The sequence below is a fragment of the Terrapene carolina genome, unplaced genomic scaffold (assembly GCF_002925995.2).
Source record: "Terrapene carolina triunguis isolate 2854851 unplaced genomic scaffold, T_m_triunguis-2.0 Scaffold31, whole genome shotgun sequence".
Taxonomy (NCBI): domain Eukaryota; kingdom Metazoa; phylum Chordata; order Testudines; family Emydidae; genus Terrapene; species Terrapene triunguis.
Genome location: NW_020664382.1, coordinates 8084893 through 8156981, shown reverse-complemented (window position 1 = coordinate 8156981; position 72089 = coordinate 8084893). Strand labels below are relative to the sequence as shown.

The window sequence follows — 72089 nt, the reverse complement described above, 5'->3', positions numbered from 1 at the left end:
AGGGCATTGCCAGTCAGTCAGTGAGATATAAGAATGAACTGAAGTGAAGTGAGCCCAGCTGTGATATTGTGAACCTTGTTTTGTTGTAAGAACAGGAGTACTTGTGGCACCTTAGAGACTAACAAATTTATTTGAGCATAAGCTTTCGTGGGCTAAAACCCACTTTATCGGATGCATGCAGTGGAAAATACAGTAGGAAGATATATATATACACAGAGAACATGAAACAATGGGTGTTACCATACACACTATAATGAGAGTGATCAGTTAAGGTGAGCTATTACCAGCAGGAGAGAAAAAAAACCTTTTTGTAGTGGTAATCAAAATGGCCCATTTCCAGCAGTTGACAAGAAGGTGTGAGGAACCGTAGGGGGGGGGGAAATAAACATGGGGAAATAGTTTTACTTTGTGTAATGACCCATCCACTCCCAGTCTTTATTCAAGCCTAACTTAATGGTGTCCAATTTGCAAATTAATTCCAATTCAACAGTCTCTTGTTGGAGTCTGTTTTTGAAGTTTTTTTGTTGTAATATTGCGACTTTTCGTTCTGTAATCGAGTGGCCAGGGAGATTGAAGTCTTCTCCAACTGATTTTTGAATGTTATAATTCTTGACGTCTGATTTGTGTCCATTTATTCTTTTACGTAGAGACTGTCCGGTTTGGCCAATGTACATGGCAGAGGGGCATAGCTGGCACATGATGTCATATACCACATTGGCAGATGTATTGGTAGATGATCCTACTGTATTTTCCACTGCACGCATCCGATGAAGTGGGTTTTAGCCCACAAAAGCTTATGCTCAAATAAATTTGTTAGTCTCTAAGGTGCCACAAGTACTCCTGTTCTTTTTGCGGATATAGACTAACACAGCTGCTACTCTGAAACTTGTTTTGTTGTGAACTACCAGACTAGGGTTAACATTCTAAGGCTGTCACCTACTGTAACACTATTTAATACTGGTCCACCCAATGTTGGTGCACAGATCAATTTCTTGATGTTAGTACATTTCAGTTATTCTTAAAATGAAAAAGTCTCTATAAGCCTAGAGGAAACTTTTTTTTTTTAATTTGCTTACATATAGCATGAATAATACAAATTTACAGATCCTAGTGTGCCTATTTATCATCTTATATGGCAGGGATAAATCATGCATGCAAAACATGCATCAAAGTCATGAAATAGGCTACAAATACAATAAAAATAAGGTATTCAAAAGTTTAACAAATGGAAGGGGGGCACCAAAGATGCTCCTGGCCTGGGGCTCCATCTGGTTTAGGGCTGGCCCTGCAGCTACGAATCTCATGTGGAGATAAGTGCTAAATTCTTTCTGAGGGATAGAGCTTAGGCCAGGGGTAGGCAAACTACAGCCCGTGGGCCAGATCTGGCCCGTCAGGCCTTTGGATCTAGCCCGTGGGATTGCCAGCCCTGCGCCACTCCCAGAAGTGGCCGGCACCACGGCCCCTGGAGTGTGGGGGGCCAGAGGGCTCCGTGTGCTGCCCTCACACCACCCCCACAGCGACCATTGGCGGGAACGGGGAACTGCAGCCAATGGGAGCTTCGGGGGAGGTACCCCAGGCAAGGGCAGCATGCAGAGCCCTCTGCCCCTCCCCCAAGGGCTGCAGGAACCTGGTGCCGGCTGCTGCCGGGAGCGGCGCAGGGCCAGGGCAGGCAGGCAGCCTGCCTGAGCCCCGCTGTGTGCCCCTGCCACCCCGGAGCTGCTCCAGGTAAGACAGGCCGGAGCCCGCACCCCACACCCCTCCTGCACTCCACACCCCAACCCCCTGCCCTTAGCCCCCAACCCCCTGCCTGAGCCCCCTGCCGCACTCCACACCCCCTCCTGCCCCCTAACCCCCTGCCCTGATCCCCCTGCCACACCCTGCACTTCTCCTGAACACCAACCCCTTGCCCTGAGCCCCTTCCTGCACACTTCACCCCCTCCTGCACCCCAACCCCTTGCCCTGAGCCCCTTCCTGCACACTTCACCCCCTCCCACACTCCGCACTCCCTCTCACACCCCAACCTCATACCCTAGTCCTACATTCATGGCCCTGCATGCAATTTCCCCACTGAGATGTGGCCCTCGGGCCAAAAAGTTTGCCCACCCCTGGCTTAGGCCATACATCTCTTCTCAGCATTTCCTGCTGGTTAGTTTAGGTGACTCAGTATACTGGCTTCTGTGGATCACACTCTTGGGCACCTAACTCTCCCCATGCATTGTATAGGGACTCTAGGTGCCTAAGTCAGAGATGTGGAGTCACAAGGCACCTAAAAGTTAGTTGTTGCAATGCCTAAGTCTCTTTGGAGCTCTAGCCTTTAGATACTACAGCAATGGATGCCTCCACAAGGCTGCCCACCACTTGCAATACTTTTGTTTTTCTAGACTTTGCAGATGCTATGTCAGAGGATTAGGGTGACCTCTGAAGAGCCTCCCGAATCTTCAGATAGTGCAAAATCGAGCTGCCTGGATTTCAACTGATTTAGGCTGACACTGTTTTGCTTCCACCCTTGTGAGTCAGATAAGAGTGCACATAAAAACTGAACTTCAAAATTGTGGTTTTAGGAGGGAAAGCTTTTTACTCTGACAGAGTTAAAATCTAACCTTTCACCTAGATTTTGTGTATCAAAAATGCTCTTCAGAGTTGAGTCACTGAGTACCAAAATACAAAAGGAGAAGTTATAAGCAGCTGACTACAGAACAGGAATTGTCCCTCTGTGCCTGACTGAGGGGATGCATGAGTCAGGCTGCCTGGAGTGATTCACAAATGTGGGTGCTGTCCTACAATTAGATTCCACCAATCAAGTGTGAACTCCTCAAGCACTATAGCAGCCTTAACATGGAGTCACAGACAGTCCCTTTGGGCACTCTGGTCTATCTTGCCTAACAGGCAAGCCTGCCTTTATGACAAATGGTCCCTTACATCAAAAATCACAATACTCCCCCTCCCAAAGGACCAGTCACTTACCCCAGGTCAGTTGTATGTTAGATCTCTCACCAAAGACAACACTTGTTGGCAATCCTGTAATAAACTAACTAAAGATGTATCAAGTAGGGAAAAGAAATGCAAGTTATTTACAAGGTTAAAGCAGGTAAACATAGACACAAATGAGTTAAGGTTTCAAAAGGTAACAGAAGCTGCTGTAATATGCAAGCGCTACGTGTCCTTTAAGGGCTAATCCAAGCTAAGCAACTTGGGCATCCCCTGCTTAAGCTGCCCTCTCCAAATTTCAAGCAGCACAGTGATACAGATCCTTTTGGTCAGGGATTTTTATTTCCTTCCCCTAGACTTCAAACTGTGATGGGAAGAGGGTTTGTGCAAGTCCCCTCTTCCTGGGAGTGCGGGAAGCAATCAAAAAAGTCTTTTCTCCTCTGGTGTTCCACAATGGTTCATCTGGTGTCTACGGGCCTTCTTTTGTTGGGCAGGAGATGACACCTTTTGTGGTAAACTAGTATTTCACACTTGGTAATGCTTCTATTCTGACTGTGGGGGGTTTCCAGTTTCATAGAAAACCCTTTTATAGTTACAAAGCAAACACTTAAGTGTTACCTTCCAGCATGGGTTACAGAGAGTATAAGTGAAATTAATACATGCAGCAACTCACAAGCATTTCATAAAGTCCACACGCTAAACACATCTCTAGAAATCTAATACCTTTTTGAACAATACTAACACATAGCTGAGTCAGACTGGTTTCCAGCTATGCATTTGTCAGTGTTCAGTGAGGCCTATGGGCCTTAACGTGAGCATGAGCACCTGGTCTGCCAGCACCACAGCATGATTAGTGGTTTCCTATTATTTTAGTTCTAACTTTTTGCTAGTTTTCATTTTTTAAATGATTTTTGAGTCAGGTTAACCAACCTTGCTGTCTAAAAGATCACAAACACACACTTTTCATAGGTTAGGACTGTATGCTTAATCCTGAGAAATCATGGCGTTTTACCCTAATTTTGTCATTTAAATATTAAATATAACAAGCTGTGTCATCTAGAATTGTAATGGAATGTTTCATGTTGGTGGAATGGGGAGAACTGGCTCTTACCTAACCACCAATAATTTGGATAGGCTGCTTTAATTAGTCTCAGAGGTGTAATCTCAACATTAGTTTCAACCTGGGAGTGATTTAACACTCCCTGTATCAGCTATTTGGCTGGAATATAGGATCAAAAATGTAGGACTAGAAGGGACCTCAATAGGTCATCCAATCCCCTATACTGAGGCAGGACTAAGTTTTATCTAGATCATCCCTGACAGGTGTTTGTCTAACTCTAACCTGTTCTTAAAAACCTCCAATGACAGAGATTCCACAATCTCCCTAGGTAATTTGTTCCCGTGCTTAACTACCTTTACGGTTAAGAAGTTTTTTCTAATGTCCAACCTACATCTCCCTTCCTACAATTTAAACCCATTACCTCTTGTCCTGTCCTCAGTGGACAAGGAAAACAATTTATCACCCTCCATAACTATATTGATTAGCACTGAGGTTGATAATGCCCTGTTACTTTGGGACTGTTAGCTAGTCAAGAATGCTGCCTTCCAAAGTGTTAGATACATCTTATAAGGAATTGTTGGTCTATTTGATATGGTTTAATTTACCTGATTAGATTAATTTCATATTAACCATTTTATTGTAAGTTGATTTGTTTATATGTATATGTTGTATGTTTATATGTATTTCATGCTTTTGCTCATTGCAGTATTGTAGCTGTGTTGGTCCCAGGATATGAGAGACAAGGTAAGTGGGGTAAATGTCTTCTATTGGACCAACTTCTGTTGGTGGAAGGTACAAACTTTAGAGTTACACAGAGCTCTTCTTCAGGTCTGGGGAAAGAAGCAGAGTGTTTGAGTTGGGACAGATTGTTAAGCAGAGGGGGTAACTCAGCTTGGAGGTGGTCCCTTGAAGTGAAGTGGGCAACTGGGGGTTAGATTGTTATACATAAAGGGCTTGAAGTGGGCAGTGTGGAGTACGGGTAGCAGGCAGTGTGGAGTGCTACAACTTGTTGTAATGAGGCATAAAACCAGAGTCCTTGTTAAGTCCATGATTTTTGGTGTCTAGCAGCGTTATGAATTAAAGTTCCCAGGCTCATGGCTTGAAGGCGTTATGCAGGTTTCTCTTGAGGACAAGTACTGAAAGAGCAGATATGGAGTGATTGCTTTGTGAAAAGTGTTCACCCCGGGTGATGTGATGTTTTTGTCTTTTATCATTTTTCTGTGTGAGTTCTTTCGAGAGTGTAGTAATAGTCTGGTTTTACCCACATAGTTTTTGTTGGGGCATTTCATGCACTGGATGCTGTGAAAGGCATGTGTAGGACCCTGGAAGCTTGAAATGTGTGCTGTCAGGAGTATTGATCATCATAGAAGTAGAAATACGTGTACAGGTTTTGGATCTGTTGTTCTGGCAGGGTCTGGTGCCGCTTTGAATTGGTGAGTCCTGGATTATCACCTCCCACGTGCCAAGAGATGAGTCTAGCGAAATCCTGAGAATAAGCACTGTTTTGATGAATGGAGGGCAGATGCCTTCAATGGAAGAAAAGAGCAGTGTCTTAGCTACTTCCTCGGAATGTTTCCTCTTCCTCCCAGTGTCATTTTGATCATACTTCCGTTCACTTTGACCCAGCTGTTCTTTTGCAGCTATTGTGTAACTTTAGATAAGAATTTCTCAACAAAGAATGTATAAAACAATTGTATGTGATATTAGGGTGTTTAAGTCTGTGCAATCTGCTCCCCTAACCCCTTCAGAGAACAATGTCAGTGCTTGATAGTGACCAGATTCCCTATTACATTTCTTTTTCTTGTTCTTTTTAAAAAAATCATTTCTAGGGGTAGTTTTTCATTTTTACATAACATATTGCAGAGGGAGCCCTTCCTCAATGTAAAAAGAATTCACAGAGTTTTTGATGGAGAATCTTATTCTGGGTTGTGAACCTGTATTCCTTGCACAGTCAAAACTCCCTCTGACTTCAGTGGATGTACAAGATATACATGATCAAGCCCTAAACAGTTAGGAAAAGATAAAACAAGAAAACAAATAGTCATCTTGCTGTAATTCATAATGGGAACACATGCTTTGAGATTCTATTTCTTCTGTTTATACTCTTATAATTGTAGATACATTCACAGCCAATTCAAATTTAGGGGAAAGAGGGGCAAGATGTTACTTAACGCCTTTGTCTCTCAAACAGATGGTGTAAAATGTCTCCAAGGCCTGGTCTACACAGAAAACTTAGGCTGACCTAGATACATTGCTCAGAGATATGAAAAATCCACACCCCTGATCGACATAGTTATACCAACTTTAACCCCACCGTGTAGACTGTCAGTGGAACATACGGTGACCAGACGTCCCGATATTTAGGTGTTTGTCCCACGTCCCGACCTATCTTTGGTCAGGATGCAATTTGTCCCGATATTTTGTTCCACCGTTTTTTGTTGGGTTTTTTTTGCTCCACCGGCAGAACTTGGCTTTTTTTTCTCCGCCGGCGGACACCTCCCCAACCCATGTGTCCCGATATTTTCTTCCTCTCATCTGGTCACCCTAGTGGAACAGCTTCTCCTGCCACATCGGTGGTGGGTGAAACTTCCCCTAGGGGAGGCTAGCTCCCTGTCCCGCCTCTTCCGCCCTCGGCCCCGCCCCACTCCACCCCAGACCCCACCCCCTACCCGCTCAGCCTCCCCTCATGCTGCTCACCACATCCTTTCTCACCCCTCCCCCACAGCAAGACACCCCCCTACCTGCCACTGGCCGCATACCTCCTCACCTCCCTGCCTGTCGCAAGGCTCCCCCCCCACCCGCTGTTCGCTGTGTCCCTCCTCACTCTCACGCCAGACCCCCCGCCCACTGCGAGACCCCCCCCCACTCCCCTGCCTGCCACTCACCTCCTCATTCCCCTGCCCGCCGCTCGCTTCCTCACTCCCCGCCAGACCCCCTCCCACCCACCATTGGCTCACCACTTCCCACCTCACTCCCCCACCCCTACAGGGGAGGGAGGTGGTGAGGAGGGACACGGCAAGCGGGGGCCTCTGGAAAGGTGGGGGTGGAGTGGAGGAGAGAAGGAACACTCACCAGGCAGCCACAGCATGCGGGGGAGCCTCAGGGAAGGGACGGAGCAGCAGGAAGCGGAAGGTGGGGGGCCTCAGGGAAGGGAGCAGGAAGCAGAAGAGGCAGGGCCACCACAGCCCAGGTGTCCGGAAGTGGGTTGGCAGCAGCTGCATCAGGGGAGGCTTTTATACCCACCACCCATGTCCTACCAACATAGCTACTGCCTCTCATGGAGGTGGAGTTAAGGCAACAGGAGAGCTCTCTCCCGTCAGCTGAGAGCGTCTTCACTAGACGTGCTACAGCGGCGCAGCTGCATCGGTGTCCTGCGCTGACAGTACAGTCGGTACAAGCACTCCTGGTGAGGATGCACACCGCCAGCACAAGGAGTGTAGTGTGGACAACAAAAGCAATTTAATTACTGCGATGGCTGTATGCCGATGTAATTTAGGGCATGGCTACACTTGCAGATGTAGAGTGCTGTGAGTTAAACCAGCCCTCGGAGACCGCATTAGGGAAAGTGCTGCAGTGTGTTCACACTGTCAGGTGCAAGCACACTGATGTGGCCACATTTGCGGCACTTGCAGCGGCATTGGGAGCAGTGCATTATGGGCAGCTATCCCACAGAGCACCTCTTCCCATTATGGTGCTGTGGCTTGTGGGAAGGGGATGGACGGGGCATTCTGGGTCCTGTCCCAATGCCCCGTGATGCATCGCTCCGCATCCCAGCAATCCCTGTGCTTCCGTCCACATTTGGCTCCATCTTTCAACATCCCCTTTCGGTCTGCGGGAATGGATCCCAAAGTGCTGAGGAATATGCTGATGGGTCTTGCCAGCATGTCACGAATGGCAGTTGAGTTACTCTTTAAGCTACAAACTGACAGTGAGGAGGGACAAGGGCTGAAGGGGGGCGGGCAGGCGCAGAAGTGCTCTGCCTGCATTGTACGAGCGCCTGTATCGAGTCTGCTTGGTGCTCCATGATGCTTAGCGGCCGCTCTGTGCTTTGGTGCCGGCGATCCACGTTCTGCTGGCGGACCCTCCTTTCACTCTCCTGCCACTCTTCATTAAGGGACTGCTGCATTACTTCATGCAGCATGTCCTCTTTGCTTCTACGCAGGGGTGAAAGTAACTTAAAGGACTTACCGGTACGCCGGAGTCCTGAGCGGGAGCGTGGCCTCAACCGCAAGAGGCGGGGCCTTTCAAGCTTTCTGGCTGTGGCTGGGAGCCCCAGGGCCTTTAAATCACCCCAGAGCTACCAGCTGCCGAGGCAGCTCGGAGCCCTGGGCTCAGGAGCGAATTAAAGAGCCCGGGGCTCCGGCCACCGCGGAGCTCCGGCCTCTTTAAATCACTGCGGGAGCCCTGCTGCCACTACCCCAGGGTGGCAGAGCTCGAGTGGGGATTTAAAGGGCCCGGTGCTCCTGTCACTGCGGGGTAGCGGCGGCAGGGCTCCAGCGGTGATTTAAAGGGCCCGAAGCTCCAGCCACTGCAGGGAGCCCTGGGCCCTTTAAATCCCTGCCAGAGCTCCGGCAGCGGGGCTCAGGCAGCGCTTTAAAGGGCCTGGGGCTTCCCGCAGTGGCTGGAACCCTGAGCCCTTTAAATTATCGCCAGAGAAGCCGGTCCAGTCCGGCACGGCGTACGGGCTCTTGCCAGTATGCCGGACCGGACCGGATCGGCTTACTTTCACCTCTGCTTCTACGTGGCCGCTTCCTAATTCTTTGAAGTCTTTTGGCCATTGATAACAAGGATGGATGGGATCTCAAAGTTACATCTGTAAAGCCAAAATGCAACACTTAACAGAGGGAGCATTGTTCACACCAGACAGAGCAATGATTCAGCTGTACTTAAAGACAAGCATAGTTTACACAATAGCAAAAATTGCACGTCCCAAAGCACTCTACCTCGCAAGTGTAGCCAAGCCTTTAGGTTGACATAATTATGCAGTGTAGCTAAGGGCATGTCTACCACCTCTCAGAGGTGGATTTACGACAGTGACAGAAGAACCCCTTCTGTTGCTATAGTGCTGTGCTGTGCTATAGTGCTGTGCTGCTGCATAGCATTGCTAGTGTAGACATATCCCAGGGATCGGCAACCTTTGGCACGTGGCCCACCAGGGTAAGCCCCCGGCGTGCCGGGCCGGTTTGTTTACCTGCCGCATCCACAAGTTCAGCTGATCGCAGCTCCCATTGGCCACGGTTCACTGCTCCAGGCCAATGGGGGCTGCGGGGAGAGGCAGTCAGCACATCCCTCAGCCTGCGCCGCTTCCCGCAGCCCAATTGGCCTGGAGTGGCAAACCGTGGCCAGTGAGAGCTGCGATTGGCCAAACCTGCGGACGCGGCAGGTAAACAAACCGGCCCAGCCCGCCAGGGGGCTTACTCTGGTGGGCTGCATGCCAAAGGTTGCCGATCGCTGACATATCCTAATACAAGTACAGTGCCTGTGTAATTTCAGAAAATCTGACTTGGCTCATGAAATAGGCCACATAACCCACTCTGTTCTACATTACTGGTCAATAGTGACCAAAATTCACTGTCTTCCGAAAGTTGTTCAGTGAGCTATGTAAAGTGAGTTAGTGGTCTTGGTTCACTTTTTAATGAAACAGCTGTCCACATCATAATTGGTGATTGTTGGTTATGTCATCAAGATGATAAAGTATTGTGCGATTGTGGAGACTGAACTATCCTCTTGCACTTAGAGGAGGATCTCTTTAGCTCAAAGTTGACGCAGGCCTGGTGTACACTTAAAACTTATGCTGGCATGGCTAGGTTGGTCACGGTTGTGATAAAATCACACCCCTAGTGACATAGATATGTCCACAAAACCCCCAGCATAGACTCAGCTATACCGACATGGGGGGCCTCTGTCAGAACAACTAACGTCATTTAGGGAGGAGGGGTTTTCATAAAAGCAGAACTCCTCCTTCTGTTGGTGTACACTGCATCTGCTCCAGGAGGCAATGCCGCCATAGGCTTAGTAGTGTAGACATAACATCACATTGGTGGTGTGCGCAAGCTTACAGTGCTCATGCCCTTGCTGTGATATTGGAGTCTTTGCCTTTATGGCCTGAGTTTCCTAGATAAAGGGTCTGGGCAGGGTGCTGTGAAACTCTTGTTATTGTTATGCACAGCAATTTAGAACTCACAGTATGTCTACACTGCAATTAAAAACCCATGGCTGGCCCAGGCTAGCTGACTCAGGCTTGCACGGCTCAAGATAAGGGGTGTTTACGTGTGATGTAGACATTCGGGCTTGGGCTGGAGCCTGGGCTCTAAGACACTGCGAGCTCCTGAATGTCTTCACCACAGTTGAACAGACCCTTTGCCTGAACCCCGTGAGCCTGAGTCAGTTGGCACGGACCAGCCATGGGTTTATAATTGCAGTGTAGACATACCCTCAAACACTGAATGAAGCTGATCTGCGTCAGACTCCCTAGTGCTGAGTGATCACTGAACACCACACTTGTTATCATTGTTTCTTGAAGTCACTGGAAAAACTGCCATTGACCATGATCAACCTTGGATTAGACCCCGAATAAACAGAAGATTTCAGTCTCAGATACTGTCATCGTACACCTTTCATAAGCACTAATTAGGCTTTTACAAAAAATTAAACAAAGAAAAGCTCACCAGAGTCTCAAGTAAATGTACCTTTATTTAGGCCATCAGACAGGAAGATGTAGAAATTAGGAAAATATCCATATATATTATATGAACATATCTCCAGTATCTAATATACAGTAAACCAGGGGTGGGCAAACTACGCCCCATGAGCCGGATCCAGCCCGCAAGCCGTTTTAAGCTGGCCGCAAGCTCCCGCTGGGGAGCGGGGTCTGGCTTTGCCCCGCTCCGGCACTCCAGCCGGGGCGCTGGGTTGGGGGCTGCACCACGCGGCTTGACCCCGCTCCAGTGCTCCAGCCAAGGCGCAGGGTCGGGGGCCGCTCCACGCGGCTCCCGGAAGCCATGGCATGACCCCGCTCTGGATCCTATGCGCTTCAATGGCCCCCTCCAGCACTCCAATGGGAGCTGCAGGGGCGGTGCCTGCAGATGGGGCAGTGTGCAGAGCCGCCTGGCCATGCCTCTGCATAGGAGCCGGAGAAGAGACATGCCACTGCTTCTGGGGGCCATTTGAGGTAAGTGCCGCTCGGAGCCTGCACCCCTGAGCCTCTCCCCACACCCCAAGCCCGTGCCTTAGCCCTGATCCCCCTCCCACCCTCCGAACCCCTCAGTCCCAGCCCAGAGCACCCTCCTACACCCCAAACTCTTCATCCCCAGCCCCACCCCAGAGCCCTCACCCCCTCCCACACCCCAACCCCAATTTTGTGAGCCTTCACGGCCCGCCATACAATTTCTATTCCCAGATGTGGTCCTCAGGCCAAAAAGTTTGCCCACCCCTGCAGTAAATGTACGCATCTGTTCAGAAAAAAATTAAAATGCTTTTAATCTAATTTTCAGATCTTGCAGTTTGATATATTAACCTGATCTCAATACAGAGGCAACAACGAAACCACAAACCATGTTGTGAAGCATGACTGATACTGTGAAAGTGTGGTTATGGTGCAGACAAATATCTGCAACAAAAGAAGCATGCACTAGCTACTTAGTCAGCCAAATGTATGACTTGACTGTTATGCATAGGATTTAGAAATAACAGTAACAGAAACCTGGTTGTTCGTTGTGAAGCCTACAACCATTATCACATCAAGCTGTGATCTTGTCATCTCTGTCATCTAAACACAAATGGTCTGAATCAGTACTTTGCTGATAGACCTCTAAAGAAAATCCAGTTGCTACAGGGAGTGGTACTGGTATTTCAGTTTGGAGGATGTGCTTATCTCTAATTTATTACTATTGAGTCAATGCACAAGAAGGATGTTACGGGAGCTGCCCATGTAAAGAGAGTTTGGCTGCAGTGAGGACAGGTAAGTGCCCTTATTATTCAGCTTTTATTTTTCATTTCCATTGTTTTATTAGTTTTCTAGTGTGAGCTTAACTTCCTAAATGTTAAACTTCCTAAAAATGAATTTGGACGGCTTAGCAGTGTAAATACTTTAAACCTCTAATTTGTAGGGGCTTAGCATTTTATAGGCCAACCATTTTAAATTTTTATTTTAAAATTGTAGTTTAAAATCTAGTTTGTAAGGGCTTAGCATTCTAAAGGTGGAGCATTTTGAAATCTATGGGCATGTCTACACTACAAAATTAAGTCAACTTAAGTTAGGTCGACCTACAGCCATGACAATAATTAAATTGTCTCTTCATGTCCAGCCCCAGGGTGGCAGGGCTCCAGCTGTCAGCCCCCAGGGTGGCAACAGGCGATGTAAGCAATGAGTACACTGACACTGCATCAACCTAACTACATCGACTTAAGTGCTACCCCTCTCACAGAGGTGGAGGTAATAAATCGGTGTAGTGAGCAACTTACATTAGCTTCCTTACGTTGACCTAACTCTGTAATGTAGACCAGGCCTTAGTTTAAAAACTAAAGGTTTACCCAAGGCTGGTCTATGCTAGAAACTTACATTGGCATAGCTATATTCCTCAGGGTTGTGAAAAATCCACACCCCTGAGAGACATAGCTATACCAAGTTAACCTGCAATGTAGACAGAAGAATTATTCTGTTGACCTAACTACCACCTCTCAGGGAGGTCGATTACCTGCACCAATGGAAGAAGCCCTCCCATCAGCATAGCTAGTGTCTACGCTGAAGCACTACAGCAGCACTGTGCCACTGTAATGTTTTAAGTGTAGGCATACCCCCCAATCTAAACCTTAACTTCAAATGTGGTCAGGGAGGCTGCACTGGTAACTCATCATAGCCCCCTAGGAAGTGCTAGGCCAGGGGTTCTCAAACTGGGGGTCGGGACCCCTGAGGGGGTCGCAAGGTTATTACATGAGGGGTCACAAGCTGTCAGCCTCCACCCCAAACCCCACCTTGCCTCCAACATTTATAATAGTGTTAAATATATAAAAAAGTGTTTTAAATCTATAAGGGGGGGTCGCACTCGGAGGCTTGCTGTGTGAAAAGGATCACCAGTACAAAAGTTTGAGAACCTCTGTGCTAGGCACAGTGGCAGCTGAGTCAGTCACTCATTAGTGATACTCCTTGATCAAAGGGATAGCCTGTAGAGGCTAGAATCTAAGTAATCAATAGGAGGTGGGAGGGGGTTGTGGCCTAAGTATAAACCTAGAGGCCTCCTGTGATAGCCCCTTCTCAAACAGAGGGAGCATAGCAACTGAGGCCAAGTCTACACTACAAAATTATGTCGACCTAACTTACATCGGCATCGGCATACAACCACCACAGTCATTAAATTGCTTGTGTGTGTACAAACTTGGATCCTTGTGTCGGCGGTGCACATCCTCACCAGGAGCGCTTGTATCAATTGTATTGTCAGTGAGGGGCATTGTGGGACAGCTCCTGAAAGCTAGTAAGAGTCGACATAAGCAATGCTGTGTCTACACTGCCAATGCAGCGTCCTATTTACATTGACCGTGACTCTACACCACTCGGGGAGGTGGTGTGATCAGCATAGAGAGGCACTTCAGTTGGTGGGAGCCAAATTTAAGTGACGACACCTCCACAGCTAGGTCAATGCCAGGCAGTTTACATTGTCCTTACCCTCTAGCATAGACCAGGCCTGAGTGAACCTCTCCAGGTAAGGAGAATCTGGCTGCAGTGAGAGTTTGGCTGTGAGGGGAGGAGTCTGAGGGATTATCGCAGTTAGAAAGGCACCAAGTCCTTCTCCCATGAAAAGTAACTGACAGAATAAAGAAACCCCAATAAACGGAAGACAATTATTGATGTAGTCCTAAGTGACGCACAGGCTCTGGTGCAAGTATGAATATAGCTGAGCCGCTCGGTAGTAGTGACCATAATGTAATTAAATTAACATCTGTGTAGGGGAGACAATACCAAAAACCCCATCACGGTAGCATTTAACTTTGAAAAGGGGAACTACACAAAAATTAGGGAGCTTGTTAGATAAAAATTAAAAGGAGCTGTCACAAGGGCTAACTGCTTGCAAGCAGCATGGGGACTATTTAAAAACACCATAGTAGAGGCTCAGACTAAATGTATACCCCAAATCAGAAATGAATACGAGGACCAAAAGAATGTCACCATGGCTAAAAAGCAAAGTAATGAAAGCCATTAAAGACAAAAAGGCACCTCTTAAAATTTGGAAGTCAAAGCCTAGTGAGGATAATAGGAAAGAGCACAAACTCTGGCAGGTTAAGTATAAAAGTATAGTAAAGCAGGTCAAGAAAGTTTTTGCATCTTTAGCAAGTTGCTTCTCAAATTGCAACAGTAAGAATTTTTTTTTAAGTACATCAGAAGCAGGAAACCTGCCAAACAGGCATTGGGGCTACTAGATGGCCAAGGTGCTAAAGGAGCACTCAAGGAAGAGAAGGCCATTGCAGAAAAGCTAAACGAATTCTTTACATCAGTCTTCACTGCAGAGGATGTGGGGGAGATAACCACATCTGAGCTATTCTTTTTTAGTGACAAGTATGAAGTACTGTTCCCCACACTGATGTGTTAATAGAAGAGGTTTTAGAACAAATTGATATATTAAAGAGTAATAGGTCACCAGGACTAGATAGTATTCACCCAAGAGTTCTGAAGGAACTCAAATATGAAATTGCAGAACTATTAATTGTGGTATGTAACCTATCGCTGAAATCAGCCTTTGAACCAGATGACTGGAAGGCAGCTTATGTAACGCTGATTTTTGGAAAGGGATCCAGAGGCAATGCTAGCTGTTATAGGCCAGTAAGCCTACCTTCAATACCAGGAAAATTGGTAGAAACTATAGTAAAGAACAGAATTATCAGACACACAGATGAATGTGATATGTTGGGGAAGAGTCAACACAGCTTTTGTAAAGGGAATCTATTACAATCTATTACAACTCTCTGAGAGAGTCAACAAGCATGTGGATAAGTGTGATCCAATTGATATAATGTACTCAGATTTTCCAAAAGCCTTTGACAGGATCCTTCACCAATGGCTCTTAAGGAAACTAAGTAGTCATGGGATAACAGGAGAGGTCTTCTCATGAATCAGTAACTGGTTAAAATATAGGAAACAAGGGGTAGGAATAAATGGTCTGTATTCATAATGGAGAGATGTTGCATCCCCCAAGGAAATGTGCTGGGACCAGTGCTGTGTAACATGCTCATTAATGATCTGGAAAAGGGAGTGAACAGTGAAGTGGCAAAATTTGCAGCTGCTACAAAATTATTCAAGATAGTTAAGTCCAAAGCAGACTGTGAAGAGTTACAGGCACCCAGTGCTGTATAGGTCAAACTTCAAAAATGAATTTGTATTACAAACAGGTGCATTAGAGGTAGGACTAGGGGCGATCCTTTATCAATACATAAATGGAGAAGAACACTGGATAGCATATATCAGCCAGAAACCCTCCCCCATGAGAAAATATACTCAGTGATAGAAAAAGAGTGTTTGGCTGCCAAAAGAGCAATAGAGAGCCTGTGGAACTACCTCCTAGGAAAAAAGTTCATGCTAGTCACTGATCATACACCTGAGCTGTCCAAATGCGATGAAAGCGACAAACCCAAGGATCAGGAGATGGTAGCTGTCACTACAACCATACAACTTTCAGATACAACACCGGACAGGAACTTGCATTGCAAGTTTATCAATTTTCTGTCCAGGGAAGTAGCCTATACCAGCTAAGGCTGGGCCTTGGCCTTGTGGAGAAGGCTACATGAACCCCATAATGAGCATAGACAGCTTGACCACAACCCCATGCAGCTGCCAGAGCTGCCAATCATGGAGGCAGGCACCCACAGCTGCAGCCAATAGAGGAAACACGGCCCACTATAAAGGAGAGAGCACAGAAAGGAAGAGAAAGCAGAAAGGCCTAGGACAGCAAAGTGGTGATACCCTCAAACCAGAATGCCTTGACAAACACTGACAACAGACTAAAGCAGACTGCTAGACTTAATTAGCGATAAGGGTCCAAGAACTGCCCTGACAGAGGACAAACTAAGTAGGGCCAGGCAGGAGCAGCAGAGACCCCTCAAAAGACCATACCAGGAGCCAATGACACCAACACAGAACAGTATGGTGACTCAAAACTAAAACTGTCTTCGTTTGAAAGACGTGCTTTCAGTTTATGCTCACAGCCTTTGTAACCATTTGATCTGCCTATGTAACCACCAGAGAACTACTCTCGGCCACTTCAAGTAGCCTGAGAACAGATTAAACCAACATCCGGTTACAGTTATGTTCTAGATGGGAAAGCTGCAAAAGTTGCACCAGAGTGGTACTGTATTGATAAACCTTGTGGATGTCAGCAGTTAGGGCTTGAGGTCTTACTAGGGAAATACATCATGTTAGAAAACACACCAGCTAATACTTTACAAATAAACTATTTTATTATAAACATACATTAACTTTCCATACAAATATTAAGAAATCTTATTTGTAAGTTGTATTAACTTTAAAGACTAATTTGTGTTTGGTCAAACTCTTATCTGTGCATTTATTTTGTTCAAATTCCAAAAATAACCTTGTATTAGAAAAATCTACTCAATTCTGATAAGTCTTCTGTTGTTTTTTTTTTCCCCATTGAAAGTATTTTTCATACTTTATTTCCCCATGCCACTAATGTTGGAGGATCTGTCACTTTAAAAACACGCGCGCGCACACACGCACACACACACACACACACACACACACACTCTGAGCTATCATAAAGCTGGTTGCTAGTAGTAATTATGACTTGTATCTAAGGGTCTTTCCTGTAGTTAATAACCTCATTTGGACTGTAACCTATTAGAACCACTATCAGTTCTGTGAGTAGCCTAACTTTAACTCGTTATTTTTCTGCATAATACTATTATCTTGGGGGCATTCCCAGCATATTCTATTCTATATAGGTTCTTATACCATGTGTAACGATGCTGGTTCTGGCGGGACCCACCTGAGAGTGCCAATTCAGGATAAATTGCTTAAACAGGGCAGTTACAGCCCTAGGCTGAGGTTTTTCCACCTCTAAGGCAAACCAAACCAGCCAGACAAAGAGGACTTTGGTTTCACCCCACTGGCTAACCACAAGTCACGCAAGCAATTCCCTTAGACACTCCAGTTTCCCAGTATCACCACCAGTGCCACTCGTTATGGGGACAAATGGTTATGAAAACCAATACCCCAGTAAAAGAAAAAAAAAGGTTCTCTCGATCCCAAAAGACCAAGCCCCAGACCCAGATCAATATACAAATCAGATCTTACCCACAAAATCACGCTGTTGCCAATCCTTTAGAATCTAAAATCTAAAGGTTTATTCATAAAAGGAAAAAGATATAGATGAGAGCTAGAATTGGTTAAATGGAATCAATTACATACTGTAATGGCAAAGTTCTTGGTTCAGGCTTGTAGCAGTGATAGAATAAACTGCAGGTTCAAAATCAAGTCTCTGGAGTACATCCACAGCTGGAATGGGTCATCAGTCCTTTGTGTAGAGTTTCCATTCGTAGCAAAGTCCCTCCAGAGGTAAGAAGCAGGATTGAAGACAAGATGGAGATGAGGCAGCAGCCTTTTATAGTCTTTTCCAGGTGTAAAAACACCTCTTTGTTCTTACTGTGGAAAATTACAGCAAAATGGAGTCTGCAGTCACATGGGCAAGACCCTGCATACTTTGCTGAGTTACAAGGCTTATCTGCCTTCTCTCAATGGGTCAATTGTATAGCTGATGGTCCTTAATGGGCCATCAAGCAGGCTAGGCAGAGCTAACACCAACTTGTCTGAGATGTCTCCCAGAAGCATAGCATAAGTTTGAAATACAGACAGTATAGAGCCAATATTCATAACTTCAACTACAACATTGATACACACATATAGACAGCATAATCATAACCAGCCAACCATAACCTTGTCTTAGACACCTCATTTGACCCCCTTTATACAAGATTTGGTGCCACTACAGGACTTTGGTTGCGACAATGTTCTATATGGTCCCAGTTCAAATCAATAACGTGACACCACATCATCACCATAGAATCTGCACATCTTCCAGTAGTGCATTAAGCAACATGACTACACATCTGTCATGTGCCTCTCCCAAAAGGCAGAAGCATGTGCAGTGGAGTATCATGTTTTGGTAGGGAGTGTGTTTGTTTCAGTATAAATGTAGCTATTACCATGTGTTTGTTAGAGAAGGCAAAGTTAAAAAAAAAAAGTGACTTGGATTGGCAAACATTGAGGTATGAAATGGTCCTTAGTTCTTGGGGGTGTTTTCTGCAGAAAGGTCCCTGTTCTTCCACATCCTCTCCAGCATTTATGACTCCCTTTTTTATATATTTTCCTGAGCTTAAATAGAGTGAGTTACCATTGACTAATATACTTTGTCTAAATTTTCATTAATGGCTACACAAATAGATGAAATGTTGGCCTTCCTCCAGATATTCTCCCGCTGTTCCGAAGTGGTATCTATTTTAACTAACCTGATGTTAAACATTACTTTGCCTTTAGTGTGGGCAAGGATGGTCATGTTTAAAAATGTTAACTAGTCACGGTTAAACTTAGGATCTCCTCCTACACTGATGCCTGATCTAAGGAGCACCTTAGGGTTAACCACAACCAGTTAAAATGTTTTTAAATATAGCCTTTTCCCCACTAAGGGAAAAGTAGTATTTACTGTCATGTTAGTTAAAACATGTCAGTCTTGTGATTAGGACACAGGACTAGGAATCAGAAAATTCTTGAGATTTCCCTTAAATGCGCCGTACCTCAGGTTCACCATATGTAAAAAAGGTAGGATATTGTCTTACCTCACAGGGGTACTGTGAGGCTTAATTTATTAATGCTCGTGAGGCACTCAAACATTACAATGATAAGCACCAAATTTACTTACAAGTAAAATAATACTACTGGAATGGGTCCTATGTTAATGACAAAGTTCCCGATTGTGGCTTATGATACTGGTTTCATACAATAATATCTGGAAAGATAAACCAACAGCTTCCTTCCCTACCAAAAAAAATAAATAAAAAAAATAGAGAGACCACAGACCCTTCCAGCACAATCAAAAGCCCTTCCAAAAGCCCCCAAACCATAGCTCCCTTTACCATAGTATTCCTTCCACCATTAAAAACAACAGAGAATTATGAGCACCTAATATTTTTGGCAAAGAGCTCCCATAAAATCCCACACACACACTTTCCGGCCTTTCTAAACACATGAGCTGTACTGTTTTAAATGTACCAGTGTAGTTAAGGTGATACAACCTCCTACCTCCCAGTGTTGACTCAGTTTTATCAGTATAAAGCAGGGGTCGGCAACCTTTCAGAAGTGGTGTGCCGAGTCTTCATTTATTCACTCTAATTTAAGGTTTCGCGTGCCAGTAATACATGTTAACGTTTTTAGAAGGCCTCTTTCTATAAGTCTATAATATATAACTAAACTATTGTTGTATGTAAAGTAAATAAGGTCTTTAAAATGTTTAAGAAGCTTCATTTAAAATTAAATTAAAATGCAGAGCTCCCCGGACCGGTGGCCAGGACCCAGGCAGCATGAGTGCCACTGAAAATCAGCTCGCGTGCCACCTCTGGCACCCATGCCATAGGTTGCCTACCCCGTTATAAAGGTACTTATACAAGTACAGCTATACCCCTATGGAAAGGTTCCTTTATATCAATATAACTGCATCCAAAGTGGGAGTTATATAATTATTTCAGTCAAAATCATGCCCCTAACCAATAGTTACACCAGTAAAAAAACTGGGTGTAGACCAGGTCTTAGTCTGAGGGTATGTCTACACTACGGGATTAATCCGAATTTATATAATTCGAATTTTGGAAACAGACTGTATAAAGTCGAATGTATGCGGCCACACTAAGCACATTAATTTGGCGGTGTGCGTCCATGTACCGGGGCTAGCGTCGATTTCTGGAGCGTTGCACTGTGGGTAGCTATCCCATAGCTATCCCATAGTTCCCGCAGTTTCCTCCGCCCATTGGAATTCTGGGTTGAGATCCCAATGCCTGATGGGGCCAAAAACATTGTCGTGGGTGGTTCTGGGTACATCCTCCCCCCTCTCCAGGGAAGCAACGGCAGACAACCGTTTCGCGCCTTTTTCCTGGGTGAACAGTGCAGACGCCATACCACGGCAAGCATGAAGCCCGCTCAGCTCAAGACAGCAGTCATGAACATTGTAAACACCTCGCGCATTCTCATGCAGTTTAGGCTGAACCAGGACCAGAAAAATGAGGCAAGGAGGCGGCGGCGACGGCAGCGCAGCGACAAGAGTGATGAGGACATGGACATGGACATGGACACAGAATTCTCTCAAACCGCGGGCCCCGGTGCTTTGGAGATCATGTTGTTAATGGGGCAGGTTCTATCCGTGGAACGCCAATTCTGGGCCCGGGAAACAAGCACAGACTGGTGGGACCGCATAGTGTTGCAGGTGTGGGACGATTCCCAGTGGCTGCGAAACTTTCGCATGCGTACGGGCTCTTTCATGGAACTTTGTGACTTGCTGTCCCCTGCCCTGAAGCGCCAGAATACCAAGATGAGAGCCACCCTCACAGTTGAGAAGCGAGTGGCGATAGCCCTGTGGAAGCTTGCAACGCCAGACAGCTACCGGTCAGTCAGGAATCAATTTGGAGTGGGCAGATCTACTGTGGGGGCTGATGTGATGCAAGTAGCCAAAGCAATCACTGAGCTGCTGCTACGAAAGGTAGTGACTCTGGGAAATGTGCAGGTCATAGTGGATGGCTTTGCTGCAATGGGATTCCCTAACTGTGGTGGGGCAATAGATGGAACCCATATCCCTATCTTGGCACCGGAGCACCAGGGTACCCAGTACATAAACCACAAGGGGTACTTTTCAATGGTGCTGCAAGCACTGGTGGATCACAAGGGACGTTTCACCAACACCAACGTGGGCTGGCCCGGAAGGGTTCATGATGCTTGAGTCTTCAGGAACACTACTCTGTTTAAGTGGCTGCAGCAAGGAACTTACTTCCTGGACCAGAAAATAACCGTTGGGGATGTTGAAATGCCAATAGTTATTCTTGGGGACCCAGCCTGCCCCTTAATGCCATGGCTCATGAAGCCATACACAGGCAGCCTGGACAGGAGTCAGGAGCTGTTCAACTACAGGCTGAGCAAGTGCAGAATGATGGTAGAATGTGCATTTGGACGTTTAAAAGGTCGCTGGCGATCGTTACTGACTCGCTCAGACCTCAGCCAAACCAATATCGCCATTGTTATTGCTGCTTGCTGTGTGCTCCACAATCTCTGTGAAAGTAAGGGGGAGACCTTTATGGCAGGGTGGGAGGCTGAGGCAAATCGCCTGGCTGCTGATTACGCACAGCCAGACACCAGGGCGATTAGAAGAGCACACCAGGAAGCGCTGCACATCAGAGAAGCTTTGAAAACCAGTTTCATGACTGGCCAGGCTACAGTGTGAAATTTCTGTTTGTTTCTCCTTGATGAAAACCCGCCCCCTTTATTGACTCATTCTCTGTAAGGAACCCACCCTCCCCCTTCGATCACAGCTTGCTTTCAAAGGAAATAAAGTCACTGTTGTTTAAAAATCATTTATTCTTTATTAATTGATTATAAAAAGAAGGAGAGAACCCGGCTGGGGTTTGGGAGGAGGATCGGTGGGAAGGAAAAGGCCACTAAAAAAAGGTTAAAAAAATGACAGCCTTTTGCTTGGGCTGTCCACTGGGGTGGAATGGGAGGGTGCACGGAGCCTCCCCCCCCCCTCCCGCGTTCTTACACGTCTGGGTGAGGAGGCTATGGAACATGGTGATGGGGGAGGGGGATTATACAGGGGCTGTAGCGGCACTCTGTTATCCTGCTGCCGTTCCTGAAGCTCCACCAGATGCCGGAGCATGTCTGTTTGCTCACGCAGCAGCCCCAGCGTTGCATCCTGCCTCCTCTGATCTTCCTGCCGCCACCTCTCATCTCGAGCGTCTCTCCTCTCCTCACGTTGGTCCCTCCTGTCCTCACGTTGGTCCCTCATGTCCTCACGTTCACTGGCATCTTTCCTATACTTTGAAACCGTGTCCTTCCACTCATTCAGATGAGCTCTTTCACTGCGGGTGGATTCCATGATTTCCGCGAACATCTCGTCTTGCGTCTTCTTTTTCCGACGCCTTATCTGAGATAGCCTTCGGAACGGAGGAGGGAGGCTTGAAAAATTTGCAGCTGCTGGAGGGAGGGAAAAAAGGAGAGAATTTTTTAAAAAGATACATTTTACAGAACAATGCTTATACTCTTTCACGGTGACCAACACTATTCACATTACATAGCACATGTGATTTCTGTGCAAGGTCGCATTTTGCCTCTTAATATTGAGTGCCTGTGGCTTTGCTGCTAGAGATCACAGACGCAGGTCCGGGCAACAGAATTCGGCTTGCATGCGGCCATGGTAAGCCACTGTCTTTCAGCTTCTGCGCCCTCCTTTCCCACATACCAAGCAAAGCTCGTTGAGTGCTGCGGGTTTCCTGTTAACCTTCAGCAGCAGAAAACAAACTAACCCCCCCACCCCGATGCAATTCTCTGGATGATCGCTTTATCCCTCCCCCCACCACATGGCTGGTATCAGGGAAGATCCCTGCAGGAACCAAACTAACACCCCCCACCCTGCCATGAATTCTCTGGGATGATCGCTTTACCCCTCCCCCCACCGCGTGGCTGGTATCAGGGAAGATCCCTGCTAGCCAAACGCGAAAAGCTCAGGGCCAATTCCCCGCCCCGCGCTTGGCTAACTGCAGGGAAGGATTTCTTTTCAGCCACAGGCAAACAGCCCAGTAGGAACGGCCACCTCTGTCCCCTTAATTAAATTTCCGTATTTCAACCAGGTTACCATGAGCGATATCACTGTCCTCTGGATTACACAGCGAGATAAAGAACGGATGTTGCTTGAATGCCAGCAAACACCGGGATCATATGCTGCCAGGCTTTGTCATGCAATGATACCAGATTACTTGCTACTAGCATGGCGTGGTCAAGTGTCCTACCATGGAGGACGGAATAAGGCTGCACTGCCCAGAAACCTTGTGGCAAGGCTTTTGGAGTACCTCCAGGAGAGCTTCATGGAGATGTCCCTGGAGGATTTCCGCTCCCTCCCCAGACACCTTAACAGACTTTTCCAGTAGCTGTACTGGCCGCGAATGCATCCCAAGTCCTCAGGGCAAAGTAATCATTAAAAAATGCTTGCTTTTAAAACAAGTTTTATATTTTAAAAAGGTAAACTCACCTGAGGTCCCTTCCATTGGGTCATGGTCTTGGATACTGGCTTGGGAGGGTACTTCAGTCAGGCTGAGAAAAAGATCCTGGCTGTTGGGGAGAACGGAGTGCTGTGTGCTCTATGCAAGCTCGTCCTCCTCCTCCTCTTCCCCGTCCGCAGAATCCTCAGGTGTGGCTGATGAGATTACCCCCGCCTCGGAATCCATGGTCAGAGGTGGGGTAGTGGTGGCGGCCCCCCCTAGAATTGCATGCAGCTCGGCGTAGAAGCGGCATGTCTGCGGCTGTGATCCGGAGCGACCGTTTGCCTCCTTTGTTTTTTGATAGGCTTGTCTGAGCTCCTTGAATTTCACGCGGCACTGATCTGAGTCCCTATTGTGGCCTCTCTCCATCATGCCCTTGGAGATTTTTTCAAAAGTTTTGGCATTTCATCTTTTCGAACGAAGTTCTGCTAGCACTGAATCCTCTCCCCATATAGCGATCAGATCCAGTACCTCCCATACGGTCCATGCTGGTGCTCTTTTTCGATTATTGGCCTGCATGGTTACCTGTGCTGATGAGCTATCTGTGGTCACCTGTGCTCTCCATGCTGGGCAAACAGGAAATAAAATTCAAATGTTCGCGGTGTGACGGGTTGGATCACAGAAACCCCCTTGGGAGCTGCCACCCGATGTGCAAAGACTACCCCTGCTCCTGTTTTCCCTGCCAGCTCAGGACTCCAGCACCCTGTCTTGCTGAGCCAGACACTCCCGTCTGGCTCCAGACCCAGACCCAGGCCCAGGGTCTGAATCACTTGCCCCAAAGCTGCAAGTTTACCCGAAAACAGCTCACAGAAGTGTGCTTGTCTTTAGCACTCAGATGCCCAACTCCCAATGGGGTCTAAACCCAGATAAATCCGTTTTACCCTGCATAAAGCTTATGCAGAGTAAACTCATAAATTGTTCACCCTCTATAACACTGATAGAGAGATATGCACAGTTGTTTGCTCCCCCAGGTATTAATACATACTCTGAGTAAATTACTAAATAAAAAGTGATTTTATTAAACAAAGACAGTAGGATTTAAGTGGTTCCAAGTAGTAACAGACAGAACAAAGTAAGTCACCAAGCAAAATAAAATAAAATGCGCAAATCTATGTCTAATCAAACTAAATACAGATAATCTCACCCTCAGAGATGCTTCAGTAAGTTTTTCCTCAGACTGGACACCTTCCAGGTCTGGGCACAATTCTTTCCCCTGGTACAGCTCTTGTTCCAGCCCAGGTGGTAGCTAGGGGATTCTTCATGATGGCTCTTCTCTCTCTCTCCTGTTCCACCCCTTTATATATCTTTTGCATAAGGCGGGAACCCTTTGTCCCTCTGGGTTTCCACCCCCCCTCACTGGAAAAACACCAGGTTAAAGATGGATTCCAGTTCAGGTGAAATGATCACATGTCACTGCAAGACTTCATTACTCACTTGTCAGCACACACATATACAGGGAGACTCACAGGTAAACAGCCATCTGCAGACAATGGGAGTCATCAAGATTCCAAACCATCATTAATGGCCCACACTTTACATAATTACAATAGGCCCTCAGAGTTACATTTTATATTTCTAGTTTTAGATACAAGAGTGGTACATTTATACAAATCAGATGATCATACTCAGTAGATTATAAGCTTTGTAATGATACCTTACAAGAGACCTTTTGCATGAAGCATATCCCAGTTACGTTACATTCACTTATTACCGTATTTTCTCTAAAACTATCCCAGTTACATTATATTGACTTATTATCAAGTTTTTATAAAACCATATAGACTGCACAACGTCACACGCGGGGCTTTTTCTGTCTACCTGGCCAGTGCATGCGAGTTCACATTGCTGTCCAGAGCGGTCACAATGGTGCACTGTGGGATAGCTCCCGAAGGCCAATAACATCGAATTGCGGCCACACTAACCCTAATTCAAAATGACAATATCAATTTGGCGCTACTCCGCTCGTCGGGGTGGAGTACAGAAATCGATTTTAACAGCCCTTTATTTTGAAATAAATGGCTTAGTTGTGTGGACGGGTGCAGGGTTAATTCGATTTAACGCTGCTAAATCCGAATTAAAGTCATAGTGTAGATCAGGCCTGAGACAAACCTCCTGTTTTAGGCATATATGAGTTGAAAAGAGAGGTGAGGGACTAGGGATCAAACAGAACAGTACTTCCTCATCATAAACAAAGAAAGATGCAACATCAGTAGCTACGCCAAGTTATGCTGCATGCCCTGAGAATTCCTGTTATACTAAATATTGATACTGTGTTTCTGAGAAATACACCAAGTATTGACAGCGCAGCTGAGAGTCTGGCTACATAATGGGGAAGCAGAGTGAAGTGCAGTAGTAGGGGAGATTTGAGGTGGGGCTATGTGTGTGAGGGGGCGCTGAGTGTGGTGGGGTGTGTGGTGAAGAGTGTGGTGGGTGTGCAGAGGGTTAGGGGATGCTAATAGCTGAGGGGCAAGGGTTTGGGGGGAGTGAGAGGTGTATGGGGCTGTATGGTGTCATTGGGTGTGTATGGGGATGTTGGGCAAGTTGTGGTGTCTGATTAGAGGATTTGTAGGGGCTGCTGCGGGTGGTTTGTGGTCGGGGGCTGTAGGGATATATGAGGCGGGTTGTGGTGGGTGGTCAGAGGATCTCTAGGGGAGTGTTGGGGGTAGTGGTGGACTGGCGGGGGGCTGCAAGCATATGCGGCTATGGGGGGGAAGGGGCTGTGGCATATGCGGGGCTGGCTCCCCCCGCAGGCTCACGCATCGGTCACGGTTCTCGCTCTTCTCGGGGAAGCGAGTGGCTCCGCAGCAGCATCTAGGGGACCCCAGCCAGCAGGCCCAAGGCAGCGCAGCCCTGCCCGAGAGACTCGCCCCTGGCCCGGGGAGGGGATGTGCAGATGCCTGGAGCTCCGCCCCGCCCCGCCCCCGTCTCCCCCCCGCGATGCAGATCCCGCCCAGGCGCTTTCGCTTTCGCCTTCGCCCCAGTCCCGTGTCACCATGAAAAGCTGCCGGGGCCGCCGGCTCCTAGCAGGACCGCGCTGCTGCCAGGTACAGGGGGCGCTGGGGAAGCAGGCGAGCGGATTTCCCGGCAGGGTAGGGGCCGGTCCCCTTGTCTCCCAGACCCGGCTGCGGGCTCCTCCTCCAGCCCCGGGCGTGTGCTGCCGCCCCCTGCCGCGCTCGGCTGGCAGCGGGGCTGGGGCCCTGGGCCGGAGGCTGCAGCTGGGGCCCCCGAGCGCGCCGCTTGCTGCCCCGGGGTTGCGGCCGCCCCGCGCGGGGTAGCGCCAGGCTCTGGAACGGCGGGGGTCGCTAGGAAAAGGCCCCTGTTTCCAACCAGAGACGTGGGAGAGGGGCTGGCTGGGGTCTTACGGCTGGGAGTGATTGGTGGGCCTGGCACCGAGCAGAGATTTCCGTACACCCCCCGCCCCCCAAGTGGTCAACTAGTTAAATCGCAGTGTTGCCAATGTAGTCATTATTTGGAAATTTGAATTGAAATTGAAATATTAATACACACTTTTAAAAGCACATGCAGCGTATGATACAATGCTTGTACCTGAAAAAGTATAATAGGGTTGAAAAGTATGAACAAAGACCAGCTTCCTCATACAGCTGTTGATTTTTCTGACAATGTTGGCACATTGGTTTCTGCAGTGTTGGCCAACCTTATAATTTCAAATTATGATTTGTAAGGTAGGTCTGAATGAGCTCTCCCTGACAGCTAGTGGTGAGCCACTGGTGGGTGGAGAGGCTTCAGGACCAGACTGTATTTACATGACTCACCTACTCTGTCTAGGTATCCAGCAGACAAAGCTGTGTTGCCCAAGTGGCCCATTTTGGCTGGTGGTGGGTTACAAATCACTTTAGTATTGAATGTGGGGGTCATGAAATGTTATCCTTATTGTATGAGTAAAGGGCAGCAGAACTAAACTTAGCCTGTCCTGATTGAGGGGTTCACCCTCAATGCTTAATTTTGCCAGGGCTGAGCCCCGACATCTTTAGGCTCAGCAGTTCATAGCCCTGGGACCTCTGGGCTTGCCACATCAGTTATGGAAGTAATGAACTTGCTTGAGCTCCGGCACCTCTTTCATTATAAATTAAGTACTGATCACCCTCAACTGAACTGCACTTGATAAGCAAGGGGTTTGGATGGCAGATCCCCGGAGAGTGGTGGGGGAGGATATGGGGGGAAGAGGGAGAGACAGGGATTTTGCTTGGTGGTGAGGGCTGTACCTAAGAATAACAGGCACTATTTGACTTGCCCCTCTCCCCTATTTAAAGATAGAACTTATTAGGTGCCAGAGAGAGTCTTTTGTTAAGTGAGCACTAAAGCTGAAATCAGTAATAATCAGCTCTAAGTGCTTAGACCTGCTGTGGGACAGTATTTCTGTGGAAAAGACAGCCCAGCCTGCACTCACTGTGAGGTTCCCCCACTGAGAGCTGAAATCACTGAGAGCTGGGTGGAACCTCAAGAGACCGACTCACAGAGGTCACAATGGCAGGTGGCAGCAGAAGTTGATGGCACAGGGCCATCGGCAATGGGGTGGTGGAATGAATAGTGGCATGACAAACAACAGCTGCTGGCACGAGTGGCAAGCAACTGGAGGAACAAGCAAGGTGCCTTATCTGCACCTCCCAGGGTGGGAAGTGAACTCATGAGAAAGCACCTCTGAACTCTGGATCTTCACTGACCAAGGACAACAACTATGAGTGGGGGGGCAGTAGAGGGAGAAGGGAGGGGCATGTTGAACATTTGTTTGTTGTACTATTTTTAGTGACTTTGCTCCAGAATACTAGATTTGTGACTGAGAAACTTATATCAATATACATTTCCTAGTAGGCCAAGAGTTTTAAAACGCATTATTTGCCAGGATCATTATCTCAGATTGTTGCTATCTTGAGAGGTCATTATCTTGGGGAGTTTCTGGACTAAACATTATTATATTTTAATTAATTTTTACATAAGAATGGCCATATTCGGTCAGACCAATGGTCCATCTAGCCCAGTACCTTGTCTTCCAACAGTGGCCAATGTCAGGTGCTTCAAAGGGAATTAACAAAACAGAGCAATTATTGAGTGATCCATCCCCTGTCATCGACTCCCAACTTCTGGCAAGCAGAGGCTCTCAGAGCATGGTATGGCATCCCTGCCCACCCTGGCTAATAGCCATTGATAGAAATATCCTCCATGAACTTATCTAATTCTTTTTTGAACCCTTTTATAGTTTTGGCCTTCACAACATCCCCTAGCAAAAAGTTCCACAGGTTGACTGTATGTTGTTCTTTTGTTTGTTTTAAACCTGCTGCCTATTAATTTCATTGGGTGACCCCTAGTTCTTGTGTTATGTGAAGGCGCTTATTCACTTTCTCCACACCAGTCAAGATTTTATAGCCCTCTATCATATCCTTTCTTAGTCCTCTCTTTTCCAAGCTGAAAAGTCCCAGTCTTCTTAATCTCTCCTCATATAGAAGTGTTCCATACTCCTAATCATTTTAGTTGCCCTTCTCTGTACCTTTTCCACCTCCAATATATCTTTTTTGAGATGGGGCGACCAGAACTGCATGCAGTATTCAAGATGTGAGCATGCCACGGATTTATATAGTAAAAGTGGAGGAGCTTGGTTTGCCAGACCGATCAGCAAAGCCAATGCTGACAAACTATGTGAAAAGGCTGCAAAACACCAATCCTCTCGACTGCATCAACATGCAGAAAACCTTATAAGCCAGTCATTGTCAAAGCCAATTTTAGAAGTACTTAATCAAGCTGTTAAAAATGCTGGAGTCACAACACAGTTTATTCAAACAAACATGGCTGTCACATCATACTTTCTCTTTAAGCAACAGATACCACACACTACAAACTGGAGGCCAATGTTAAGTGCATTGTCATTTGTTAATCCTGAAGTTGGACACTGCTTCTGACCCAGACCAGCAAATGCTCACTATCTTTCTGCAATAAATACAACTGACTGGTTAGAAGCATGCAGTGCAACAGTGAAAGACTCAGCCATTGAAAACCCATTCAGAAAATGTGCATACGTGGCAGATGAATGAAATGGGTGTCAAGTATTAAGTCACTGCATAAGTTACCTTGATTGCAGTGATAGGCCAGTAGATTAATTTCTAGATGTTCAGGTTATAGAAGAGTCTTAAAAGAGTTAAATGCTTGTAAATTGAACCCTAAAGAGATGGCTGCTTGTGCATTTGATGGAGTTGCAAACTTCTCTGGAAGACATGGTGGAGTACAAGCTTTGCTCAGAGAAAAGTGCAACCCTAATCTCCCCAATACACACTGCAGAGGCCATCTACTCCAACTAGCACTAGTATGAGCTGCAGAATCTTCAAAAGGCATTTGAAAAGCTATAAACTTAATGTCTTCATTATACTCTTTTTTCGGCAAGAGTCCAAAAGAACTGAACGTCTTGGAAAATATAGAAGATATACTGGGACTGAAGTTCAAATTAGTCCAACCTGGGAAAACCCGCTGGCTTTCTCATGAGCGATCCTTGGCTGTTGTCTTAAAATTACTGCAACCATTGTTATTGACTTTGGAAAGTATCTACCGAGATGGGACAAATCTAAGTAGTGAGGCTGGTGGACTGCTTTTGCTACTAAATTCAGAGAAGACAATCGCCCTTCTCTCTAATAAGTCTACTGTTGAAACCACTTGGGTCATTAAACAATGCCATCCAGGCATCTGCTACAACAGTAGTAGATCCCTGTCCAGAAATGGAAGCTACATTTGGATCAATCAGAGAGATAGCCATTGAAAACATACTGGAAGAAGCAAAGACTTCCGTTCAGAAGTTGACTAATTAGAGCACTTCTATTGACTCCTTAAATGAAGAGGACAAGAAGTGTTTGTTAAGCCACCTGAAAAAGTACACAGACTTGATTCTTACATCTCTACAACAGCAACTTCTGGATTCTATCAACCTCTACATAGCTTTTACAGATGCCTGTCTTATAGAACACCGACAGTTGAGTGGAGTGAGGCGCTACCTGCAATGGGGCTGCCATATGATCACGACAGAATAGAGAGTTTAAACACAGAGTGGAATATCATACGATGAACGAATGAAGATTTGACTTCAACGTCTTCTAGTTGTTCTTCTAGCTAGTAGTTCGACCCAATTTTTGTGCTATGTTTCCTGGGATGAAAGAAGTAGGAATTCATCTCTTTCTAGTCCCAGTCACAACAGCTACAGTTGAGCATTCTTTTTCCTCATTGAATAGAATTTTGTGTTCTGAAAGAAATCACCTTCTGCGTGATTATGAGCATATCATGAAAGACTGGAAGTATTGGACACATAAGAAGCCACCAAAAATGAATGCACTGCATTCGAGAAGTTCATTAACAGACTTGTGCAAAATTACAAGAAGAAACCAAGAAGGATGTAGATTTAGTGCTTCATAGTAGGCTTGTGGAGCCAATTTTAATTTGTATGATGATTTAAAAACATGAGTTAAATCTAATAAAATGGTTGTGAAACATTTTTCAGTTTTTACTATGGTGCAATACAACCCACCTTTGCCCTAACGATCTCGCCCCTCATTGGTCCTCACCCCTGCCCCATATTTTGAACACTTCCCCACCCCCAATTTCAATTCCTGGGGAAAACACTGGCACAGAGCCTGCTCAGGTTCGAGGTGTGGGTGGAGCAGGGATGTCTGGGGTTTTCCTCTGCTCTGTTGCAGACCTTAGATCTTCTGGGGGACAGAACGGTGACAAGCAGGAGAGATTGAAGAGCGGAGGCAAGTAGGTCATTTTACCTTCTCTCCTTGCTTGCTCTCCTGAGGTCTACCACACTGGAGGAGGAGCCCCTGCGAACATTAGGAGAAATACTGAGGATACCCTGCTCCCGCCCCTCACCCCCCTATGTCCCTGGGAGCCTTAAGGCTTGTCTGCACTCGAAACACCACAGCGGCGCAGCTGCACTGTTGTAGTGGTTCAAGTGTAGACAGGACTTATGCAGATGGGAGGGGTTCTTCCCTCACTGTAGTTAATCCAGCTCCACACAAAGCAGTAGTTAGGTCGATGGAAGAATTCTTTCCTCAACCTAGCACAGTCTACACGAGCACTTAGGTCAGTTTAACTATATCACTCAAGGGTGTGGATTTTTCACACCCCTACCCTGAGCAACATAGCTGGATTAATCTAAATTTCTCGTGTAGCCCAGCCTTTAGGCTCATGGAGGCCAGCCCATGTGGCCCATGGGCCTTAATAAGTTTGTTTAACCTTTGACTATTTGCCAAGGGGCTGATGAGCTAATAGAGGTTGTGGGTCACTAAAGTAATGAACTGTTGTGGGGAGGAGTGGCCAAGCAATCTAAGACTCATGGGAGTTGAGGAAATGATGAGCCTCTTAAGGGCCCAAGGTGGACCAGGCCTCATGAGGCTCACAGGGATAGGGAGGTTGTCAGGGGGCTGGAGAGCTTACTAAAGCCATGTCTAACATAATGTGCTGCAGCAGTGCAGCTGTACCGATGCAACTGCATTGCTGCAGCGCCTCTGACAAAGACATGTTATGCTGATGGGAGAGAGCTCCCCCTTCGGCATAATAAAAAAGCTTCTGCCATTCACTACATCTGTGGGAGAAGTTCTCCCGCCGACATAGCGCTGGACACATGAACGCTTATGTCGGTGCAAGTTATGTTGCTCGGGGGGTGATTTATTCACACCCCTGAGTGACATAAGTTATGCTGACATAGGCTACATCTACACTAAAGCCCAAGTTTTGGAGGAGTCAAAGACAACAGGTAAGGGAATGTTCACTCGCTGGAACCCCTTTTGTGGGGACTAAGGAGCAATACAAGATAGCTGGGTGGAACGTGACAACAGTTCAAGACTCTCTTCTTGGGAGATGGGCAGCAGAATGTGGACAGAGACTTTTCCCCTGATTCTACTGATCCTCCAAGCCTCTTGCCAGGCATATTCCCACCCAACTTTCCCTTTCTGCAAGAGAGCCCCAGTCCTGTAGACATTAGGAGGCCAATTGGAGGGGAACCCCCTTCCTATCCATGTACTGATCTTGAAGGCCTGCAGAGGTTTAGAGGAATGGGACTTTTCAGTAGGTTTGCAGCAGGCAAATCTTTGTTCCTCTGGATATCTTTAAGTGAGAATAGTCAGTTAAAAGGGTGATGTTGTTACTGTTCACTTAATTTATGGTCCAGCTATCCGACTCCTGTTCATGGTTGTTTGGCCTGAAATATTACAGACACATATCAATGTTTTGAACATATATTACCATTCAAGATTGTTAAAGTTAAAACAGCCAGTATTAGAAACCCAGGAAATTCAGAGTTGAGTTTGAATTCTCAAGTAGGACACTGATTTTCACTGAAGCAAGAACCATCCCCTTAGTTCTTTTCCAGTGAAGCCTGAGGCCTCATTTTCACTAAGAAGTTAGGTCAACCCATCTACATTACTCAGACTGAAAAATCCACACCCTTGAGTGATGTAGTTTTAAGCCGAGCAAACCCCGGTGTACACAGAGCAAGGTTGATGGACGAATTCTTCCGATGACCTAGCTACTGTCTCTCAGCGAGGTGGATTGACTATAGCAACAGAGAATCCCTCCTGTTGCTGGTAGTGAGTGTGTACACTGACATGCTACAGCAGCATAGCTGCAGCTGTGTCACATTTTGAGTGTAGATATAGCCTGAGGCAAAATTCCACAGTTCTGGACATAACTGTCAGTATTCCATTACATAGACTAGTCATCAGAATGTGTGAATGCAATGGTTGCAGTGCCATTGGAGAAGTGAGGCTGTGGAAAACTTATTTCACCATTCTTTCCATTGGAATTTCAGTATCCATATACAGATCCAAAGCCCCAAGTTTGCATTCTGTCATTGTGGACATAGGGAAACCCTTTTCAAAAGGGACGTGTGCTCTGTTCTTTCAAGTATTAGAAGTTGAAAGGGAAATCATTAAGGATTGGTAATTGACAAATTCCTTATCCCAAAACTACAGATTTCATTAAAACTAACCAAAGCTTAATTTCAAAGTTAACTTGCATTTTTATAGCAATTTCTCAAAAAAAGTTTTATGCCCATAAATGTGTGGATAAATCAGACTTGAAGAAACCAATAGATTATGGTATTTTGCCTCTTCCCATTATATTTTTAGATGTAAAGATGTCCACAGCAATGGCCTGTAGACCTCTTTTCAGCTTATTTTAACACACACAAGTCACCGCCAGATGTTTTAGATGGAGAACTGTAAAAATGATCCAGAAATGAAGTCATCTGTGACAGATTGCAGTTTTCCCTGCAATTGTTTTATCTCCCTGAAAGAGATCCAAATCAACAAATATTCTTCCTTAAGCTTAATTATAGAAAGGTAACACTGCAATACTTTGACTCCATTCAGAGAATATAATGTAGTTGCAATTCTAGTGGGGCAGAATTGTTATTTGAATGTAAGTCAGTGGCTTTCTCAACAGATGCAATTTTTAAAGTTTCTAGTATTTGGTGGTGGTTGTGGGCATTTTTTTTTAATTATAACATTTAAAAGTTTATATGCATTTTAAGAACATTTATGTACCTGCAAGCCTTTGCCTCTTTGTAAGAGGAATTTATATTGTCATAGGGATTGCTATTGTACTTCTGAGTTTTTCTTTTCTGTAACAAAAAATATTTAGAAAGCACTAGAGAAAGAAAGAAAATGTTGAAAAGATGACCGTTTGAGTTCATGAACTGTGAAGTAGGTGAGCATTAAATGCTGTAGCTAGTCTTTTTAGATTTGAATTTCTCCCATTTTACAAAAGGGCAGATAAAATTCCTTTCAAGTAAGAATTTTTCTAGGTTGATGTATAACTTCAGAAGGACAGTTTTATCCATATGTAATCCCTTATGCTACATCACAGATTATAATTAATATGCACTATAATTCCATAAGCAGTGTTTTCTGCTGCTTCTAAGCGCCGACTATTTATAAGAGACATCACATCCAAACAACTGAATGAATTGAGGTGACTTTTCTTAGGTTGCTACTGTTTCATTAATACTTGGAAATACATGTGTTATAGGGATGGTGAAACTACCTTCTGTTAATGCTTGGGGTATGCCTGTTTATGTGTTTAAGATGACCTGTCAGTGTCACGGAGGGACTCTAGAAAGTAAGAATTTATCTTAACAATTGCATTTATCTCCTCTTTGTACAGTACTAACCCGTTGGAGTGTAGTGTATCACTGTAGACCAGGGGTCGGCAACGTTCGGCACGCGGCTCGCCAGGGTAAGCACCCTGGCGGGCCGGGCCAGTTTATTTACCTGCTGACGCGGCAGGTTCGGCCGATCACGGCCCCCACGGCCGCGGTTTGCCGTCCCGGGCCAATGGGGGTGGTGAGAAGCGGCACGGGCGAGCGATGTGCTGGCCGCGGCTTCTCGCCGCCCTCATTGGCCCGGGACGGTGAACCGCGGCCAGTGGGGGGCCGCGATCGGCCGAACCTGCCGCGTCAGCAGGTAAATAAACTGGCCCGGCCCGCCAGGGTGCTTACCCTGGCGAGCCGCGTGCCGAACGTTGCCGACCCCTGCTGTAGACTATAGCATTTACAGTGATATAAATTCGGATGATGTCACGGATGCCGCATTGTACTGATGTTTACCTCTGTATTATGTGTAATATTTTATTTAATGTTTAATCCCTTTCATTTATATTAAATGTTGTGTAATGTGTTCCTTGTAGTGTTTCTTCTGTCTGCTAAAGGCTTCTTTTTCATTCTTTGATATTCCCATTTTCATTCCTTTTTCTTCCTTTCCTGCAGGGTTGTTTGTATGTGTATTTAGACCTTGCAGGTACAGAAATATGTATATGTGTGTGTGTGTGTGTGTGTGTGTGTTTAATTTAGTTCCCTGGATTAAAAAGTTTCAACACACCTCAACATGGCTGCTTAATACTGGTGGTTAGGGAACAGTAATTCAGTTAAGGAGGATTTTGAAATTTCAAAATCTGGTTTCATTCTGACATGGAACAAAACCAAAATTTCAAAATTCTCCACAAAATTGAGATCCAAAAAAGTTTTGTTTCAGAAACATTGAAAAGGCATTTTGTTTTGACCTTTTCAAAATGTTTCTGATGCTCCCCAACCTGCCCAGAGTCCTAGCAACCCAGGAGGAAGGAAATCTGGCAGGAAATCTGCCTGGTTTCTGTCAGAATTTCATCAAGACACATCTTCATAGAACATTTAGATTTTGCTGAATATGCTAATTCTGATGAAAAAATATTTAGTTGAAAATTTTCCAACAAGCTATACTGCTTAATTACAAAGTACTGAATCTTGTTAACATGTAACTTGATTTCAAACCTGTATCATTTTAAAGGTAAATTTATTATTCATTGTATCATATGCCTGACTGTATGGACATGCCTGTTACTTTGGTTATTCAGCATAATATTTAGAGCAGAATCCTAAAGGTAACTAATACACCTACTTTGCATAGTACTAAATATTCAGTGCTTTGCATGTATCTTGTGATTTATTGTAAGGATTAGGATTAAAAGAAATATATCCATGTTTTGGAAATTATTATGACATTTACAGTAATGCAGATGTTGTGCAAACTTGAAAAATGGTTTCATTCAGTAGCTGATCATGTCTTAGCCTTAAGCTTTCTGTTGAAGAGTTTTCTATCACTTTTCAAAACAAATATTCCATTGCTGGTTTAGGCACTGGTTCTAAAAATGTTTACATTTATGCTTGACTTTGCACATGAGTATTTTCACCGACTTCAGTGGACTACTCGTAAGTACAGATAAACATGTGCATAAATGTTTGCAGGATCAGGGCCTTGGGGCAAGATCCTGCAAAGAGGCTGCCTTGGGAAGCCCATTTTGAATAGATAGATACCTTTGAAGGATTGGATCCTTAAATGACATGCTACTAAAGTGTACTTCTGCTCTTTAAAGTGACTGTAAAAATAGCATTGTGAGGTTCCATTTATTGTCTTTCAGTGACATCTGTAGGAAGTTTGCTCATTGCTGTTAAATATTTTCCTTAATAACTTGGATAATGGAGTGGATTATAACATTTGCAGATTACACCAACCTGGGAGGGGTTGCAAGCACTTTGGAGGACAAGATTAGAATTAAAAATTATCTTGATGAATTGGTCTGAAATTAGTAAAGACAAGTGCATAGTACTATACTTAGGAAGAAAGAAATCAAATGTAAAATAGGAAATAACTGGCTAGACAGCAGTATGGCAGAAAAGGGTTATAATGGAGCACACATTGCATGAGTCAGCAGTGTGATGCTGTGGCAAAAAGGGCATATATCATTCTAGGATGTATTAACCGGAATGTCATTTGTAAGACACGGGAAGTAATTGTCCTGTGCTACTTGGCACAGGTGACGCCTCAGCTAGAGTACTGTGCCCAGTTCTGGGTGCACATACTTTAAGAAAGTCACGAACAAATTAGAAAAAGTCAGAGGAGAGCAACACAAATAAGAGGTTTAGAAAACATGACCTATGAGGAAAGGTTGAACGTATTGGACATGCTTAATCCAAAGAAGGCTGAGGATGGGGGGAAATATTTCTTTAAATATGGGAAAGATGGTTATAAATTGTACAGTTTGATTGATCAATTGTTCTGTTTGTCCAGCAAAGGTAGGACAAGAAGTAATTGCCTTTATTTGCAGTAAGGGAGATTTAGGTTAGATATTAGGAAAAACTTTCTAACAGTAAGGATGGTTATTTCCTGGAACAGGATACATGGGGGAGCTGTATAATCCCCATTCTTGGAGGTTTATAAGAACAGGATAGATAAATATTTGAATACCTGTAAGGAATGGCCTAGGTATACTTAATCCTGCCTCAGCACGGGGGGATGGATTTGATAGCCTCTCCAGGTTCCTTCCAGCCCTACATTTCTAGGATTTCTAAAAAGTAGAAAGTTGTTTTTTCTAACTGTCTAACTTGTAAACTTCCCCGAGACATGAAAGTAAAATGGTTGTTTCTGGCTCAAACATTCTCACCAGAAATAAGGATTCTTCAGCACAAATTATGCCCTCATTTATAGCTATTCATTGAAAGCAATTAGGTTGCAAAAATGGAACTTAGTGCACTGTTTGGAACTTAAGGCTACATCCTGCAAGTATTATTTTACCAGTATTAAGATAGTAGAATAATTACATCTATGGCCAAGAGCAATATAATAAGAGTTTATAATTTTGTGCATCTTGAATTTCCCCTCATGTTCCACATCTTTCCAGAAACATTCATTGTTATAACCACAGATTTTAATAGCATTTCACATACAGTCAAACCATTTTTAATTTTCACCTTTTTTATGTTGGATCTAGTGGCATAGTGCTCCCAACTGCCATCTGTCACAGTTCAAGGCATCTGCACCTGTATTTCACCTCAGTGTTCCAGCAAGGGCACCCACTCTAGGGTCCCAGTTCCCCAGCAGTTCCCCCACTTGGATGGAAACGTGTTCCTCTCCCACCTAACGGGTATTTCCAGGCTGCATCATTTCCTGCCTACGTTGTGTTATCCTCGGCAGAGGCCGGCTGCCCAAACAGAACTTGCTTGCTTTCTCTTCAGATACCGTTAACAGGGTAATTGCTACAGCCTACTTTATTCTCAGTAAAAAAACATTACCGAGAAAACATTTAAAACAATAAAAGAACCCACACACATGCTAATTAGCTTACCAGAGTTAACGCCTGTTGTTGTTGTCCTTCATAGCCGAAGATGACTCCAGCAGCTATTTTATGTCTTCTGGGTACAATTGTGGCTAAAAAGGCCAAGGAAAGAGTGGCAGTCCTTTCTGCATGAATTGCATACGTAGTGCGATACCGAGGAAGGGATTACAATCTGTGTCTCCTGAGTCTGCTGCTGTTTACAGCTCAGCCTCTGTGCCTCAAGATCCCTACAGCAGTTAATCTCAAATTGGGTATCCCCATCATTGACTGCTGCTTGCCAGAGTGATCTATCTGTTTCTGATGTCTCTAAGCATTAATGTTGCATTGTTTCAAATTACGCTTCAATGGGTCCTTGAAGCATTTCTTTTGGTCACTTTGTAGGCAGTTGCCCAATTTCAGTTTGCCACACTGCAACTACTTTGGCATCCTGGTGATGTCCAGCCTTTACACTTGACCAGCCCAGAGTAATTGTGATGCAATAAGCATGGTTTCAGTCCCTGTGGAGTGACTACTTCCAGAATCTCATTAATGGCAACTTTTGGAATTAGTAGACACTGGGTTTTTCTCCCCACGGTGTAGTTTGAAAATGGAGGATTGGAAGTGGGTCATTTGCATTCCCCAGGTACTTCCTAGGATATCCAGTTCACAGGTATTGTTCCAAAAAGTCCTTTGAAGTTTGTAAAAGCTTCCAGAGATTAGTCAGTCTCCAAGAGAAGGTACAAACATACAGGTCCACAATAACACAGACAGAATTGTGTTTTTAATACAATGGACCCCAAAGATGTTCAACTTAATTTGATAAAGTTCATTCAGAATATTGTCAGTCTGTCACACCATTTTCATATAAACCCGTAATGAAAATACTTCTTCTTTAAACAAATGTTTGCCTATGTTTATTTGAAACACTACAAACCCTGCTTATCTCATGTTAAAGATACTGTTTCATCCCAGTTCTCACACGACATTAAAGGTGTGATATCACCTCTTACTACAGAAGCCCTGTTGTGCTTTTATATTAATCATCCAGTAATTATGCTGAAGTTGATTTTGCTTGGTATAATTGCAGATCCAGAAGTAAAATGAGTACTTCACAATCAATAAGATGTGCTTCTAAATCATGATGGCAGTACTGATTGGACCACTGAGTTTTTGTCAACTTGGTAAGTTACTTAATTGTGTATACAGTACAAAGAAATAGCAGTGCTGATCATGCTAGTGGTCAGTAAAGTTTCCATGGCATTTTTTATAAGAAGAGGGGTGCTCTGGAAGAACTTGTTGCATTCTGCATCCCTAAATTCCCCTGTACTTTCAGATGGATAGAGGATTTTTCATTTCCTGTCCTAAACTTTTGTACACTATTGCTGTATGATTTAAAATCACTGGAATTTATCAGGGTCCTACCCTAACATTATACAACTAAAAAATCTGGCTCATCTGCCATTTTAACAGGAAACTGCTTTGGCAGATTAATTTAACTCTGTCGAAAAAGCAACAGAATAAGCGGTGAATTTATTCGTCCTGAAGATTCCCCATTTAACTTGCAGATCATATCCCTTTGCATTCTCATTCCTCCTCCTCTAATCTAAATCAAGATATAGCGTCTTCCAGTTTGTTGTTTCTTTTGCTATCTGAGGCCAGAACTACACACACACACACACACATTGTGTACCAATATCACTATTTTGGTTAAGGGTGTGATTTTAAAAAATAATATTGAAATAGCTTTGCTGGTACAATCCCCTGTATGAATGCAGTTATACTGGTATAAACGTGTCTTCTACCACAATAGCTTATTCCTCTTCCAGTACGTGAATAAGCACTTTTATACCAGTGTAACTGCATCCACGTTAGCAGGTTGTACTACTTCAACTGGACCAGTATAGTTGAAGTGGTACAACTTTGTATCTATTCAGGACCTCAATCATACTGAAGAAAGAGCACTCTATAAAGGAAAGTAGTAGCTGAAAGCTGGCGCTGTTGCACAGGTGTAATTTGTAAAGCTGTGGGGGTTTTTTGTTTTGTTTTTTAAAAAAGGTCCAAAATGGCTGCTGTTGGTCACCAACAGTAATGACTAAACCTTGTGATGACCTAAACAGAAAGAGCTCTCATCCATGATTATAGCTGTTTTGATCACTTCACACTAACTCAACAGATGTTCTAAGCTTCAGAGTGACATTTGATGTCATTGTGTGTTCTACTTGTGGCGTTGTGTCTGGAGGGTGTTGTGCTGGGATATTTGTGTTGATTTGTGCGTGTGGTGAATGAGGGGCACATGCTGTTGTGAGGGGGGTCGGTGTGTTTGGCATTATTGTGCATCCTTGTTATATGGGTATGTAACGGGGTGCACTTACCTCTTCTGAGCGCCCCCTTGGCCATGTGCGCGCCTGCACACTCACTCCTCTCTCTCTCCGATTGTCCCTCCTCTGGAAACAATGTCTTCACCCTCTTGGGGCTTCCTGGCTACAGCTCTCCATCTGGGCCACTATAGTTCAGTTCCCCCTCTGGGGTGCCTCACTGTCCAGGCCACTTCTCCCAGTGGCTAATGGGCGGACGGACCCAGGCCCGTTACTACTCCGGGTCCCAGCCCAGGGACACTGTAGATAGCAGCTGTCGCTGTGTCCCTTTATCTAAGTCATGCTGCTGCTCTAATTCCCGGGCCACTTCCCCGTGGCCCTGTGCCATCTTCACCCTTACCTCAGGGCCTTGTCCTGATAGAGTCCCCACAACCAGCTCAGGGCTCCTTCTCGCTCTCCCTGGCTTCTGGCAGCACTACCTCATCCGAGGTCCTGTACCTCTGTCAGCCAGCCACACACCATCCATACTCCTTCAGCTCCTGCAAGGAACTGAACTCCCTATGGCCCTGCAGCTCTTCTTATACTAGGCTGCTGGGCCCTGATTGGCTGTGTCCCACACAGCCACTCTAGACATCTTGGAGGACCCTCTCCACTGCCCTTTTTTGGGGTGGGGTATGGCAGGGCCTCGAGGTCTCTAGCAGGGGGCCTCAGAGGGTCTGGTTTACCCCGTCACAGGGTAATTGTGTTGGTTGGCGTCTAAGGAACTGTGCTGGGAGATTTGTATTGACTTGTGTGGATGGCGGTTGGTGCACAGGTATAGCGGTTGGGCCAACTAATCCACCAGTGGTGCAGTCTCCCTCATACAACTAATGAAATTGCTGAATGCAAATTAGCTGTAGAATACAGGTATACCGCACAAGTTTAATTTACAGTATCTGTACACCACACTGTATAATTTGTAAAGTCAGACTAGCTGAAAACTTAATAATTGGATGGTAAAAGACGGCAAAACCCAGTGATGGTTTAGCCTGGTGATATTCTGAACAAAAAGAATCCTCTACCATTCTTGTGGCTGCTTCCATCGCTTCGCATTGGCTCAGCAGACGTTTTAGGTTTCATAGTGACACATAGAGTGATAGTCCTGGAATCTTATTATATTGCTGACAAATATGATTTCATGTTAAGGCTTGCCAAGTTTCTGTTGTTGTAAGGAAACTCGGTTGTTGAGGGCAATGTGAATTCTCCAGAATAGGAATTTCACCCATTGTGCTTGCCAAAGAAGTTACACTTTTAAAAAAATATTAACTGTTGAGGACAGAGACTAAACCTTCTACAAAATTGATACGTTTTATAGCTGTAGTTTTAGTTACTATTTTTTAAATTAAAGATAACTTGTATCAACAATAGTGTTTATCTTCTTACAGAAGTGGTAGGGCCTCATCCAACTCCCACTGAAGTCACTTGAAAACTTTCTATTTATTTCGTTGGAAGCTGTATCAGTATCCTAACAAGGCAGTAGTAATATTATTTTATTTGTGTAGTGGAAGCACCCAAAATATACTAGCTGCTACATCTATGGGAAGAGAGAGTTCCTGCCCCCAAAAGCTTAAAATCTTAACTTATATGTTACTCTACATATTATAAAAGTTATAGCAATTATTTATTTTTAAAGCAGTGTTTTACTATTCATCCCACTTGACCAAACTTTATAAAATAGTTGATAATCTAATGCAGGAAATAAATTGTTCTAGTTCTCTTGACTTTCTACTCTCTTTAACCACCGTTCTATTGTGGATTTTTGTTGTGCAGTCATAGTGAGGAGGAAAGAGTGTGACAGGAAGGATGTCTTGTGGTTAAGTCACAGACTGGAACTCAAGAGAAAAGGTTTCTGTTGGGCACCACCACCGATTTACTGTGTGATTTTGAGCAAATTGCTTAATCTCTGTGTGCGTCAGTTCCCAAGGATACTGGGAGGATAAATTTATTATGTGCGAGGCATTTAGTTACGATAGTGAAGAACATCACAGAAATGTCTATAAATACATTTGTCTGCAGTTTCAAGGATTCTACACTGGTATCTTATTGTTTAATTTCAGTAATTAGGACACTTCATTTATACTATAATAAGAGCAATTAGGGGGTATTTCCAGGAAATAATTAGACTGGAAGTCTTTCTCCGTGTACAATCAAATGTTATACTGTATTACATGTAGCATTATAAGCATGCATGATTGAGTTAAAAGCTTGTCTTTTCAATTGTAGCAAGTAATTTGCTATTTCAGAAAATATTTTTAGACCTCTGAGAACATTTCACTTTATTTTGTATCTCATTTGTCTTCATTGTGATCATGTAGTTTATTTCACTGCTAAGTTGTATATCCCTCCTCTCATAGACTGACACTTTTAAATTAAAACAAGAATTACTTTCCCTAATAGAATATTCAGACAATTAATACAAAAATGTTACTAACTTATATCAATGCTGGATAATTCCTTCCAATGTGCCCAAGCTTATTAACCTCCTTCTTAATCTGGGCTGATGTCCCACTAGAATCTTGAACCCACTTTGATTTAAGGTGGGTTTGCCTTAATTTACAGTCCTCCATTCAGTGGTCATGTATTTTAAGTTTTGTCCTAAGACTCCTTTCATCCTTTCAAAATCTTCCATGCTGTGACTTTTGTTAAAAGCTTAAAATGGTTATATTATTATTTATTGTAGCATCTAGGAGCCTTAGCCCTGGACCAGAACCCCATTGTTCTAGGTGCTGTACAAACAAAATAAAAAGGTTGTCCAAGCCCCAAAGATCTTACAAATGAAGTATAAGATAGGAAGTATAACAGGTAGATACCAACAAGCAGGAGTATTAAAAAAAAAAAAGAGCCAATGTTGGTCAGCATGATAGGCAGTGGTATCAGTGCAACAGTGGCCTACTTGTTGATTTTTTGGAGGCATCACGGTAAATGAGAGTTTTAAGGAAAGATTTGAAGGAGGACGATGAGGTAACTTTGTGGGTGTTTATGGGGAGCTCTTCCCAAGTGTGAGGGTCAGGATGGGAGAAGGTACAAAGGTGCTGGTTTGAAAATTTAACAAGTGGGCAGTGGAGGCTGGTATTATTGGCCAGTTGAAGGTGGGGGTTGACATCTGAATAGTAAATGAGAGATGGTAAGGAGGGTGGGGATAGACCGTGAAGGTCTTTGAAAGTGAATACAAGCAACGTACATTTGATGCGATAAAGAAGAGGGAGCCAGAGAGGGGTAATGTGGTCAAAGCAATGGGCTAAGGGAATGATATTTGCAGCAGCATTCTGAGTGGATATGAGTGGGGCAAGACTGTGTTTTGTCGAGGCCAGAGTAAAGGATGTTGCAGCAGTTGAGACACTAGATGTTGAGACTCTAGATGAGGGTTTTAGCTGTGTGGATGAAAGGAAAGGGCATATTTTAGAGATGTTTTGCAGAAAGGATCTGCAAAATTTAGACATAGCTGGGACATGGGTACCTAGAGAGTGGTCCGAATTGAAGATGATGCCCAGGTAATAGGCCTGACTGACAGGCAAGATGCTGGTGGTGTCCACAGTGATCGAGGAAGGAGGGAGTGTGGATGGCTTTTGTGTAGGGTTACCATATTGCAGTCCTGGAAAAAGAGGACACTCCAAGGGCCCCCGGTCCCGCCCCAACTCCGCCCCTTCCCCAAAGTCCCCGCCCCAACTCCGCCCCTTCCCCTGAACGCTTCACCCCCTACTCTTCCCCCTCCCCTGCTTCCCGCGAATCAAATGTTCGGAGAACGGAGTGGTCTCTAGTAGTCAAAGACCCTTCTTCCCCGTCCCCTCCAGTCTATGTCTATCCTATTGCTGTCTAACCCGCCCCAGCTCCTCATCTGATTTCAACTGCCCCCCACTACCACTCTGGATTCCTTGTCCCAGTTTCCCGGTCCTGTCTCACTCTCCTCTCTCCCTGCCCCCATCACTCAGATGGGATGTTCGTTCCAGATTGGCAAAATTATAAGGCTTCCCAACATTTCAACACTTCCCAGTCTAAATTTTCAGTTGCTTAACTATAGGCTAGTTCTGCCCACAACAAAGCATATTCAGAACTTCTGATTAAAGGGATTATAAGTGTAGCAACCTCCATCATAGCTAGTCACCAAAGATTGAACCTGAGCCATCCAGACTTAAAAGCATGAGCTTCTACTACTTGAGTTCAAGATATAACTCCCTGTAGCTATACAGTTATCCTCTAAAAATCCACCAGAGGAGGGCACAAAACACATGTTGGACAGTGAATTACAGAAGTGCCAAATATTATTATTAGACCTGCAATACTTTTCACAATGAACATCAGCGGAGGATAAACTGGGCGTTTAAGAATATTTGGAAAACAATTTTAGAATAACATTCAGTGCTGTGGTTTAAAAGAAAAAAAACCTGTTAAAACTCATAACTTAGCAGCATTCAGTGTTTGAAAAAAAACAACTTCCAGGAGGGATACAAGTTAAGAATGTTGAAACAGGAAGATGTTGTGCTTAGTTAGCACGCCACCTTGCCCAACTTGCAAGATTTCACTGTAATGTTTTACAATATATAGCAGCGCAATGCTGATTCCATTGATATTGTTGAGCAATTCATGCTGATTTTATTTCAGCCCACATCTTAATAGTTTTGAATACTATAGATCACAATTTTCAGCTCAGTTGGTCTGAACATGCAGAGCTTTAAAATTGCTATGCTCTAAACTGTATATTAACTACAATTTCATAAACCTGCATGTCAGAGAACTGTGTGCCACTACTACTAGACAGTGGCACAAGGCAATTCAGTGTGAATCACAGAAATGTAGGACTGGAAGGGACATCAACAGGTCATCTAGTCAAACCCCTGCACTGAGGCAGGACTGAGTAATAACAACTAGACCATCCTTGACAGGTGTTTGTCTAACCTCTTAAAAAACTCCAATGACTGCTATTCCATAACCTCTCTAGGTAATTTGTCCAGTTCTTAACTATCTTTACAGTTAGGAAGTTTTTCCTAATGTCTAACCTAAATCTCCCTTGCTACAATTTAAGCCCATTGCTTCTTTTTCATGCATGTCCTGAGTGGGACGGGGGTGGGTCCAGGCAGTGGGATTGGGGGGGAGGGAGGTCGAGGGAGTCGGTGGGTGTGTGGGGATGGACCAGGGGAAGCAGGGTGGAGGAACTGAGAGGGACAGGACTGGGACTGGGGGGCCTGAGGGGGATGGGACAGGACTGGGATGGGGGGAGTAGGGTAGGGGCTGAGGGGAGCATGAATGGGACAGGGTAGAGAGAGCTGTGTAGAGTGGGGCAGGGCGGGGGAGACAATGGGGCTGGGCTGGGGAGGGTTGGGGAGAGGGACAGGGTCTGGAGGGGATGAGACAGAGGGGAGCAGGACTGGAATGGGGGGAAGTTGAGGGGGTGGGACAGCAGGGGGAGCGATGGGGGTGGGATGACGGGGGAGGCTGAAGAAGAGATTTGGGGTAGGGCAAGGCTGAGGGCAGTGGGTTGCGGGGAGCAGGGGGACTGTGGGGGAGGCTGTTGGAATGGGGGCAGGGACTGAGGGCAGTGGGTTCGGGGTGGGAGGTACAGGGGGAACAGGGTCAGGGTGGGGGCTGAGGGCAGTGGGTCGGGTGAAATGATCGGGGGGAGGGACTGTGGGGGAGGCAGAGGGAACAGGGTCAGGGGGGCTGAGGGCAGTTGGTTGAGGGTGGGGGTACAGGGGGCACTGCAAGGGAGGCTGAGGGAACAGGGTCAGGGTGGGGCCTGAGGGCAGTGGGTCTGAGGGGAGCCCCCCCAGAGGGACCTGCCAGGGGGCCAGGTGAGCCCAGCAGTGCTTACCTGGAGCAGCTCCCAGGAAGCATCCAGCAGGCAGGTCCCTCCCAGTCCCTCTGGCCCCTTCCTAGGGTCGGGTCGAGGTGAGGGGGGCAGGGGCAGGGGGGGGGGCTCTCTGCCCGGCGGCCGCTGCCTGCTGCCGGAGTCTACAGGCCCCGCCCCGCTGCAGCACGCAGGGGAGCGAGACCTCCTCCCTGCCTCTCTGTGTGCCGGGGCAGGGGCAGGGCTGCGCTCTGCAGGCTCCTGCCGGCCAGGCGGGGGGCCCCGTGGGCTGGCGCCGCCTTGCCGGGAACTCACTGCGCGCTGCCCCAGGGCCCAGGGAGGAAAGGTGAGTGGCGCCGGCGGCACCGGCTTGCCACGGTTCCCCCAGCGCGGCTGCCCTGTCAGCGCTTTTGGTTCTTTAAATAGCCGTCCGGGGGAAATCCCGGACATTTTTAGCTTTTTACAAATTCCCCCCGGACGGCTATTTAAAGACCCAAAAGCCGGACATGTCCGGGGAAACCCGGACATATGGTAACCCTACTTTTGTGGAAAGATTCAGAGCTCAGTTTCAGCCATGTTGAGCTTCAGCTAACAGCTAGAGCCCTGCACGCATACAAATTTAGATCCGCGGATGCGGATATCCGTGGATATAAACCTGTATCTGCAGAACCACACGGCTCTCCCCAGAACCCGCAGTGGCGAAAGGAGCAGAACGTGAGGCCACCGCTCCCAGGAGCCAGCGCCCCAGTGCAGCTGTACCACCCTCCAGCCCTGCCCACTGGGGTGGGCACCAGGCTCACCAGCAACTGTCCCTGGTCTCACTCTTGTGTTCAAGTGGCACGCACGCCCCCAGACAGGAAATGCAGACAGCTGCATGGAAGGGATGGGGGCAGGGCTGGGAACGGAGCAGCGGGTGGTACAGCCACGCTGGAGGAGCTGCCGGCCTGGGCCACTGGCTCCTGGGAGCGGCGGCCCCACGTTCTGCTCCTTTCGCCACTGCGGTTCCCGGGACAGCCCTGCGGTTCCGCGGATACTGATTTATATCTGTGAGTATCCGCATCCGCAGAAATAAATTTTTATCCGCGCAGGGCTCTACTAACAGCTAAACATCCACAAGGAGATGCCAGAGAGACCGTTGAGATTTTAGTTTGGAAAGAAGGAGATAGGGATTAAGGTAAATGAAAGCAGTGAATTACATGTTGCAACTGCTAACAAGCTACAATATTTCAGAAGTCCACACTCCTGACATGTAGCCACCAAGGCACATGTGAACATATCACACCAATATTCCTCAAGTACTACTGGCTCCATATCCCTTTCCAGATAGAATTTTTAAGGCCTGGGCACTGACTTGCCAGGTACTTAATAGGTTGGGGTCTGAGCTACCTCAAAAACCAATTATCCATTCACAACCCTCCATGACAGTGCTCTAAAAGAACTTTTCAACTAGGGTGACCCAAGCTAAGATTGTTGGGTCTGTGGAGCAGAGTATTTTCAGCAGCAGGAACCTGGCTAAGTAATACCTTACCAGGGGAGATCAAAGTGAGCCTGAGTGACAGTGTACATGGATCTGAATGATCCAGGAAAATGCCATCCCACATTCTGGAAGATTGGAGGAGAGAAAGAAGATGGCAAGATGGGGGGAAGAGTAAGAAAAAAGCACCTACACATACATACTGGGGACAAGGGAGGCTGTGAGAACATTTCCATTTACTGGGGCTGTCTTTAATTATTATATAGTGCTTAAATATCACAATGATATGCAATTTAGAAACACCTGAGCTATCACTGATCACCTCCTTAAGGATAGTAATGGAAAAGCATTTGATACAGAAAGGAAATAATTCAAGTGCAGTTTCATCAAGAAAAAAATGGTATAATCTGAAAGGAAAATGATGATAGAGATAGAGAACAAGATTAGTATCACTAATAGTAAATGAATAAGAACTCTAATTTATCATTGACAAATACTGTAGAACACACATGTACCATTTCTCTAATGAATAAATATATATACACATGTTTTCATTTCCAGTGTACCTCAGCATTTTGACCACTACTTTGTTGAGCTTGCCAGGTAAGAATTTTTATTGTATTTTAAGCACAATCCTTGAAATAGCTCAAAAGATGTGTATACTTCCATCCGGCATCCTTTTGACTTCATTGTGCATTTCCATGTAAGAAAGCTATATGGATAATATCCTGCAGGACAGTCCCATGCACTTGTGCCTCCAATGCAATGAATGTGCAATTTAAAATGACTTCATCTTCAATCTTGTAGTTTTCTTATCTTTTTGGGGGCTGATATTTAACTAATTGGTGAGTAGAATTACCATGTATAATGGTATTGCATTTGCTGTCCTTTTCGAATGCTTCTTAATCTTAGCAACTTTTTCTTTTAATCTAGAAGCATCTGTGATAAATCCACCTCAGAAGTTAACAATAGACTCTCAGAATTTCCAGCACATTTTATCATGGGAACCAGGAAGTAATACAACTATGCCAACATACTATAATGTGAAATACATAGGTCTCAGGTTTGTTTCCTTTCGTACTGTACATGAATTTGTACTTTTTCTTACTTAGTCAAAATATTGTATTGACTATTTTGTTTTCCAAATAGATTTTCTGAAATTTGCCATTCATCGGATACAAGGGAAAGAATTAGGTTTTAAGATATGAGTAGCTATGTGAACAATTTTAAACATGTACACATTAATTCCTAGAGCAAATTTGTACATGGAAGAAACCTGTATTTATCAAAGGAATGATAACTTCCGCTTTTGTTGATAATTTCTGTTACTTTCTGTTCTTATTCTTTCATCAGTGCAAAGTACTGTACCTTAACTGAGAGATTGGGCCACGAGCCCTTTGGAAGTGTGATGGATAGGCTGACTGGGGCTGAGCCATACTATATTTGATAGTGCATGTGTGCAGAGCACACTGAGCTTTAAATCAAATATTTTTCAAACTAGTGATAACATATGTGCTGAGTGCCCCACATAATCTGGGACACTGGGCATATAACAACACCGAACAAAGGTTAGATAACTATAAATAAAAATAAATACAGTTAAACTATTTTTTTGTTTTCCTTTTTGGATTTCACTCCAAACTCTCCCTTTTCCCAGTGTAACACTGTTCAGTTCCTGTTCTCCCACCCCACTCCAGAATGCCTCATTCTGTGCCATCACAGGTACCAGGAAATTTGGCAAGCCAACAGACACTGCCAATAAGAGGTTACCTAAATGGTATTAAAAAAAAAAAAAAGACATCCACATTTTTTAAAAGAACAATTTTATAACCTTAAGAATATAAAATAAATTAAACTTTTCAAGAACATACCATGTCATGTTTTAAATGCTGCTTACCTTTGATGTTCCATAATGCAGTGTGGCTTCCTAATATTTTTGTCATAACAGAAATACGATCTGTGTCATCATTACAGAACTCGAGACATTGGAAGAGGAACCTGAAATGGGATCCCATCTGGGTGCTCAATGTTATATGTCAAATGCTGTTCTGTCTCAGGCTGTCTTGAGACATGCAAACAACTTTCTGGGTTAAACTATTTTTTTTAAATAATCCTTTGCAGGTCACATTTAAGTAAAAAGGATTCTCCCGCATTCTATTTATTATTTGTAATACAGTAGCATGTACAGACCCATCTCCGATTGGAGCCCTATTGTGCAATGCAGTGTGAAAACACATAATAAGAGAGTCCTTGCCCCAATGAGTTAACATTTTAAATAGAGAAGATGAAGGGTTCAGGAGAAGCGGAGTATGACCTACAAGCAGAGTGAAAAATGTGAGGGGCTGCAAACATTGTTAGTTTCCAGATTTTGTCGTGGTGGTGTTTTGATTTTGGGTAGGGTTATATTGAGAAGAAATTAGTGTGTACATAACCTATATGGACCAGGAAAGGAGCCAATATGATCCTAAAACAGATTAAGCAGATTGGGGTAGCCTTTTGAGAAGAGGAGCAAGTGGGGTCCCTCTTCAGGAAGTTTATTTTATGTTGCCGAGGTGAGTGGGAGATCCTGTGCAAAGCTTATGACTGACACTTCTTGTATATCATTTTTGTTTTTATCCCTTAATCATTCTGGTTTGTTGTGGTCTGAGATTTTGTTTTTTCAGGTTTCTTTGTCAAACATGTACCTCTCTTCCACTCCCCATGTAGGTACACTGTAAATAAACCATACGGATTTTACTAGTGTTTGTCGTTTTGATTATTTTTGACACTGTTTAAGGTGAGAGCAGTGATCGCTTCATCCAGTGCATCTCTGAGTTTTCATGTTACTCTCCAGAGGTACAGTCACAAATCAGAAGATCCTTTGAACAACACTGATTTTTTTTTTCTTTCTACTTAAAGTGGATCAGAAAAGGAATGGAAAATGGCTAAAGAATGTTCAAATACCACACACCTATTCTGTAACTTGACAAAGGAGTATGAAGAATATACTTCTACCTACATAGCAATGGTTCAGAGAGTCACAGAACATGGAGAATTAAATTCATCTATTCTTGAATTCTCTCCATATAGGTCCAGTAAGTTTTCACTTACTATTCTATTTTATCTGCATTTGTTCATTGTCTTGTTTTTATTCTCAGCTATACATAACCAGTGTTTTACTAATGGTACTATAAGTAACTCCAAAGTAATTTAGTTGGTGATATACTATTTTATGTTTTGAGCTAACATATCATCTAGTGTATATATAATGTTTTATAATAAATGGAAAGCTATCTATACATAATACATGGCTTGAATAGTTCTTATGAATAGAAACAAGCAACGGTTTTGAAGGAAAAAGCAAATGTTGGAATAGATTTCCTTCCACTGTGCAGATATAAGAATCAATTTCTTTTATGTGTTTTTATTACAGACTTTTATAAAGGTGGTAGCATCATTTAGGGCATTTGAGAGTAGAAATTTTAAAAAATTACTACCTTTATAAATTGCATAATCTACTTTTTTGAAGATAATTAATTGGTTAAGTGTTGAGCAGGCAAAAACAAAACGTGAGGGGTGGAGGAATATCTGTTTCCATTCTAGCTGTCACCTTGATTTCCCCCTACCCCCTTTGGTATGTCTCACATAAACACCAGATGCTCATTAGCAATGATTGCCTAATACTACTAGAGGCTGCTTCTCCCTGGAGTCCTATTAACAATATCCCCACACTAATTTCTTTTTTTCCTCTCCTGAAATAAGGACCATTTATATTGGGGAGCAAGTGGTTAAACTGAACACAGAGACTACTGTACCTCATGTTAGGTACAAGGTTACAGAAATAGTATCAACTCAAATCAAAGACTCTGAAATACTTTAATTGTAATGCTGTCGAGCCAGGATAACATTTTCATGAATGGAACTTTCTCCATTAGTTTTAAATATAATGGTTAAGCTATTTTGCATCTCAAATTTGCAGGCCTTCAGGGAATAGTGTAGCCCTTATTGCAACTTGAGTTGACTTGTATAGCTTTCCCCACACACACCCTTGTTCCTGTCCTCTTCTGTCCAAACATCAATGCCCATTTATCTGATGAAGCAGAGAACCCTAAACTTGAAAATAATGTAACACTTTTCCTCAGCTGACTCATCAACATAGTGCCTTACAATGAGATTGTTCTAAAAAATTGGAAATGGTAAATTGTACCTTGTATTCAGACTTCATTGTTCCAAACACCTATTTTTCATAGATATGTATCAGAAAAATAAAAATATTACTCTGTAACAGTGTTCTCCAGCTGTTTCGCATTTATGGATACGTTTTCATGGATGAGGGTGCGCTAGCATCTTTCCCATGCTACCTCTATGTTCGCTGTTTTGTAAAGTTGAAGAAAAGTATTATCAGTTTACTGAAGAGCCAAGCTCAAATGGTAAATGTTTTAACAAGGGCAACTTATCTATTTCTTTTCTTTTCTTTTCCTGGTGCATATTTAAACCGAGATGACCCTGAGTAGAAATGCAGGGCTGTTCTGATCCATTACCCTAAAGCATCTGATTTACTCCTACCCATAAAATAGGAAGGGTTGGAGCCTCTCTCTCCTTGGCAGAAAGATTTGAGGCAGAGACAGATGACTCTTGCAGTCAAAAACCATGGGAACAATCACGTTCAGGTGAAAGCTTAGGTTGAGGTTTATTGTTGTTTTGTATAAATTAAACAACAGGCAAACCACAGGAAGGGGTGGGGAGTAAGATTTGGACAGTATTAAGTGTGTGCATGCTCCTGTTTGGAGCAAGGTCAGAACGCCACCTCTTTAACAGGGCCGGCTCCAGGCACCAGCTTCTCAAGCAGGTGCTTGGGGCGGCCGTTCCGGACAGGGGCGGCAGTTCCAGGTATTCGGCGGCAATTCAGCGGACGGTCCCTCACTCCGCCTGGGAGTGAAGGACCTCCCGCCGAATTGCCGCCACAGATCGCGATCGCGGCTTTTTTTTTTTTGGTTTGTTTGGTTTTGGCTGCTTGGGGCGGCCAAAACCCTGGAGCCGGCCCTGCTCTTTAAAATGTTTGTTTGTTTTACCTATATGATTACAATAATGAACCAGACAAGTAGTTAGCACTTACATAGCATGTTTTAGATTTTTCAAAGCTCTGTGTAGACAATAACTAATTAGATCAAAACACAGCACTTGCAGAAGGATCAGTGAAGTGCAAGTCAGGGAATTGTCAGAACTCATGGCTCTCCAAATCCCTAGGCATTCTGAGAAACAGGATCTCCAGGCATTGTTTTGAAGGCAAAAGTATTCATGCAGAAGCCAGGCTCAGGATGGTATTCCTCAGGTCCTGCCTCACAGTCACCTGCAAGAGTGCATCTCCCTTTGGAGCTCTGCGGCCAGTGGTTCCCAGCCAACAGTTAGTCCCTTTGTCTACCTTCCAAGGGGTATTTGTGTGTGGAGGGGCCACCCGCAGGGATTAATTCATATGGGTATTTCAAGTGTTTAACTAGAAGATGCTGCCACTGAAAACAATGTTCACCCCTTCCCCATCAGCCTGTACTCTCTTCCAAGCCAAACAAACATAGCCTCAGTTGCACAGAATTCACACAGAAGGGCTTCTGTGGGGCTGGAGAAACAAGGGATGCTGCTGTTTTGGCTCAACTCCCCTCTCTTCCCACCCTCCTTCCCAATCCCCTTTTCTCCCATGGTAGTTTTTGGATTGTTTTAGGTTTTACTCTGTTTTTATTCCCTCTGCTAAAAAAATTGGAGGAACAATTTTCCCCTAATCTTTGATCATTTCAAGCCCTGTTGGGCAACTAATTAGTCAATCATCTGACACATGGGAATTTACTTGATTTTTACAGCTTGTCTAACTGATGTTAAATGTATAAATATAGTTATAGTTTTGGGGTTTGTTTTCTTTTTCCTTAAACAGCATACTTGGGTCCACCAGCAGTTAATCTTACTGCTTGTCCCGCCTGCATAAATGTGACAGTAAAACTTCCAGCCGCATATTTAAAAGAAAGTTCTTTAATTGCTATATATCAAAAACTTGATTATACGATAACAGTGGAATCATTTGATAGAAAGGAAAAGGTAAGTAACTTGTAGTTTTTTAAGATTTAAAGAAAAACGTACAAAGCATAAAATATAAATTGGCTTGAGCAGTAAGGAAGCTTGCTGAAGATGAGCTCTGTCGTATCTTATCCTAGCTCTTTATATGAATAAGACTATTGTCAGTGGTTTACACTACTTAGGATAAATATGAGCCTTCTTGAGGCATGAACTGATGATTTGGGTACAGGAGGAAATCCTTCTGCCCTTCACTCCACCCCCCAGTGATAAAGTATTCACCAGGAAGTGCAGTGTAGGGGATTCTCTTCATTCCTTTGAAGCATCTGACATTGGCTACTGCTAGAGACAAAATAGCTGATTAGGTAGACCATTGGTTTGTTCTGGTATGTCAGGTCTTATGGTATCACATAGTATTGATAAGAAAAGTAAACTCAGTGCTAGTGAATATCAAAAGTGCCTTTTTTTCCCTCTAGGAGCTCCCCTATCCCAATTTTAAATTGTAGTGTGCCGTTCCTTCAACTCACTTGAAAAGTAAAGAACACATTTACATTGTCACTTTCATCCTGAAGGATCCCAGAGTGAACTGTATAAGGAGATCACTTCTCCCGCCTCTAAAATGAAGTTGCCTCTAAAATGAATCTTGAAGGTTTATGACATTCTAGGGTGTAATCAAGACCAATGTGGGGCAGTGTCACCCTTGCCCTGCAATCCTGGGTGCCACACAATGCTTTGCTGCTGTATCTTCCACTTGGGCTGCTCAGAAACAGCTTTGTAGCATGCGGGTAACACCCTGAATATCTGTGTCTAGCTGTAGCCTGCCAGTGACACATCAGTCTCACACTCGCTTCCACCCGCCTTGGTGACCACTTGCAGGGTGACTCCAACACACTCCTAGTCCTGGATTTTCCCCCAAAACCTGTGTTCTGTACTATCCGGCCCTCTCCTGGACAGTCCAGATCTATTAGGTCCATTGCCCCTCTAAGGGGATAAGTATACAACAGTCTGCTACCCTAAATTAAGCTACACACATGGTTCACAACAATGGATTACTTTTGATTAAAGAATAAAACAAGTTTATTTAACTACAAGGAAATGGGGTTTAAGTGAGTACAAGTATAAGGCATTAAATTCACAAATGATACAAGAGAAATAAAGATAAAATGCTTCCTAGTACTAAAACTTAACAATCTTGATTTGGTTCAAGGTGAAGTCTCTTGCCACATGTTTCCAGTAACATTGCTGACCAAATTCTCAGACCAGGATCTTCTCCAAGAGTCCAAAGGTTGTTTCTTTTGTCGTCTTAGGTGAAAGAGAGAGAGGGATAGGGAGAGAGAACTTGGAGTGTTTTTGCCCCTCACTTTTATAGTTCAGTCGCCTTCTGAAATGCATTTTCCTGAAGGTTACCCCTCGATAATGTTCATTCTCACTGTGAGGACAGAGACAAGGAGTCTGTTGTTTGCTAAGATGCAGATTTGTTTGTTCATGCTCCCCCTTCCTTGCCAAAGAATGGCCACTTGGTAGGTGATTGCCCATGAACTTTGATGCCTCCTGACTAGAGGCATTAGCTTGTCCTTTGTCTTTGAGAAACTGGTTTACCCAGACTTTTCTGGTAAACACATTTCAGATCTAATTTCTACTTATCTTTATAACTTTACATATAATGTTGTTGTTCACATTTCACCTTGATGTGATTGACAAGCCAGTTATTAGTTTTCAAGTGATATCTTACAAGGCATATTTCATACAAAGATTATTACTCTGGTGTGTAGGGTGTGACTACAGGGGTGCATTCGGTCACACATTTGTTCAGTATCACATGACAACAGATTGGGACAGACATTGAATAAGAATTCTCTCCAGATGAAAATGTGGGCTGGGTTCATTACTGACTTAGAGAGAAGTGCAAGAAGTATTTCCACAGTGCCTGTCACAGTGGTGTCTAATCACCAAAATATGAGTGATTCAATTCACTGTTTTCTGCAGCATCTAGGCCCCCTATCTAAGAACTGACCCAACCCAATTCAGCTAAGCTTCTGAGATCAGATATAATGAACAATAATAATCAAAACCATTGAAGGGGACTCTTCTAAAAGTCTTTAATAATCCACTGTGAAGACAGATATATTTGAAGAAAGAGAAAAGGAATGTAGATACAAGACTGCTAGCTTTTCTACTGAACAGCAAAAGTGCCGTTTTATGGTGCACCCTCTTCTTGCTAATGTAGAACTTGTAAGATTGAGTTATCTGTAATGATACCCTTTTAATAAATTGAATCCAGTGGACAGAAGTGTAGGGTCAGTCCTTGAGCTCTAGTAACTGCTTTCCTTCTCTCGAAAACTGAAAAAGTGCTATGCTTCCTCCCCACTCTACCCCCACCCCCAACTATACAACTCAGGTGTACTTGCTACTGTGCAGCTTCACAATGGGATATTAAAATAGCTATTCTATGCACGTTTTTTTTAATCAGTGTTTAACAACTCTGTTTAGACAAACGGGTTTCAATAAGATACTGTTTTCGTGGCAGATTCCTATTAAGAATGAAACCTCTGAAGAAAGCTTTACCTATGTTGTTGGAAGCTTGCGTTCAAATACAAATTATTGTGTGTCTGTTGCTGTGGCTGCATCCTTAAACCTTCATTCCATCCCTTCAGCCTTGAAATGTATAATCACCAGGTCCAACATTCAAGCAGGTATCACATATTTTAAAGTTTGGTGAGGGAGGGGGTCAGGTTGTCAGTATGGCTGTTTTTTAGTTTTTAATAGTATTTTCAGAAAAGGGAAACTGGTAAATATCCCAGTAAGAGAGAAAGCATCTTTTGATAGACATTTGGTTGGACCTATAAATGACATATGAGGTACCTGATATCTTTGGCTAATACTGCTGGCTGTACAAATAGCCCTTTAATTGTTTTCAGTGATGCAGAGTTGTCCTTTTCAATCTTAAATAAGTGTGTAATATAAAATAAGATAAATTGGAAATCTCTCCTGCATCTATTGGGTTTTACTCAGTATGTTTTCTTTTCCCATTTGCAGGTTATGGTATAATTCCAATCCTAAATGGTGGACTTGTTTCATTGATAATAGGCATCTTCCTACTAGGACTGTATAAAGGAGGTTTCATTTGCTTAAAAAGTAAACCGTGGCCAAAAGTTTTGGTATGTCTTTTTCATATTTAATTTACCTGGTGGGGGAGAGGGAAGGGCTCATAATGTTTATACAGCAAGTAGCAAGATATATTGTTCATTAGATAAAAGTTAAGCAACAAATATTTGCCCATTATTTCTGATTTCCTTCTCCTAGGAAAGGCGCAATGAGCAGTGCTTTGGGTCACTTTAAGGCTCTACTTCCTTGTGAATCAGAATGCTAACATCCCTTGCCCACTTCTGAAATGGGTACTGTGACCTCTCTTGGCTGGGGTTTTCCCTTACTCCCCAGAGCATGCTCCAACATGCTCTCCCCTGAGGTTCTTTCATAGAATCATAGAATATCAGGGTTGGAAGGGACCTCAGAAGATCATCTTGTCCAACCCCCTGCTCAAAGCAGGACCAATCCACAACTAAATAATCCCAGCCAGGGATTTGTCAAGTCTGACCTTAAAAACGTCTAAGGAAGGAGATTCCACCACCTCCCTAGGTAACCCATTCTAGTGCTTCACCGCCCTCCTAGTGACAAAGTTTTTCCTAATATCCAACCTAAACCTCCCCCACTGCAACTTGAGACCATTACTCCTTGTTCTGTCATCTGCTACCACTGAGAACAGTCTAGATCCATCCTCTTTGGAACCCCCTTTCAGGTAGTTGAAAGCAGCTATCAAATCCCCCCTCATTCTTCTCTTCTGCAGACTAAACCAGCCAAGTTCCCTCAGCCTCTCCTTGTAAGTCATGTGCCCCAGCCCCCTGATCATTTTCATTGCCCTCCGCTGGACTCTTTCCAATTTTTCCACATCCTTCTTGTAGTGTGGGGTCCAAAACTGAACACACTACTCCAGATGAGGCCTCACCAATGCTGAATAGAGGGGAATGATCACATCCCTCGATCTGCTGACAATGCCCCTACTTATTCAGCCCAAAATGCCGCAAGCCTTCTTGGCAACAAGGGCACACTGTTGACTCATACCCAGCTTCTCGTCCGCTGTAACCCCTAGGTCCTTTTCTGCAGAACTGCTGCCTAGCCACTCGGTCCCTAGTTTGTAGCAGTGCATAGGATTCTTCTGTCCTAAGTGCAGGACTCTGCACTTGTCCTTGTTGAACCTCATCAGATTTATTTTGGCCCAATCCTCTAATTTGTCTAAGTCCCTCTGTATCCTATCCCTACCCTCCAGCATATCTACCACTCCTCCCAGTTTAGTGTCATCTGCAAACTTGTGGAGGGTGCAATCCACGCCATCCTCGAGATCATTAATGAAGATATTGAACAAAACCAGCCCCAGGACTGACCCTTGGGGCACTCCACTTGATACCGGCTGCCAACTAGACATGGAGCCATTGATCACTACCCGTTGAGCCCAATGATCTAGCCAGCTTTCTATTCATCTTGTAGTCCATTCATCCAGCCCATACTTCTTTAACTTGCTGGCAAGAATACTGTGGGAGATGGTATCAAAAGCTTTCCCCAGACAGACTGAAATCCTCTAGATGCAAGGTAGAAGAGAAGTTTGTGTGTGAGACTTGGGAGGCCCCTGCTAAAAAAGCACAGAAAGGGGGGGGGGACGACAAAATCTAAGAAGCCCAAGAAATTCAGGGAGCCCAAAGGGCAGCCTAAAAAGCACAGAGCTTCTCTGTCTGATTCCTCAAGTTCCTCTTACACAGAGAACGGTGAATTATCTGTGCTAAAGTAGACTGTAGTCTGTACATTGTTTTCTTGAAAGAAGAGTTTGAAGCCTTGAGAAGAAAAATGAGAAAATGCCATTTACAAACAGCCAGCTAAACCTGTTTCTGAGAAGATGAAACAAACTGTCCCCTGGCAACTATCTGCCCTGCAAAGTCAAATTAGACATGCTTTGCACTTTTACTTCTTTCAAGGATATGGTAAGATTTGAATGGGCATTGCCAGACAAAGGCGAGCAGCTAAGCAGGCAAGCCTTCGCTCTTGATAAGATCCAGGAACACAAAGATTCTGAGAATTGAAGCTGAGGTGGCTTCATTGCCAAAGAATGTAGGTATTGTCTCAGGTGGAGAGAGAGAGAGTGTGAGAGAGAGAGAGAGAGAGAGAGAGAGAAACCCTGTTACCAGAGGCAGAGCTCTTCCTGAGAAAAGAGTTTGAATCATCAGCTGCCCTGAAAGTGGCTCTATTTTCTGCTGGTTTGGCTAGAGCCTTTATGGCATGAAGTCACAATTTAAAATCTATGGACACCTTGAAGATCTGACACTCTAAATAGACAAGGTACACAAAGATGTGGAGGAAAAACAGACACAGAGAGGGGAAGTAAATGCCCTAGAATTTCATACCAACCTATGATGTCCCAGTCCCCAAAGTTCAGAAGTCAGGAAAGACACATGCTAATTATGCAGGAGATCTCGTCCCCTGTCATTCTGGAGGGCCAACAGCAGAAAAATTCCCAAAGCTGTTCTTCATATTTTTTATTGTCCACAAGAGAACTGGAGACCAAGAAGTGCTAAAAATTCAGCACCTTCATAAGAAAAGACAAAACTCTGGATGAAATGTGGAAAAGAGCTCTTACAATCGATCTATCACACACTGAATAAGAGCCCAGTATTTTACTTATGTCATTACACCCAGGGTGTGAAGGAGACAAGTCATGAAGGGCTTCTTTGGCCAGGTGGATAAGATGTTGCTTTGAGGAAGCATACAAGTCTTCAGGGTACGTCATTCCTGAGGAAACCTGAACTTGATCTACAATGTCATCAGCAGTCTCCCAAGCAAAGAACATCTTTGCTGAAATAGATATACACAGAAGAAGTCTGGCCTTCAGATTCCTCGTATATCAGATGTTATAAACTGGATCTGCAATCATCCCCAGGAGTGTGCTCTAACTAGTGGTTCCAAAATAGATATGCCACAGGATTCAGGATTTCTCTCTTATCCCCTCAGTCTCTCTTTCATAATTTATTAGTGTATTCTTATATCAGTGAGGATTAGGGGAGAGTTTATGCTAGAGAATGGAATGGAAATTTCACTAGAAGAAAGGAAATTAGCATGTGAGTATTCTAGAATTGCTATGTTTTCTCATAGCCAACTACAAACGTATGACAAAATCTGTCATTAACTACCAAGTGTCAAAGCTGGAAAACACTTACGTACTTATAGGTTTAGAACAGAGGTGGGCAAACTACGGCCTGCGGGCCAGATCCAGCCCCTCAGGGCTTTGGATCCGACGCACGGCGCCGCCGGCACCACGTCCCTGCAGCCCTCGGGCAGGGGGGCAGAGGGCTCCATGCGTTGCCCTTGCCTCCAGGTACCGCCCCCTGAAGCTCCCATTGGCCGGGAACTGGGAACCGCGGCCAATGGGAGCTTCGGGGGAGGTACCTGGAGGCACGGCAAGGGCAGTGCACGCAGAGCCCTCTGCCCTCCCTCCCCCAGGGGCCGCAGCACTTCCTGGAGTGGCGCAGGGCCAGGGACAGGACAGGTGTGCAGGGAGCCTGCCCTGGCCCCAGTGTGCACCGCTGCCACCCCAGAGCCGCTTGAGGTAAGCAGGGCTGGAGCCCGAACCCCTCCTGTACCCCGCCCCCCCCCCGCCCCCCCCCCCCCCGCCCTGAGCCCCCTCTCGCAGTTCGCACCCCACTTGCACCCCTGCCCTGAGCCGCCTCCTGCACTCCACACCCCTCCTGCACCCCAACCCCCTTCTCTGAGCCCCCTCATACACCCTGCACCCCTCCTCTGCCCCAATCCCTTGCCCTGAGCCCCTTCCTGCACACTGCACCCCCTCCCACACCCCACACTCCTTTCCACACCCCAACCCCCTGCCCCGGTCCTGCATACTATTTTCCCACCCAGATGTGGCCCTCGGCCCAAAAAGTTTGCCCACCCCTGGTTTAGAATAACTCTTCTGGTGGTTGGCCAGGTAGGCAGGGCCAACATCCCCTGCATAGACTTTAAAGTAACTGTCTCCAGTCACTGTACAGATGAAGACAAAATCCATGATTGGGGATTAATGGTGAGACTAGTAGAAAAAAGGAAATTTAATTGGTGAAATACATTGTACATTGTCTCACATATTTTGACTAAAACAATCTTTCTCAGGTTTGTTATGAGAGAAAATGTCTTTTACAGAATTCATACAGCTAGGATATTATACATACATATAAGATTTTGTACAGGTGGCAAATATTAAAAGGGCTTTAAAAGTTGATCCTTAGCTTCCAAGAAGGAAATATAAAGCATTAGTTAAGCAGTGTACTGAAGAGTTTCAGGACTACCCGCTGAACCCATTTTCTTTTCAAAGATGAGCTTTCAGTCCTGGAAATTTGTCTCTGCAAAGAGAGCTGGAAACTTTTCTTTTCCCTCCCCTTTTCCTTGTTCTTCAAAACCTTGCCACAAAATATATTTGACACTCTTCAACAGAGAAAATCCCACAAAAGTACATCTTGAAAACACAGTGCCTTCCATCTGGGGTTTTCTTTGGCGAAAAGCATAAGGTCATTTCTGATCTTATTTGGAACGAATACGCAATTGCAGAGTCTATCCAGTTCTCTGTGTTTCTGTTTTGGAGCAAGATGCCATTCTTTTTTGAGTGCAGGAGGGGGAAGACTTCTGGATTCTCAGAGCTTTGAAAGATAATGCCAAAACATTTCTATTGGGGTGATCCATTGACTTCTGAACACTTTCGCCTGTGTACTAGTATAAGTGCAAAGTGGTGAGGCAGTTGTTAAAGTAAATAACAAGATTACTTTCTTATACTCTTATCTGTGTGTAATTTTTGTGTGTGTGTTTTTGTTTTGTTTTGTTTTTTTAGGAAACCACAAATAAATTACATTGCTCAGTGCATGAACCTGATCCTGAAAATGTGTGCTCTGTACAAGTCATGTATAAGGAGGTGAAAAAAAAGGAGTGGGAATACTGTTATGATGATGATAGCGAAAGTGATAGTGAAAATTCTGGTGAATATACCAGACATGTCATCTTGGGCAGAGTTCCAAGTTCCCATGCCAAATCAAACACCTTCGTGCACCAGACTATAGACTGTACATCTGCAGAGAGTAGCAGTCAAGCAACTGAACTTCTGAATTCTGACACAGAAAATTCCGAAGAGCATCAATCTGTCATTAGAGAAAATGAAAGCACAAGTAGAGTGTTCTTTCATCCTTCATCTGAAGTAAACAGTTCCTCAACTTCTGAGTTAAGTAACAGTGCTTGCTTTAACATAAACTTAAATACTGTGATGCTGGGAGACCCTGACAAGACCTGGGATGATTCTGCAACATTAATCTCCCACCAAAAGGATGCAGTTGACTTGCAAGATTCTAGTGCTTCTGATGCACTTGAATCAAAATTTTTTACTAACACAGTAGATGTTAAGAAGCCAGTTTGTCATAACATCTCACACGAATGGCAAAAACCTAGTGTCTCGGATGAAAGTGATGCATCAGATTCTGAATACATAAGGAGATGAATTGGTGAAAGCAAGAACCACTTTATAAAACATGAATAAACAATTGGTCATGTTTCAGAGTATCTCTTTCTCGTTTGAACATACAATTCAGCTTCTGATGAACTCTGCATTTTTTACATTCTAAATATATGCCTGTATGTTATAAAAGCATGCAGGACTCATGTATTAATGAACAGTGTTTTGGTAGCTTAGGGCTTCTCTACACAAGGGGTTTAGTCCAGTCTAACTCAAGTTAGTGCAGATTGAAAATACCTATGTACACATGAGGCAAACCCTAACTCTTAACTTGGTGCAATTCTGGAGTCCTCCGTCAAAGTGTACTAAGTTCAGTGAAAACTGAGTTAGTGCAGACTATCGCTCATGTCTGCACAATGTTGCTATGTGCTACTTTAGCACTCCTCCAACATCTGTCCCACACTGCTTTGTGGGGTCAAATGATAGGCATGTGGGCCCCATCAGTTGCCCCAGTACAATTCAGGAAACCCTTACATGCATAGCCATCAATAATCTGAGCATTACCAAGATTTATAACCTGGTGCAACAGTACCTTCTGCATGCCAGCACACACCTGCATGACAATGCCTCCAATAGTCGATCGCCCCACATCAAATTGGTTGGCTATGGACCAGTAACAGTTGGGGTGGCCAGCTTCCAGATGGTGATGGAAACCCATTTCACAGTGGGTTATGGGACTTTACACGTTGGTATGGTGGCACTGCAGCTAGTTCAGCACAGATCTCGGAAAAGATTGCCTTCACTCTTCTGAAATTCTGTTGCCACCGCTGGTCATCCCAGATCCTCAGAACAATCCTGCCCCACCAATCAGTGCTGGTTTCCTGAGCCAGAAATGGCACAGCACCAAGTGAAGCTGCTCCAGGAAGAGTTCAGTAGCAGTTGCTCGATGTCCTGCTCGTTCCTCTGCTACTGCTGCTGGGTAGCCACAGCAGCTGCTTGTTGATTGGAGGCTAAAGCCACCCAGCACTCTGAGCTCAAATAAAGTCCAGACAGCCTCTGCGTATACTCATAGTTGCCAGAATTGTGGTGTGGATCATTGTTGCCTCCATGCTGGCCAACAGCAGTTCAAAAATGGTGCTAGCCTTCCCTGATAGAGAGGAATCGAATCAGGGTAGATGGAGCAAAATCATGGAATTCTGAATTTTACCTCAAGTCCCAGAATTCCACTGGTTTCTGCAATGCATTTCACAGTGTGCAGCGAGAGAAATCCCAGAATGCACACAGCTCAACAGCAAAGCAAAGGACTATCAGATACTCACCCAAAATGCCACACGCTTAGTATGCACAAAGCCTCCACCATGTGTACGAAATGATGCAAATTGAAAGAAGGCACAACTGTCCCATATGCATGCTGTTAGAGCAAGTTATGTATTGGGCACCAACTGGTACGCATCAGCTGAGAACAAACTAAACCCGTTGTGCAGACAAGCTTTTAGTGTACAATACTAGCTGTATTTCACACACATAAAAGCGAAGTACAGATCTGAAGGTAAATATATGTATCAACAGTATATGCCGGTTATTAAACTTTGTGAATTCTCACACGTTGTCGTCCACAGACAAGTCTGCTTTAAGTGTTAATAAGTAGTAAACCTTTACCAAAAATTCACCATGAGAAACAGAAATAATGATGTTACCATATGGGTGGTCTCACCACAAAGTAATCTCCACAAGCAGTCTCTGGAAGGCCTGCTCTATATGGGGGGTTACTTTGCAATATGTTTTAACCATTGCAAACAATAGAGTAATGCTGCATTCCTGTAAATGAATTAATCGTACACAGAAGCTGATTATGCAGAGAAAGCTGATCAAGTGAAAACCATGGGAAAAGAATGAAAACTGACATTGTTCCTGAACTGTATCTCCTATATTGATAATGTTTAAACAAATTCAGCATTTACTTCAATCTATAGTGAAACAGGGACCAGCCAACTAGTAGATGGTCATAGCACATTTGGTGGGTTCAGATCCAGAAAGTGCACTCTCTTTTAAAAGTATGAAGTATAAAATAAGGCATTATTATTTTTCCACAAAGCATATTTCATTGCAAAACACTGAAGGTGAAATGTTGGTTCCATTTAAGGTCTGGTCTACTCTACAGAGTTATATTGACACAAGGCAGCTTACATCGACCTAGCTATGGAAGTGTCTAGACTTACATTTCTCTCCCACCGATGTAATTGCGTTGCTAAGCCGACTTAATAACTCCACTTCCACGTGTGGCTCAAGATTGATATAGTTAGGTTAACACAGAGTCACTCTAGACTCTGCATTGCTTATGCTGACTATTACTGGCTTTCAGGAGCCATTTTAAAATGCCCCACACTTACAGTACAATTGATACAAGTGTTCCTGGTGAGGATGCGCACTACGACCCAAGGAGCAAAGTGTGGACACGCACAAGCAGTGTAATTATTGCGACAGCTGTATGCCGACATAAGTTAGGTTGACTTATACGTATGGCCTTCGTCAATGGGACTTTTGCCATATGTTTCATTGGAGCCAGGATTTCACTTGATGATTAAAATAGTATAGGCAGTGACTCATAGACTTAAAGGTCAGAAGGGACCATTATGGTCATCTAGTCTGACCTCCCGCATGATGCAGGCCACAAAAGCTGACCCACCCACTTTCCCTTAACTCAGCTGTTGAAGTCTCCAGATCGTGATTTAAAGACTTCAAGTCGCAGAGAATCCTCCAGCTTGCGACCCCTGCCCAATGCTGCGGAGGAAGGCGAAAAACCTCCAGGGCCTCTGCCAATCGACCCTGGAGGAAAATTCCTTCCCGACCCCAAATATGGCGATCAGTAGAACCCCGAGCATACAGGCAAGATTCTCTATCCAGACCCACATTTTACCAGCGATTATACCAGTGGTCCCCAATGCGGTGCCCGCAGGCGCCATCGCGCCTGCTGGGGCATCTATGTGCACCCGCCTACTGGCCGCCGGACAAGCAGCCACGCTCCTCGGCGGCTAGTCGTCCGTCGCCTGCCACACGGAAAGGTTGGGGACCACTGGTATAAGGTATTAAGAAATAAAAATGTTATTAAAGTGAATGTTTAAAATAAAATATACATGAGTTAAGAGGCAAGGTACTGTACATCTGGGGTCAGGCTTGGGTTATGGGGGCTTACAGGTATCGTTTGCAAGGATGAAAAGGTACATATTTATCACATAACCTGCATAGACCCAGATTGGGGTGCAAGGGTTTTAAAGTGTCAGTGGATAGGTGGGCTAAGGTACGCCACCCATGGAATGAATAAGGAGTCAAAGTCAGTATCGGTGTAGCGGATAAGTACATGGGTGGGGTGCGTCCCTGGGTCCGTCAGGGAAGGAAGTGGGTTATTTCCCTGGTCGGCGGTCTCGGTTACTCAATGTGGTATTGACAGTGTCCTGTGATGTGTTCCGTATAAATGTCTCTGGACCACCTGATGGTGTCGGATACCATGAGCTGCCTCATTAGCCGGGCGTAGACATATTTAGACTTGTACCATAGATATAAAATCTCTATCAGAAGTTAAAGTGTGAACTTCTAATGCAATGTATGATGCTGCATGGAAATATTCCTTTTTGTAATGACATAATCAAAAAACTGTATGGCCAGAAAGTATGTAATGAAACCAGGAAACACACAATATTTTATGAGCACAGTTCAAGCTGCTAAATTAATGCAACTGGTCATTTCTAACTGGTAATGCAAGTGGATGTCTTTGTGGGGTTTTTTATTTTATTTTAATTACCTTATTACTTTGTATATATATTTTTTACATTTTTTGTAAAATTATCAGCTACCACATTATATTTTTGAGGTGTTGTGAATGCCTTTTTAAAATAAAGTTTTTGAAAATGTGTAACTATTGCTCTGGAATATTTAGTGATAGTACATATATACTCCATCTACTCTTGGGGATAGGTTTAAGAATGAAGATAAACTGTTTGAGTCAGATTCTGTGTTTCATTCTGGCCCCTTTGTGCCACTGGAAAGCCACCAGCTCTTAGCAGATGAGAATTTCCTCAGCATAGGGAAGCTTTTAGCTGATGTAGAGCTGACATTCTGTTCCAGTCTGGCTCTGGCATAGGAGACAAGGAGGTGCAATGGCCATGTGCACTGTGCTCCCGTTATGACTATGGTCCCTTGGCAACTGTTGCCAGCCAGTCTTGGGATGAGAGGGAAGGTCCTCTGATGGATCAGTAACTGGTTAAAAGACAGTAAACTGTAGCCCATAGAGCTAGCTTAGCCTTTTATGTAACGCAAGGAACCTACGGGCCTGTGTCCTGTAAGACATTGGCTTAAGCGAGTTAGCACAAGTAAAGTAGGCCTAGGAATAGCTTGGGCAAGATAGAGAATTGGTCCATAACAATACCAAGCAACTGCAGGAACACTGAACTGGTACTGGGTTTGGATATTTCAGGATAGAATTGCTGGCAGACGTTTAACCACATGCGTGCTTTAGCAATAGGTGATGTATATGATACAGCAGCGTTTCTCAAACTGGGGTCTGCAGACCCCTGGGGGTCCATCAGCCCCACTGATCATCTCATCTTCTCCCCTCCCTCCCATCACCTCTTGCATGCTGGGAAACAGCTGTTACCCGGCATGCAGGAGGCACTGGGAGGAAGGGGGAGGAGCAGGGATGGGGTGTGCTCGGGGGAGGGGGCAGGAAGAGGAGGGGTAGGGGTGGAGCAGGGATGGGAAGAGGTGGGGTGGGAGTGCAGCCTTGGGGGAATGGGTGGAGGGGGGGGGGGGCGGGGGGGTGAGGGGGGGGGGGGGGGGGGGGGTAGGGGTATGTAGTTATGTTCCTGAAAAATGCTACTTTAAGCAAAACGATGTTGAGCTAATCCAATTTCCCCATAAGAATTAACATAAATGGGGGGGTTAGGTTCCAGGGAAATATTTTTTATACACACATGCAGTATAAATTTTAAACAATTTAAAAAATTTTGAAGCTTGGTTGAGGTGGTGAAGTCAGTGGGTGGAAGAGGGTGGGATATTTCCCAGGGAATGCCTTACTGCTAAATGATGAACTAGTACTCGGCTGAGCCCTCAAGGGTTAACATGTTGTTAATGTAGCCTCACACTCTACAAGGCAGCAGGAATGGAGGGAGGGGAGACAGCATGGCAGAGAGAGACAGAGAGACACCCTGTGAGAGAGAGAGAGAGAGACGCATTGCCCCTTTAGGTACACTGACCCCACTCTAAGGGTATGTCTACACTGGAAACTTCAAAGCGCTGCCCCGGGAATGCTCCCCCAGCAGCCCTTTGAACTGTGAGTGTGGTCGCGCATGAGTGCTGGGAGAGAGCTCTCTCAGTGCTCCTGGTAATCCACCTCCAGACTTGCTGCGCTCAGGGGGGTGATTTTTCATACCCCTGAGCCAGCAAGTTAGAGCACTATAAAATGTAAGTGTAGACAAGCCCTAAGTAGATCAGCAAGTTGAGACAGCTGCTGCTGCCCAAAAGCTCCCTCCATCCTGAGCCCTGTCATGTTCCCCCCCTCCCCGCTCTGTGGAGATGGGGGAGGGGAGGGGGACCCCCTGACATTAGCCCCCTCCACCCCCCCCCCCCCCCCCCCCCCCCCCCGCACAGCAAGCAGAAGGCTCCCGGGAGCAGCTCCAAAGCAGATGGCAGGAGCAGCACATGGCAATGGGGGGAGGGACAACTGAACTGCCCGGCAATTGATAGCCTGCTGGGTGGCTGCCACACAGGGAACTTAGGGGAGCTGATGGGGGGTTGCCGGTCCACCCTGGTTCCAAGCCCCCCACCAGCTAGCTCCAATGGGTTCCTCTTTCTGCAAGCAGTGGACAAAGCAGGCGGCTGCCAAACAACGTTATAAACTAGCATGTTCTCTAATTGATCAGCAATGTAACAATGAAACAACGTTAACCGGGATGACGTTAAGTGAGGAGTTACTGTATTAGAAATGAAGAAAGTAGAGAGAAGGGCAACAAAAATGATTTAGAGTATGGAACAGCTTCCATATGAGGAGAGATTAAAGACCGACTGTTCAGTTTGGAAAAGAGACAGCTAAGGAGAGGTAGGCTAGAGGTCTATAAAATCACAAATGGCGTGGAGAAAGTGAATAAGGAAGTGTTATTTACCTATTCAGTTAACACTAGGGTGACCAGATATCCCAATTTTATAGGGACAGTCCTGATTTTGGGGGCTTTTTCTTATATAGGCACCTATTACCCCCCACCCCCTGTGTCGATTTCTTACACTTGCTGTCTGGTCACCTAGTTAACACAAGAACCAGGGATCACCCAATGAAATTAATAGGCAGCAGGTTTAAAACAAGTGTAAGGAAGTATTTCTTCACACAACGCACAGCAACCTGTGGAACTCATTGCCAGGGGATGTTGTGAAGGCCAAAACTATAACTGGGTTCAAAAAAGAATTAGATAAGCTCATGGAGGATAGGTCCATTAATGGCGGTTAGCCAAGATGGTCAGGGATGCAACCCCATGCTCTGGATGTTCCAAAGCCTCTGGCTGGCAAATACGGGGACTGGATAAGAGGGGATGGATTAATAATTGCCCTGATCTGTTTATTCCCTATGAAGCACCTAGCATTGGACACTTCGGAAGACAGGATCCTGGGCTAGAAGGACCATTGATCTGACCCAGTATGGCAATTCTTATATTAACTCAATTGATAAGGCCATCTGTTCAATGATGTCTTCAAAGTATGTCTTTACTTACACCTGTACAACCCTACTCCTGTGCAATCCAGTCCATAACTGAGGACAATGAGACTATACAGATGTAACTGAAGGCAGAATTTGGCCTGCAGAAACTTTTATTACTGAAGATGATGCACAAACCAGAAAGAATGCACTGATCCACCTCTGATAAAGGACTGGCATTCCCAACTGACAAATGTATTTTCACTTAAATGAGCATTGATTATGAAAGTATGAATGCAAAATCATCATACTCATGGTGTTGGATCCTTCAGTCTATTCATTGTGGACCGAATCCTGAAATCCATAACTTTTACTTAGCCCCTTGTTCAGGTAAAAACTCCCATTGATTTCCCTGAGAGTTTTGATTAAGAAGGGGCTGAATATGAACTTTGTGATTTGTCCTGTGTTTGTCTATTTCAATTCATGCAATTATTCCATTTGTACACTAATCTCCATGCCTACAGTTACATAATGAATTTTTGTCATCATTTATAATAAAATACCAATAATTACAGTCATAGAGTTTAAGGCCAGAAGGGACCACCAGATCATCTCATCCGACCTCCTGTATATCACAGGCCATCAACGCCACCAGGCACCCACACACTAAACCCAACAACCAAAATTAGAACAAAGAATTACAACCTGCCACAGGAGACTAGACTATTATGTGCCACGGGCAGAGAATAGGAGGTACCAAGGTGCACCAGTGCCCAAGGCCCTGCAATGGCAGGGAAATGATTAAGTGAGATATAGCTAGATAATCTTGGCAAGTGACCTGCACCCACACGCTGCAGAAGAAAGTAAAAATCCCCCGGGTTCATTGCCAATTTGACTTGGGGGGAAATTCCTTCCTGGCCCCATATATGTTGGGTGATCAGTTAGACCCTGAGCATATGAGTAAGAACCAGACAGCCAAGCACCTGAGAGAGAGAATGGTCAGTGGCACCTCAGAGCCTGGACCCTCCCTATCCAATGTCCCATCTCCAGCCATGGCCACTCCTGATGCTTCAGAGGAAGGAGATTTTAAAAACAAAACAGAATACATTGCGGGGGGAGGGGAGAAGGGGGAATCCTTCCAGACCCCAGCAAGTCCGATCCTCCTCTATACTGACAATGCCTCCCAACTTTGTATCATCAGCACATTTCATTAGCCCTCTGCTGCTTTTTGTGCCAAGGTCATTAATAAAAATATCAAATAAGATTGTTCCCAAGACCCATCCTTGAGCAACTCCACAAGTAACTTCCCCTCAGTCTGATAATTCACGCTTCTGCACAACCCATTGTCTTTTCCCCATTGGCCCATTCCTTTATTCACCTTACAGTTCTTGTACTGATCCCCCATCTTCCCTAATTTAACTAATTACCTATATGCTACCATCTCAAACACTTTCTTGAAGTCCAAGTATATTAGATCTACTGCACTTCCCTTATCTATAAAATCAGTTATTTTCTCAGAGGAAATCAAGTTAGTTTAGTGTGATCTACCTTTGGTAAATCCATGTTACATTACATCCCTTTTACCATTTACCTCCATGAATTTAATTATTTTTTCCTTTATAATTTGTTCTAAAGCCTTGCATACTACTAAGGTCAGACTAACAGGTTTGTAATTACCTGGATCACTTTTTTTCCTTTTTAAAGTATAGGTATGACATAAGCTATTCTCCAGTCATATGGTACTACCCCTGAATAGATAGATTTATTAAAAATCATTGCTATTGAACTAGCAATCTCGTGTGCCAGTTCTTTCAGTATTCTGGGATGGAATGTATCCAATTGTTGGTGTCACTAGGCATAACCCTAGGTAACTCGGGAGGGTGGAAGGCCACAAAGTGTCAATGAAGCCTTCCTGCACTAGGCCTATATGAACCAAACTTCTTCCATGTTTAAACTCTAATCAACCTCAAAAGCCAGGTGCAATTGAAATATGTAAGCAACCAGTTATCTGTGTGCACCCCCCTGCTCACACTGTTATCAAGCGGTAATAATGAGGCCTGCATGTTTCTGGCTGAAGGGAAAATAACAGTTCAAAGGGGAAAAGGACAAGATAACAGTTTAAAGAAGTTACTAACAAGATAGGCTTATAGCTGCCAAAAATGACTTAACTGCTTAAATGTAATTGTTATTTGCTTAGTAACTGTTACCAGGAAAGGGAGGGGTAGAGGGGGAGGAAGGAAGGGAAAGGGGGGGTAAGGCTTAGCTGCAAAAATGTATAAAAAAAACTGCTTATAATAGTGTGCTTGATCTGAGACGTGCCTGTCTCCTAGCACCGCTTTGGAATCCCAAATAAACTTTGTTTGCTTCTCCACGCCAGTGTGTTTATTGGCGCGAAGCACACCGGGCAACAAACCCCGCTGTTGCTGTCCTCAGGCCTCTGTGCCGGCAACACAATCCCCCTGATTTCAGCCCAGTAAGCTCTTTAAGATTTTCTTCCACCTCAAATGTGGTAATTTCCATTTCTAGACACTCATTTCCATCAGCCATACTGCCTTCATGCACACGGTCCATATAATCTTCCTTACTGAAAACCAAGACAAAGTATTCATTTACTTTTTGGGCCATACATGGATTATCTTTAAACTCCTCCTCATCCATGCAGCCTAACAGCCCAACCTCATCCTTCCTTATTCTCTTTTTATATAACTAAAAAAACTCTCATTATTTATTTTAATTTCTTGGGCAAGAGCTAATTCAGCTAGACTTTTAGCAATTCTCACTTTATTTCTACATTTTCTAACCTCCATAATGTAGCTTTCTTTGCTAATCAACCCCTTTTTCCAGTCCCTATAGGCTCTCTGCTTACTCCTAATAATCTTTTTGAAATGGTTATTCATTCAGCTGGGGCTGGAGCCTTTCTCTACATGTTTTTTCCCCTTTCTTGGGATGCAAATTTCAGATAATTTTGTATTGTTGATATGAAGAAATTCCAAGCCTCCTCCACATTTAAGTCCTTTAGCTCTGCAGTCCAGCTCATTTCTTTAACTAGTTCCCTTAATTTCCCCAAATCTGCCCATTTGAAATAAAAAATCATAGTTGATGACCTGGTTTTGATAATCCTCCCATTTAATATAAACTGAATCAGCTGGTGATGGCTCAACTCAAGGTTATTTCCTATGACCAGCTCTTCTAGGATGTCTGCACTGCTAACAAAAGCCAAGTCTAAAATTGCATCACTTCTTGTTGGTTTAGTAACAATTTGAGGAAGAAAACTGTCATCTATCATATACAGGAATAAGGGGGCCTACCAGTATTCTGCAATCGATATCCAGGA

The 72089-nt window shown here is 44.5% G+C and overlaps 1 protein-coding gene across 2 annotated transcripts; it reads left to right on the top strand.

Annotated features, from left to right (window-relative positions):
- Positions 1-26284: 26284 nt before the first annotated feature.
- Positions 26285-64638, top strand: LOC113404967 (interferon alpha/beta receptor 2-like). 2 transcript variants are annotated; one of them, XM_026652195.2, is made up of 9 exons: positions 26285-26325; positions 38988-39081; positions 48072-48113; positions 48444-48573; positions 50409-50584; positions 53413-53573; positions 56077-56242; positions 56586-56707; positions 61465-64638. In XM_026652195.2, the coding sequence occupies exons 2-9, from the start codon at positions 39039-39041 to the stop codon at positions 62119-62121; spliced, it is 1497 nt and encodes a 498-aa protein (XP_026507980.1). In that variant the 5' UTR covers positions 26285-26325; positions 38988-39038; the 3' UTR covers positions 62122-64638. The 2 variants fall into 2 exon arrangements, with proteins under 2 accessions (XP_026507980.1, XP_026507987.1); XM_026652202.2 differs by lacking the exon at positions 26285-26325 and adding an exon at positions 33582-33615.
- The last annotated feature ends 7451 nt before the right edge of the window (positions 64639-72089 follow it).

Coding starts and splice junctions, on each gene's coding strand:
- LOC113404967 (XM_026652195.2), top strand. CDS start 39,039: ATGATGGCAGTACTGATTGGACCACTGAGTTTTTGTCAACTTG. Junction 48,114..48,443: donor TACTTTGTTGAGCTTGCCAG/GTAAGAATTTTT, acceptor CTTTTAATCTAG/AAGCATCTGTGATAAATCCA. Junction 56,243..56,585: donor CAGGTCCAACATTCAAGCAG/GTATCACATATT, acceptor TCCCATTTGCAG/GTTATGGTATAATTCCAATC.